The 72,089-nt window shown below is 38.8% G+C and overlaps 4 protein-coding genes across 4 annotated transcripts; 2 read left to right on the top strand and 2 right to left on the bottom strand.

Moving 5' to 3' along the window:
- Positions 1–4,022: 4,022 nt before the first annotated feature.
- LOC130983294 (uncharacterized) lies at positions 4,023–6,198 on the bottom strand. The gene is made up of 4 exons (XM_057907515.1): positions 5,369–6,198; positions 4,874–5,229; positions 4,423–4,789; positions 4,023–4,236 (listed from the first exon to the last, which is right to left on the bottom strand). The coding sequence occupies exons 1-4, from the start codon at positions 6,196–6,198 to the stop codon at positions 4,023–4,025; spliced, it is 1,767 nt and encodes a 588-aa protein (XP_057763498.1).
- Positions 6,199–24,992: 18,794 nt separating this feature from the next.
- LOC130983285 (uncharacterized) lies at positions 24,993–27,480 on the top strand. Its single transcript, XM_057907506.1, has 7 exons — positions 24,993–24,997; positions 25,083–25,179; positions 25,339–25,729; positions 25,841–25,950; positions 26,359–26,574; positions 26,693–26,785; positions 27,076–27,480. The coding sequence occupies exons 1-7, from the start codon at positions 24,993–24,995 to the stop codon at positions 27,478–27,480; spliced, it is 1,317 nt and encodes a 438-aa protein (XP_057763489.1).
- A 21,584-nt stretch (positions 27,481–49,064) lies between these two features.
- LOC130968610 (aldehyde dehydrogenase family 2 member B4, mitochondrial-like) lies at positions 49,065–54,364 on the top strand. The gene is made up of 11 exons (XM_057893970.1): positions 49,065–49,286; positions 49,490–49,627; positions 49,967–50,109; positions 50,208–50,361; positions 50,461–50,690; positions 52,456–52,545; positions 52,636–52,809; positions 52,885–53,022; positions 53,116–53,253; positions 53,335–53,396; positions 53,877–54,364. Exons 1-11 carry the CDS (start codon positions 49,205–49,207, stop codon positions 54,148–54,150), a joined length of 1,623 nt encoding a protein of 540 aa, XP_057749953.1. The 5' UTR covers positions 49,065–49,204; the 3' UTR covers positions 54,151–54,364.
- A 2,501-nt stretch (positions 54,365–56,865) lies between these two features.
- On the bottom strand, positions 56,866–58,056 carry LOC130983278 (uncharacterized mitochondrial protein AtMg00810-like). The gene is made up of 2 exons (XM_057907497.1): positions 57,097–58,056; positions 56,866–56,991 (listed from the first exon to the last, which is right to left on the bottom strand). The coding sequence occupies exons 1-2, from the start codon at positions 58,054–58,056 to the stop codon at positions 56,866–56,868; spliced, it is 1,086 nt and encodes a 361-aa protein (XP_057763480.1).
- Between the last annotated feature and the right edge of the window lie 14,033 nt (positions 58,057–72,089).

Raw genomic sequence — 72,089 nt, 5'->3', positions numbered from 1 at the left:
AACATGATTTACAAAAATCACTCCCAATATCCTCCTTTGAAAGATTGGTACATGAGATTGGGATGCGCCAATTTCGAGACATCAAATGATGTTAACAAGAGGGGGAAACTATACTCCTTTTTCCTTGGTCAGGTTTATTTTTCCATTGGGTTTTTCTTGACAAGGTTTTTTTAATGAGGCAGTCACCGTCACAAAAGATATTGTACTCTTTTTCCTTCACTAAGGTTTTTTCCCATTGGATTTTTCTTTAGTAAAGTTTTAACGAGGCAATAATCCTAAATGGTCATCCAAGGAGGAGTGTTGTGATAAGAATAGGATGTGAATGCCCATTTCCTATAAGTGGCTTATATTCTCAAGAGAGAATGAAATTAATAACGTTGAAAATCTAATATTCTGTACGTATATAAATAGAGGTTAAATTTCAGTGAATAACACACATAACAATAACAAAAACAATTTTCTCTCTCTTTATACTTTCAGAACACCTCCTTTCTTTTATATATTTTACTACATATATATTAGTAATATATATATATATATATATGTAAATTATTTTTATTATATTGATATAGTAATTATGATAAATATTACTATTAGAGTTATCTAGTTATATTTTTTATTTTATATTTATTTTACAATACACATAAGACTTTTTAATAATAATAATAATAATAATAATAATAATAATAATAATAATAATAATAATAATAATAATAATAATTTAAGATGTGGTTAATGCTAGAACTTTGTCCGAAACAAAACTCACATCCAGGAGTGTCCCACCTTTTTACGAAGTGGGCCAACAAAATGAAATGAAATTTATTATCACTTCTCCTCTAAAAGAATTTGTCATCATGCCTATTTTTAGATGTTTACCCATTATTTTACACATCATTTTTAACATATAGATATTTAATATCTATACAAAAATTTGATTCCAAATATATATTTTTAAATTTGTAATATAAATAATAATTTTTATGTTTTACTATTTTCATTTTTTATATTCATACAATTAAATCACATCTTGGTTTTTTTAATTATCAGAGACTCCCAAGCACACGAATTCTTTGTAACTAGATAATTGAGGGCTTGTTATTCAACAGTATAACACGAGGCATATATTGGTGTCAACCAAGAAGATATATTGATATATATCTGTTGAAAATGCTTTTATTCATCTAGATTGATCTAAATTGGCTTTTTTTTACCCCACTCTAATAAAATAAACAAAGAATGAAAATGATTATGAATTCACTATGGTATATACATATACCGTTATATAAATATAACTTCGACGTATTTTCTTATAGATTTTATAATTAAAATTAATATGGATATCATTATATCTATATTAATTAATATATATATATTCCATATATTATATGGGTTGTCCGGGACTCGTACAACAAATCCAGTAGATAGCGGCAGAAATTTTGCGGCGGTTTGGCAAAACCGTCGCAAAAAAACATAGGGCGGCGCATATAGCGGCGGTTAGGTGTTAGGGCTACTAACAAGCCGACATTTAACGGCGGTTTTTTGCAAACCGCCGCTATATATTTAGCGGCGGTTTCTTTCATACCGCCGCTATATGGCAGTCAGGTTTGCATTTCGTGGCGTCTTTTCGAAAACCGCCGCGATATGGCCGCCGGTAACTTCCTGTTAGGTATTTTGCGGCGGTTTCGTTCTAAACCGCCGCAAAATGCGTATTACCATGTATTTCACTAGATCTCTTTAGTAATAACTATTTAGGTATAATCTAGTTAAGTAACGACTACTATCTGAAGCTGCATATGTTTAAATCATTGTTACTTAAACTCGTAACACTTTTTCTACATTCATTTTACGTTAAAAAAATTCACAAGTTACTTGTAAACTATATATGTAAACTCATGTGAACAAATTTACCAATAAGATTTACTTGATTACGCTATTGGCATTTAAAAATTAAGTAGGGAATCATGGATATGAAAGAAGAAAATAAAATCAAACTCTGATATTTATGAAGTTAAAATAAAGTTCAAGAGAACATAAATCAAAGTTACTCATCTTTGAAGTTATGCCTTACTAAACCTAAATCAAGAATAAACATGTACAACTGCGACCCAACTCATTAAACTAACGAAATCAGCGTAACTGTTATAATAAAAGATCAAACTTTCTCTCCAACGTCGTATTGACCTGGCGAAAAAAACTATGTTATGAATCTATGGGCTTCATGTTTTAGAGGATCTGATATTTCATCTCCATACCATGGCAATTTATTTAGATCAAAGCACCTTTTCTTAACATGTATATCATCTTGTTTATCTTGTTGGTCTTCTAAAGTTTTATCCTCTTCATCCGGAACCTTATTCAGATCAAACTGCATGGATCTATCGATTGCGACAGAGGATACATCATCTAAATTGTCTTTTGAATCAGACTCTTCTCCATCTAAACTGTCAGGAACTATTTCTCCGGAATATTCAGGTAAGACTGAAAATATCAATATGCACATAACAGAATGAGTATACATAAAAGAAATTGAGTACTCTGGAGTCATTAAATACTGACTTAGAAAAAAAACAAACCACAAGATGCTAAGACAATTTTATTACTAAACGCAAATTTTTGACAATTACCATCACCTTTGTTAGTAGTTTGTGAAATTTTCTTAAACATAAGCTCTGTAACAATTGTTGTGCTTGCAGAGGATGACGAAAAGTTCTCATTTTTCATCGATCATGTTCCACAGTCATGTTATGTTTACTATTGTTTTCAAAACGTAATACTAGTGAAATTATATTACGTAATACATAGCAAGATTATAAAAAATGCAACCCTAAGAAAAACAACAACTGTAGAAGGAATAAAGATTTAACGTAAACTAACATTTCCATATTAAAATCGATGAAAGAACCAAAAAGTCGGCTTTTACTCATGAGGATTCACAATAACATAAATATTTAACTGCAAAAAAAAAACTACACAAGTGTAAAGTAACCAAAGAAAATAACGTACAACGCTGAGTCTATTTAACTTAGTTAATGACAAAAAGATCATTTTAAATCACATTAAAATGCTTCATACAAAACATTACGCGACATCATCGAAATTCTCTGAGGCATTTTCTATGAGGTCTTCTATATCTTCCTCCATTGTCAACAGTAAATCTCTAATGTCACCTTCTGCTGACATGTTCAACCCTGGCTGTGGAGAAAAACCAACTTCAGCTTCTTCATTCTCTTCTCCCATGTAATACAAATCCCTTGGTTTTACATGAACCACAACACTCCATTCTTTAGCTACTTCATCATCCACATAGTATACAAGTTGAGCTTCTTATGCCAATATGTACGGTCATCTTCTTCACGATTACCAGTGTGTATTGGACGAGAGAAATTAACGCTGGTAAGCCCCAAATGGTCTTGTTTGATGCCTCTACTGGTAGTGGTACCAGCCCAAACACATTTGAACAATACCACTATGAAGGAACAGCTGTAATTCAATTCAATTATGTCTACAATTTTTCCATAATACGGAACACTACCAACAGCCACTCTATTATCACGCATGCTTGCATAACTTCTCGTATTAGATGATACATATACTCAACTATTTTGTGTTTTTATCCCATTTTCCTTTATGACAGTTCGAAACTTGTACCCGTTAACATTATAAGCCCCAAAACGTCTGGCATAAATCATGGGACCGCACGCAAGCAACTTCAGCTCTTTCGATTGAATAGTACTTTCCAGAAGAACCTGGAACCACATAACATTCATGCTTTATATTAAAGTCGGTTTTAATATAGTACTAATTATAGGCTAAAACAACATTGGTCAGGTTAGTATTCTGTCAACCTGAGCATTGAACCACCGAGGAAATTCTGCATGGACGACAATATCAATCTTAGCTGCGGACCTTGTCTGATGACGCATGCTTCACTTTGTCTTTTCCATAAATGTACTTTATTGTAGAGAAGAAAATTAGTCCAACTAGAAACTAGGGTAAAAGAGTTACATTGGTGTTTTAGAATCTTACTCAAGGAACGGAACCACGGCATCGCAGTTGACTAGCACATGACGATGAGCTTGATGTTTTTCCATTGGAGTGAGTTCAAAATGCGAAACTGCCCCTAATGCCTTGCCAATAGCTGGGAAGATACTCTCCCCTGAATTGTGAGGAACGTCAACAGGCCCATCGTCAACTCGCCCTGGTCGGTTGATTCTAGTCTCAATATTATCCAAATACCTAGAACAGAAAGTCAGGATTTCCTCAGATAAATAGCCTTCTACAATTGAGCCTTCCGGTTATGCTCTATTACGAACATATTGCTTCAGACGTCCTAAATACCTTTTATATAAATACAATAAAATGCTCAGTATATACACAATTAATTGATTTGAATGTACTAAAGGGGTTTATCAGTAAGCTAACCTTTCTATTGGATACATCCACCTATAATGTACGAGTCCACCAAGAGTAACCTCATCAACGAGATGCATGGTGAGGTGAACCATGATGGTGAAGAAGGATGGAGGAAAAATTATTTCCATCTGACACAAGATTTGCACAACATGATTCTGAAGCTCAGCAAGCTGCATAAGATTTATGGCTTTCCCACAAAGTTCTCGGAAAAATGACGACAAATTTGCAATCACATTGGACACCGGACTCGGAAGTGAGAACGTCACCAAAATTGGGAGTAATTGTTCCATCAGAATATGACAGTCATGACTTTTCAACCCATATAACTTGCGCTGTCGCAAATCAACACAACAAGCAACGTTGCTAGAGTAACTATCTGGAAATATCACATTCTACAAAGTCTTCAGGAAAATATCCCTCTGTGAATTCGACATCGCAAATATTGCAGAAGGATATTTACCACCTTCCTCCGGCCATAATTCAGGCCTTATACCCATGCATTGTAAATCTCTGCGAGCTTTAAGATTGTCCATTGATTTGCTACTATCGTTTAAGATAGTGAAGACCACATTGTCACACACGTTTTTCTCTATATGCATCACATCGAGGTTATGACGCAACATCTGATCCTTCCAGTACAGGAGGTCAAAGAAAACACTCTTCTTCTTCCAATGTGAATCATCTTCATCCGTATCCTGGCCATTGCGTCTTTTTTTAGATGTCACACTTGAACTCTTCCCAAATGAAAAGTGCACATTAGACTGCTGCCTCAATACATCTGTTTCGGATAATCTTTGGCGGATCTCTACATTCGACCTGCCCGTCAAATCTATTCCGGTCTAGTCTGTATTTGTGTCCCTGATTTAAAAAGCGTCGATGGCCCATGAAACACCATTTTTGACTGTCTTTCAGCCGATGTGGCTTAGCATCCAAGTTACACGTTGGACAAGCTAACCCACTGTGCGTATTCCAGCCGAATAGGTTTCCCAATCCTGGAAAGTCGCTGATAGTCCACATTAGTGCTGCATACATCTTGAAAGTGTTTCCCTCTTTGGCATCATAGGTTTCAACGCCATCCCATAATTGCTTCAACTCATCAATCAAAGGCTGCAAATAAACATCTATGTTGTTACCTGGAATTTTTGGCCCAGGAATAAGCGTGGATAGAATGAAAGATGTCTGCTTCATGCAAATCCAGGGTGGTAGATTATACGGAATAAGAATCACAGGCCAGATGGAGTACTTTGTGCTCATATTCCCAAAGGGATTAAATCCATCGCTCGCCAAGGCTAGGCGAACATTTCGCGGATCCGCCGAAAAATTAGTATACTTTGCATCAAACTTTTTCCATGCTTCAGCGTCCCTTGGATGTCTAAGGAAACCATCGTTATTAGACGCCTGTTTATGCCATAACATATCACTCGATGTCTTGCTGCACATGAATAACCGCTGCATTCGTGGTATGAGGGGAAAGTAACGAAGGGTCTTGGCTGCTATAAGTTTTCCATTTCTCTTTACTGGTACGTTGAGCCTAAGAATAGAGCCCTTTTTGGTCTTCTGCTTCCATCTTGAACACCCACATTTCTTGCACCTAGTCAGGTTCGCATCATCACCTCGGTACAGCATACAATCATTTGGACGAGCATCTATCTTGGCATATTCAATACCCAGCTTTCTTATTGTCTTCTTGGCTTCATACACTGTCTTTGGAAGTTTTGCTTGTTCGAATGCGTCCCGCAGTAAGTCAAGAATCATTGTCATTGCCTTGTCACTCACACTACACATATACTTGATATGATAAAGTTTCACTAAAAATGATAATTTGGAGTACTTTGAGCATCCGGGTTCTCCATCTGACAGTAGATCGTTAAAATCTCACGCCGCGCGACTTGGACCTTCATACAGGCTCGGTAACATGTCTTCATCATCTTCTGCATGTTCGATTGTTGTGATGTCCTCACTCCCATGTTAGATCGTGAAATTGAATGTCTCGTTGACCATTTGGTGCATTTGATTCACTTGGGATATCAGATTATCATCTACTCGTCCCAATCCAGGCCTCTCTTCAACCGGCTTCTCACCATGACGCACCCAAATAGTATATCCAGGGGGAAATGGTCGTAACAACAGATGGTCGTATGCATCCTCTCTTGTTTGCATAAGTTGAAACCCGCATTTAGGACATGGACACTTTATCATGCCATCGGAGGATCCATTCGCAAACAAAAAGTCTAAAAAATGGTTCAGTCCTTGCCTATATTCCACACTACTCCGTGATTTTGAAATCCAGGTTTTATCAGTATCTAGTGTAGTATCAAAATATATCGAAACAATTAATAGTGACGTAAGAAAACATGAGAAAACAAAAAAAACGACGACAGTATAAGTAATGTGCAAATAAAAAACATTGTGAAAAATGACAATTACATTTTGTACCAAAATTTAAGATAATAGTTATAGTTATGATTGTTTAGTAATGGGAATAAGATGAAAAAGTGCTATAATTTTTCAAATATTTTATTAATATGCTTTATGATATTTTTATTATTTTTTTTGTTCATGTGAATTCTTTTTGTTCTATCTTTTATTACATTGTAGTTATGTTGCCTATGAATTTTTTTATTTATTTTATTCACATGAATTTAATTTAGTTTTTATTGCTTTTTTTTGTTTATTTGATATATGCTGTTAATTTTATGAAATTTTTATTATTTTATATCTGTATGAAATTTTTTTTATTTTTTGATGTACTCTATCTTTGTTTTATATTACTTTATTTATTTTTTAATTTGACTTAGTAAAATTTGTAATTGTAATTATTATATACTACGTTTATTATAAAAAAATTTGTATAATATAAACTATCATCCTATAAAAAAGGACAAAATAAATAAAAAATTAATTATAAGTAACAATAGAGTCATAAATAATGAAAATTTATAGTCCAAAATAATTCTAACTTAACGAGTATGGGTAATACTAGAAAAATTTTCAAATATTTTTTTGTTTAACATTATAAAATTTCTAGTACACTCTTTCATAGTTTTTTTAATATATTTATTTATTTATGTAATAAATATTTTTTATATTATTTTTGTGAGGTTCTGTTTTTGCATGTATATAAAAAAATATTTTAATTGATGTCTCTTTTAGTAATTTTTCATCTAAAAATAATTTTGATTAGTATAAACTAAACAACATTTATTTTACTATATTCAATGTTGATCCCAAATATTGCCAAATATAATCATGTTAACCCAATCTTACTTTTTTATCGAAATCAATTTTATGAAACTAATATTATGCAAACTCACATTTGCAAACTGAAATCCAAACACACACTAAGTAATGATTGTAATAAATTATAATTAATATAATATTTATAATTACATTAATAAGAACCTTAATAGTTAGAATATATATAATAAAAATATATTGTAAATTATGATAAGAATAATATTATGTTCAGTGATAAATATAATATTATAAATATTTATACCGATATTAATATATAAATATCTATAGCTATCATAAATTACGGCTGTTATACGCAATTATGCTTTTAATATATGTATACGTATTATAAGTATAATAATAGCGATTTATAGTATAAAAAATACCAATAATTTATAATTATTACTTATTTAAGGGCATGTTTTGATTTTTATTAATCTTATATGTATCATTAATTTTTATACGTATCATTAATTTTGATTTTTATTGATTTTATTAATTTTATTAATTTTATACGTATCATTAATTTTTATACGCAATTACGGCATGTTTTGATTTTTATACGTATCATTAATTTTGGTCCAATACGGTAATGTTTTGATTTTTATTAATTAAAAAAAATAAACACTAAACCTAAAGGACTACTCGCAAGCCCCACACACCTCCCCGGCCCCAACTCATGTTTCCTGTATTCTGAAAATTGATTTGAGAAAGAAACAAAACCTAGCCGCCACCGCCCCCTCTTAACCCCTTCCACAGCCATCGCCCAGCGCAGCCACCGCACCCCCCACCGTTTTGTAGCCCCCACACTCCCGAGCTCGCTTTGTCGCCGTGGGTCGCGCCGCTACGCTGCTCCTCGTCGTGGGTCATTGCCAGGTCACTGCTCCTCGCCGTGGGTCATCGCCGACTCTCGGATCTTTGCCGTGGGTCCTCGCCGCTTCTCTCCTCCTCGTCGTTTCTCTAACTCCCCTTATCCTGGCGTCGTTTCTACTTCTTTGCTCCGTACCGTGTCCTACCGTCATTGATTCTCCGTCGTGGCTTCTCTTTTTCGCGTGGCGTCTCGCAGTCGAACCGGTTACCTTTTGTCGCGGCTCAAGTCTCTAGTCTCTGCTTCAACCATCGCAGGTCTCAGAGCTCAAGTTTCAATTCTCTTCTTCTCTGCTTCAAGCCTTCAACCCTCTCAGGTCTCAAGTCTTAGTATATTTCCCTGACTCTATCCCTATGAAATTTCAAATTTACTCTGAACATGCATATGATGTATTATTGATGATTCTACTGAATTTTGAGATGTTAATGTTTTCAATTTTTATTTCAATTCAGTCTGTTCATATTGAGTTAATTCTACTGATATTGAATAATTTCTACTGATATTGAATTTTTGATATTGACATTTTGCTTTATTTGTTCTCTTAATTTATTTTGATAATATTATTTGAGCTGTTGGGTTAAGGTATTGATCATGAATTGTATTAAACTTTGTGAATATTGTTAATCTTTATATGCTATTGTGAGCAAATTTTGTTAGTGATATAATTTTTTCGATTAAAGATCTATTTTTTGAAGGGGAGTTTGTTTTGATTTAGACTAAGTTTAGGAAAAGTATAAAAAAGGTTTCAAATAGAACATACATGAGACGCAGAAAAACAATGTTACTTACCTGGTTGAAGATCCATATAATTGGCTTTTACTGTGCAAATTAAGGACTTCAACAAACTAAAAAACAAAAACCGAGTTTCATCGTGAGAAAGGAAAACGATTTAATGTGAAACAGTTCAAAGTAGCATATATAAAAATATTTACAGAGAAACACAAATAGAGAAGAACCAGATAGGTGAATTTGGCTTCAGAAATTATTTGTGCTGAAATTGAGTAAACTAATTGTATTGCTTATTAGTGAAATTTATTTAATTGAATAAGCACGTTTATAACATTTGAAAATCACATATTTTTGTAACATATTATTTCAACAAACTTTTAAAATTATACCAATATTCTCTATTTTTATGTTATCCTAACCGTTTAAATCCATTTAGATTATGCAGGTGGTTCATTTTACTTTTTTAACGATACAATAGTTAACTTGTTTAAGTTAATATGGTAACTTAATAACAGATTTGGTGCAACAATAAAGGAACAGGTACATTGCATAATAGAAATTTAAAAGTGATTTGAAAATAATCTAACAAACTATTTGAATTGATTAACATTAAATCTGATTGTCAAATGTTGTTGTGATCTTATCCTATTTATCCTCATTTTCTGTTTTATCCATACACCCCAAAATTTCTATATATCTGAAACTCTCCTATCAGTTGCACTTCATTCTAAGCAGGTGAGAGACCTCTCCATTTCAAACCAGTTACGTGAGTTCAGTTTCCTTTCTGTTCGAGAGTTTTTTCCGTTGCTGAACATTCCATAAGATTGTCTTTCCACAGTTAAGGTACGTTGTTTTTCTTCTTATATTTATAAGTTTTAGGAGCGCATCTGTACAATCAATATTATAATCAGTACTAATATAACAAAAAAATTTATATGCTTTGTTCATCTATTTATATAGGTCAACACTACTGTATACATAGATAAAAACTTTTCTTTAAAAGTTGTCCTTTGTTAATTAACAATAAGGTAAAATTAGAAAGCAACTGCTTAATTAATGTTTAATCGGCTATTTATGTTTAAATTATATGTTGGAAGATGACTACATATAGTGATCTGATCTTTGTAGCAAAAGATAGATCAGTAACAAATAAACCTCAAGAGTAAGCATGCTTCCGATACCAACTTAGGCGACACACATTTCCACGTAACAGAAACTAACAATAGTTCAACATTAGTAAAACTAGTGAGAATAAAATTTTCCGTGCTCATTCTCCAAGCCTGGATGAATTTGAAACCACATTAGTTCAACTGATGAAAGGGATCGGATCCTTCGTAATAAACCACTATAATGCTCTGTAGTCTGTAAATTTTAATTTTTTGGTGGATAGAAGTGCTCTATTGATGTGAAAGCTCTTTAAATTTAGTCTCATATATATGACTTCCAAGTAATGGAATCGAATCTGATAAAGGTTCTATTCATTTCCCGGAATATCTACCCACAAGTAACATTTCATAGAACATCAGATTAGAAGTTTTGAACTTTATGCTGAGCTAGATAAACACTAATCACAAGATTCCATTTTCCACCCCTCTCAAACAAACTTTCTGGTACCGCTTTTTATATTCATAAAATTGAATCTAATATTCTTCCATTTCAAACCAACAGAACAAACCCAATCATAATTGCAACGTAGATATAAGAGCTTAGCAATTTGAGGGAGTAATTTCAATTTCCAATTAGGTGAACTACAGATCTAGAATTCAAAGATTATCCAAAAACGAATAACAAGATGAACATTTGTTGTGCTTTACTGTTACAAAACTTGCAAATAAAGTCACTCAAGGTAATTAAACTCCTATATATAGCAGAGGAACACTGAGCTTAATTAAAGTGTCAAGATAATTATTATGTTGACATTAACAAATATGCTACACAATATCTGATGATAGCTTATTTTGTCAAACAGTCCACAACACTATGACTTTCGGCAGAGCAGAAAAGTACATAATATAAAAGCCTATTGCTAGCTACTACTTTCAGGTTAATTTTTCTCTCTTTAACTCTTCAAGTTTAATTAGGTGAGTTACTTTATCTTAATAAAATGTAGAGGTTAAGTTCCTTCTTCCGATCTTACTTATGGATAATGGTAGTGCATCTCTTTTATCATTTCTGTAGTAGGTTTTAAGCACCAATGCGTTATGGATATATAAATAGTAATATTTTAAAATTCTACTAATTGTATCTAACTAGAATTTTCTTTTCAGTTCATTGTATACCCGAGTTATTGCATAAACAATACTAATCCAGTTCCTTTATCTGGTTATCTGTCACAATACAAGTGCTTTTCTCTCATGATCTTAAGAAGACTTAATATCCTACCATGCTTTGATATGGTCATTGGATTAGGTTTTGTAGATTGACATTAATGTGAATGGATGATTATTTTGATTCTAAATACTATAACTGATAGTGTTTTGATATTTGTCTAATGACCTGTTGAATACAGTAACTAGAAGGGGAAAACAGTCGTGTGAATAAGGCTTTCAGAATTAATCAGCAGTGCTTTGATCCCAAGCAAGTACAAAGTATGTTGTTGTGTTAAGCTGAAGTCACATAAGAATTCTATTATTTCCCCATCTTGTATATCATAGACCTCAACATTTTCAGTTGTTAAGGTTCTCATAAGACATGAGACAATACTATTTAAATATTAGTTTAGTATCTTTTCTTTTTCTCAAATTAGCTTTACTGTTTACTTTTGTTCGAAGTTTATATGATTACTGATTCTGCTAAATTAAAATTATATATTTGCTTGTTTGTATCATTTGTATCTGTTCCTTTCAATCTTTTTATTTCTTCTTGAATTTTGTGCATCTCGAATGGATAATTTGATGTTGCAGTGTATAAAAGATAAAAGTTGACTCATGAAAGAAGAAATTTCTTTTGTATTTTTTATTTTATTCATTCTCTTCTTAGAATGTTTCCCTCTGTTCGTCAAGGTCTTTCTTCTGCCAGTTCCCAACCTTCTTGCTGCTGCCGACAAAGGTATGCATCCTCTTTACATCATTGACTCTGTTGATTTGGTTTTGCTTTTGGCTTTGATTTGGGATTGGCTGTTGCTTTTTTTTTTAATTTATTTTTTAGTTTTTTTTTGTATTTTTCATGACTTGCATCATATCAATTCTTATCATCTAATAATTTGCTTTTGTTTTTGCATGATACTATGTATTCTTTATAAGTTAATGATATTATTAATTAATTGACTAAATTACGTATATGAATAATATACATATAGAATTTAATTAACCTTATGGACCTACCAATGGAGTTGTGTGATTTTCACCCAGAACCGGTGATGAGCGGATAATTTATATACTTTTTGGCATTGTTTTTAGTATGTTTTTGGTATCTTTTAGTTAGTTTTTAGTATATTTTTATTAGTTTTTAATTAAAATTCACTTTTCTGGACTTTACTATGAGTTTGTGTGTTTTTCTGTGATTTCAGGTATTTTCTGACTGAAATTGAGGGTCCTGAGCAAAAATCTGATCCAGAGACTGAAAAGGACTGCAGATGCTGTTGGATTCTGACCTCCCTGCACTCGAAGTAGATTTTCTGGAGCTACAGAAGCCCAATTGGCGCGCTCTCAACGGCATTGGAAAGTAGACATCCTGGGCTTTCCAGCAATATATAAAAGTCCATACTTTGCCCAAGATTTGATGGCCCAAACCGGCGCTCAAAGTCACCTACAGAAATTCCAGCGTTAAACGCCGGAACTGGCAAAAAATTTGGAGTTAAACGCCCAAACTGGCATGAAAGCTGGCGTTTAACTCCAGAAAAGGTCTCTACACGAAATTCCTTCATTGCTCAACCCAAGCACACACCGAGTGGGCCCGGAAGTGGATTTTTCTGTCATTTACTCATTTCTGTAGACCTTAGGACACTAGTTTACTACTTATAGGATCTTTTGACATTGTATCCGTACCTTATGACCCCATAACATTTTGTACACGTTTCTTTCCACAGTATGAGCCTCTAAACCCCATGGTTGGGGGTGAGGAGCTCTGCTGTGTTTTGATGGATTAATGCAATTACTACTGTTTCTTATTCAATCATGCTTGCTTCGATTCTAAGATAACACTTGTTCTTAATCCGGATGAATGTGATGATCCGTGACAATCATCATCATTCTCAACTATGAACACGTGCCTGACAACCACCTCTGTTCTATCTTAGATGAGTAGTTATCTCTTGGGTTCTTTAATCGGAATCTTCGTGGTATAGGCAGGACCTGATGGCAGCATCAAGAGAATCCGGAAGGTCTAAACCTTGTCTGTGGTATTCTGAGTAGGATTCAATGATTGAATGACTGTGACGTGCTTCAAACCTGTAACCTACTGGGCGTTAGTGACAGACGCAAAAGAGGGATTCTATTCCGGTAGGGGAGGGAACCAAACCGGTGATTGGCAGTACTGTGACAGAGTGCGTGCATTAGCTTTCACTGCGAGGATGGGAGGTAGCCATTGACAACGGTGAAACCCTACATGAGCTTGCCATGGAAGGAGACTTGCGTGTTTGATGAAGAAGATAGTAAGAAAGCAGAGATTCAGAAGATGGAGCATCTCCAAAACCCCAACTTATTCTCCATTACTGCAAAACAAGTAACCATTTCATGTTCTTTTGCTTTTTACAATCAATCCTGATAATTTCTGATCTCCTGACTAAGATTTACAAGATAACCATAGCTTGCTTCAAGCCGACAATCTCCGTGGGATCGACCCTTGCTCACGCAAGGTATTACTTGGACGACCCAGTGCACTTGCTGGTTAGTTGTGCGGGATTGCAAAAGTGTTATTGCAATTTCGTGCACCAAGTTTTTGGCGCCGTTGCCGGGGATTGTTCGAGTTTGGACAACTGACGGCTTATCTTGTTGCTTAGATTAGGACTGTTTTATTTTTGTTGGTTTGGAGTCTTTTAGTTGAGTCTAGTTTCATATTTTAAGTTTGGTGTCAATTGCATGCTGTTGTTTTTCTTTTGATTTTCGAATTTTTCTTGTTCTTAGTCCCTTTTTGATTCACAAAAGTTCTAAGTTTGGTGTCCTCTTTGTGTTTTTCCTTTAAAATTTTCGAAAAAAATTAGTGTTTGATTCTCTAAAATTTTAAGTTTGGTGTCTTTTTGTGTTTTTCTCTTTCCTCTTTTTAAAAATCAAATCTTTTTCATAAAAATTTTTTCAATCATATCTTCTTAATTGCTGTTTTCAAAATCTTTTTCTTTACTAATTGATTCAGTTCTCAATTTGTTTTGATCTTATTTTAATTTTAATTTTCGAATTTTATTTTATTTTCCTTTTGTTTTATTTTATTTTATTTTAATTCCCTTTTTTTTCGGTTATTTCAAAAAAAAAATAAAAATAAATAAACAAAATTTATCTCTTTGCAATTATTCTCATTTCCCTTTTGTCCATTATGGACTTAAGTGGAATTAATCAGTCCAAGAGGACTCTGGGGTCTTATGCTAACCCCATTACAGCTGCATATGGGAGTAGCATCTGTATACCTCCCATCAAAGCAAGCAGCTTTGAGCTAAATCCTCAACTCATTATCATAGTGCAGCAAAATTGTCAATATTCCGGTCTTCCACAGGAAGAACCTACTGAGTTTCTGGCACAGTTCTTACAAATTGCTGACACAGTACATGATAAAGAGGTAGATCAGGATGTCTACAGACTATTACTGTTTCCATTTGCTGTAAAAGATCAAGCTAAAAGGTGGTTAAATAACCATCCTACAGCAAGCATAAAGACATGGAAACAGTTATCAGACAAATTCCTGAATCATTTTTACCCTCCAAAAAGGATGACACAGCTAAGGCTGGACATCCAAGGCTTTAAACAAGAGGATAATGAATCCCTTTATAATGCCTGGGAGAGGTATAGAGGTATGCTAAGAAAATGTCCCTCTGAAATGTTTTCAGAGTGGGTACAGTTAGACATTTTCTACTATGGGCTTACAGAGAAAGCTCAGATGTCTTTAGACCACTCAGCTGGTGGATCTATACACATGAGGAAGACAATTGAAGAAGCTCAAGAGCTTATAGACACTGTTGCTAGAAATCAATATTTGTACTCTAGCAATGAGTTCTCTCCAGAAGAGGAAGTCATGACAGTAGTCACTGACTCTAATCCTCAAGAACAGATAATGGAGCTTAATCAACAACTACTCCTGATGACAGAACAGTTAGCAGAATTTAAAGAGATGCTCCATGAAACTAAAGTTGCTAATAAAAGCATAGAACTACAGTTGAATCAAGCAAAACAGCAAATATCTAAATAGATAACAGAGGAGTGTCAAGCAGTTCAATTGAGGAGTGGGAAGACCTTGAATAACACTGCTCAAAAGAGCAAAAAGCCAAACAAGGAACAATTGACAAAGGACAACCAAACCACTGTTCAAAATCCCTCTGAGGACAGTGAGAGCCCAGAGAGGAATATTGGCGTTCAAACGCCAGAAAGGGAAGGAAAGCTGGCGTTAAACGCCCATTCCTTGCCCAGTTCTGGCGTTCAAATGCCAGGAAAGGGGGAAAAGTTGGCGTTAAACGCCCATTTTCCACCCATTCCTGGCGTCCAAACGCCAAGGGAGAATCAGACACCTGAGAGTGCTGACAGTAATCCCTCTAACAAGGCTTCTTCAACCACTTCTGTAAGGAATAAACCTGCAGCATCTAAGGTTGAAGAATATCAAGCCAAGATGCCTTATCCTCAGAAACTCCGCAAAGCGGAACAGGATAAGCAATTTGCCCGCTTTGCAGACTATTTAAGGACTCTTGAAATAAAGATTCCTTTTGCAGAGGCACTTGAGCAAATACCTTCTTATGCTAAGTTCATGAAAGAGATCTTAAGTCATAAGAAGGATTGGAGAGAAACTGAAAAAGTGTTTCTCACTGAAGAATGCAGTGCAGTCATTCTGAAAAGCTTACCAGAAAAGCTTCAAGATCCTGGAAGCTTTCTGATACCATGCACATTAGAAGGCACTTGCACCAAGACAGCTTTATGTGATCTTGGAGCAAGCATCAATCTAATACCTGCATCCACTATCAGAAAGCTTGGGTTGATTGGAGAAGTCAAACCAACCAGGATATGCCTCCAACTTGCTGATGGCTCCATTAAACACCCATCAGACATAATAGAGGACATGATTGTAAAGGTTGGGCCATTTGCCTTTCCAACTGACTTTGTGGTGCTGGAAATAGAGGAGCACAAGAGTGCAACTCTCATTCTAGGAAAACCCTTCCTAGCAACTGGACGAACTCTCATTGATGTACAAAAAGGGGAAGTAACCCTGAGAGTCAATGAGGATAAGTTCAAGTTGAATGCTGTAAAAGCTATGCAGCATCCAGACACACCAGAGGACTGTATGGACGCTGACATTATTGACTCTCTGGTAGAAGAGATCAATATGGCTGAAAGCCTAGAATCAGAGCTTGAGGACATCTTCAAAAATGCTCAAACTGATCAGGAAGAGCCAGAGGAGGCAAAGGAATTTTCGAAAATTCCTCAGGAGGAGGATAAGCCTCCTAAGCCTGAACTCAAACCACTACCATCATCCCTGAAATATGCATTTCTGGGAGAGGGTGACACTTTTCCAGTGATTATAAGCTCAGCTTTAAATCCACAAGAAGAGGAAGCACTGATTAAAGTGCTAAGGACACACAAGACAGCTCTTGGGTGGTCCATAAGTGATCTCAAGGGTATTAGCCCAGCTAGATGCATGCACAAAATCCTGTTGGAGGATAATGCCAAACCAGTGGTTCAACCACAGAGGAGGCTAAATCCTGCCTTGAAGGAGGTGGTGCAGAAAGAGGTCACTAAATTACTAGAGGCTGGGATTATTTATCCTATTTCTGATAGCCCCTGGGTGAGCCCTGTCCAAGTTGTTCCCAAAAAGGGAGGCATGACAGTGGTTCATAATGAAAAAAATGAACTGGTTCCTACAAGGACAGTCACAGGGTGGCGCATGTGTATTGACTACAGAAGGCTCAATACAGCCACCAGAAAGGATCATTTTCCTTACCATTCATAGACCAAATGCTAGAAAGACTAGCTGGTCATGACTACTACTGCTTTTTTGGATGGCTATTCAGGCTACAACCAAATTGCAGTAGATCCCCAGGACCAAGAGAAAACAGCATTCACCTGCCCTTCTGGCGTGTTTGCCTATAGAGGAGCCTTTTGGTCTGTGCAATGCACCTGCAACCTTTCAGAGGTGCATGCTCTCTATCTTCTAGATATGGTAGAGAAATTTCTGGAAGTCTTCATGGATGACTTCTCAGTATATGGAGACTCATTCAGCTCCTGTCTTAACCACCTATCACTTGTCCTGAAAAGATGCCAAGAGACTAACCTGGTTTTAAACTGGGAGAAATGTCACTTTATGGTGACTGAAGGAATTGTCCTTGGGCACAAAATTTCAAGCAGGGGAATAGAGGTGGATAAGGCAAAGGTAGAGGTAATTGAAAAATTACCACCACCTGCCAATGTTAAGGCAATCAGAAGCTTTCTGGGGCATGCAGGATTCTATAGAAGGTTTATCAAGGATTTTTCGAAAATTGCTAAACCTCTGAGTAACCTGTTAGCTGCTGACACACCATTTGTGTTGACACACAGTGTCTGCAGGCATTTGAGACCCTGAAAGCTAAACTGGTCACAGCACCAGTCATCTCTGCACCAGATTGGGCATTACCATTTGAATTAATGTGTGATGCCAGTGATCATGCCATTGGTGCAGTGTTGGGACAGAGGCATAACAAACTTCTGCATGTCATTTATTATGCTAGCCGTGTTCTAAATGATGCACAGAAGAATTACACAACCACAGAAAAAGAATTACTTGCAGTGGTCTATGCCATTGACAAGTTTAGATCCTACTTAGTGGGATCAAAGGTGATTGTGTACACTGACCATGCTGCTCTTAAATACTTACTCACAAAGCAGGATTCAAAACCCAGGCTTATAAGATGGGTGTTGCTTCTGCAAGAGTTTGATATAGAAATAAGAGACAGAAAAGGGACAGAGAACCAAGTGGCTGATCATCTGTCCCGGATAGAACCAGTAGCTGGGACGTCCCTCCCTTCTACTGAGATCTCTGAGACTTTCCCAGATGAGCAACTCTTTGCCATTCAGGAAGCTCCATGGTTTGCAGATATTGCAAACTATAAAGCTGTGAGGTTCATACCCAAAGAGTACAGTTATGTGCAGAGAAAGAAACTAATTTCAGATGCCAAGTACTACATTTGGGATGAACCATATCTCTTTAAGAGATGTGCTGACGGAGTGATCCGCAGGTGTGTGCCCAGAGAGGAAGCACGAAGGATCCTATGGCACTGCCATGGATCACATTATGGAGGACATTTTGGAAGTGAGCGAACAGCCACTAAAGTTCTCCAGTGCGGCTTCTACTGGCCTACTCTCTATAAAGATTCCCGAGAGTTTGTGCGTAACTGTGACAGTTGCCAAAGAGCTGGTAACCTGCCTCACGGATATGCCATGCCTCAACAAGGAATATTAGAGATAGAATTGTTTGATGTATGGGGAATTGATTTCATGGGACCATTCCCACCATCATACTCAAACACTTACATTCTGGTGGCAGTAGACTATGTATCTAAGTGGGTAGAAGCAATTGCTACACCCACTAATGATACCAAGACTGTACTGAAATTCCTCCAGAAGAACATATTCAGCAGATTTGGCGTCCCCAGAGTGCTAATCAGTGATGGGGGCACTCATTTCTGCAATAAACAGCTATACTCTGCTATGGTTAGATATGGAATCAGCCATAAAGTGGCAACTCCGTATCATCCACAGACAAATGGGCAAGCTGAAGTCTCTAACAGAGAGCTAAAAAGAATCCTAGAACGGACTGTGATAGCCCGAAGAAAGGATTGGGCAAAGAGCTTGGATGATGCTCTGTGGGCATACAGAACAGCATTCAAGACTCCTATAGGAACCTCTCCATACCAATTGGTGTATGGGAAGGCCTGTCATTTGCCTGTGGAACTGGAACACAAAGCCTACTGGGCAACCAGATTCCTAAACATGGATGCACAGTTAGCTGGTGAGAAAAGACTGCTCCAGCTAAATGAGCTAGAGGAGTTCAGACTCAATGCCTTTGAAAATGCAAAAATTTATAAGGAAAAGGCAAAGAAGTGGCATGACAAGAGATTGTCAACCAGAGTCTTTGAGTCAGGACAAAAAGTTCTGCTCTTCAACTCCAGGCTCAAATTGTTTCCAGGAAAACTCAAATCCCGGTGGAGGGGTCCGTATGTGATTACAGGAGTATCACCATATGGATATGTTGAGCTTCAGGATATTGATTCTGACAAGAAGTTCATTGTTAATGGACAGAGAATCAAGCACTATCTTGAAGGAAATTTTGAGCAGGAATGCTCAAAACTGAGACTTGAGTGATTCTCAGTGAAAGTCCAGCTAAAGACAGTAAAGAAGCGCTTGCTGGGAGGCAACCCAGTCATTAGAAGGTTGTATGAATTATTCTTACAAAGGCAAGTATCAAAAATGAAGGAATTCACAGAGTTACAGAAGGATTCAGCTCAAAAAGCAAGAAAAAAGCTTACTGGCGAAAAAACGCCAGTAAGGGGCATTTTGGGCGTTAAACGCCAGAATGGGTACCATTCTGGGCGTTTAACGCCAGGAATGGTGCCATTTTGGGCGTTAAACGCCAGAATGGGCACCATTCTGGGCGTTTAACGCCAGGTGTGCAGCATCCTGGGCGTTTGGAAAAACGCCCAGTGATAAAGGATTTCTGGCGTTTAACGCCAGCCAGGGCACCTGGCTGGGCGTTAAACGCCCAAAAAGGGTAGCAAATGGGCGTTAAACGCCAGAATGGGTGCCATTCTGGGCGTTTAACGCCAGAAAGGTGGGGGGACCACATTTTTGTTTTCAACTCAATTTTTTTCAAACTTTCCTCTTTTTAACCATACTCTTCTACATAAATGCACTTCAATCCTTCATCATTCACTTTCAAATCTTCACAAATCAAAACCATTCTTCAAATCTATTTCAAATTAATCCCAAATCTTCTTCAAAAACTCACCCTTTTCTCAATTTCTTTCCATATCTTTTCAAATCCCTCTCTTGTTTTTCGAAAACTCCCCTCCCCACCTTATAAATACACGTTTGGCTCCCTCATTCCACCACACCATTCGAATTTCCTCTTCCTCCCCCTCTCTTCTCTCTTTTATTTTGCTTGAGGACAAGCAAACCTCTAAGTTTGGTGTGCTTTTCCGTGATCACTAAGCCAAGATTCATCAATATCATGGCTCCTAAGGGAAAACCAACCAATTTAAGAGGCAAGAAAGAGAATAATCCAATGAATCTTTAGAATGAAGAGAAGTTCTTAACCAAAGAACATGAAGACCATTATCATAAAATAATGGGTCTGAGGTTAGTGATCCCAGAAGTTAAATTTGATCTGAAAGAAGATGAATATCCGGGGATCCAAGAGCAAATTCGAAACAGAGGATGGGAAGTTCTAACCAATCCTGAGACAAAGGTTGGAAGGAACATGGTTCAGGAGTTCTACTCTAATCTGTGGCTGACAGATAAGCAGAGAATGACTGGAACCGCTTACCATACCTACAGAACCATGGTCAGAGGGAAAGTTATATACTTTCATCTGGACAAAATAAGAGAAATCTTCAAGTTGCCTCAACTGCAGGATAATCTTGATTCCTTTAATAGGAGGATGGTGAGAGTAGATAAGGGGTTGGATCAAGTTCTAGAGGACATATGCCTCCCTGGAACTAAGTGGATAACCAATTCTAAGGGTGTCCCAAACCAACTCAAGAGGGGAGACCTCAAACCAATTGCAAGAGGTTGGCTAGACTTTATTGGGCGTTCCATATTGCCCACTAGCAACCGTTCTGAGGTCACCATCAAGAGAGCAGTGATGATTCATTGCATTATGCTTGGAAAAGAGGTGGAGGTCCATCATATGATTGCTTGTGAGATCTACACAATTGCAAATAAGAATTCCACTGAAGCCAAATTGGCTTATCCAAGCTTGATTTCCTTGCTCTGTAAAGAGGCTGGGGTGAAGATGGGAGTGGATGAGTTCATACCCATTGAACACCCAATCACTAAGAAGTCAATGGAAGGACAAGTGCAAGACAACTCCATCAAGAGGAGGGCGCAAGAATTCCTCCCTGAATTCCCAAGAATTGACTACTGGTCCAACCTAGAAGCATCTATTAACAAGTTGCAAGAGACTATGGAGCAACTGAAGGAAGAACAGCAGAATCAGAACTGCATGCTCTGCAAATTGCTGAAGGAACAAGAGAAGCAGGGGCGTGAAATTCAAGAGATGAAACGCCAAAAGCTCTCCTCTCAAGCTGAGGGAGCATCCACTTCTCAAAATCAAGGTTGTTGAGTCCTAACTCTGTGAAAACCTCTATCATTAGGAGCCTATTTTTGTCGTTTTTCTTGTTTTGTTTTCTATTTCTATTTTTTTTAGTCTCATCTTATATCTATATTTAAGTCTTATTCTTAGTTCATAATTAATAAAATTTATGCCTTAGAGTTATGAATGTCCTATGAATCCATCACCTCTCTTAAAAGAAAAATGCTTTAATCACAAAAGAACAAGAAGTACAGGGTTTCGAAATTTATCTCTGAAACTAGTTGAATTAGTTTGATGTGGTGACAATACTTTTTGTTTTCTGAATGAATGCTTGAACAGTGCATATGTCTTTTGAATTTGTTGTTTTAAGAGTGTTAAAATTGTTGGCTCTTGAAAGAATGAGGAGAAAGAGAACTGTTATTGAGGATCTGAAAAATCATCAAATTGATTCTTGAAGCAAGAAAAGCAGTAAAAAAAAAATTCGAAAAAAAAAAAGAAAGAAAAAGAAAAGAAAAAAAAAAGAAAGGAATAAAATTGTGATCCAAGGCAAAAGAGTGTGCTTAAGAACCCTGGACACCTCTAATTGGGGACTTTAGCAAAGCTGAGTCACAATCTAAGAAGGTTCACCCAATTATGTGTCTGTGGCATGTATGTATCCGGTGGTAATACTGGAAGACAGAGTGCTTTGGGCCACAGCCAAGACTCATACACTAGCTATGTTCAAGAATCATCATATTTAACTAAGAGAATCAATAACACTATCTGAGTTCTGAGTTCTTATAGATGCTAATCATTCTGAACTTCAAAGGATAGAGTGAGATGCCAAAACTGTTCGGAGGCAAAAAGCTACTAGTCCCGCTCATCTAATTGGAGCTATGTTTCTTTGATATTTTGGAGTCTATAGTATGTTCTCTTCTTTTTATCCTATTTTGATTTTCAGTTGCTTGGGGACAAGCAACAATTTAAGTTTGGTGTTGTGATGAGCGGATAATTTATATACTTTTTGGCATTGTTTTTAGTATGTTTTTGGTATCTTTTAGTTAGTTTTTAGTATATTTTTATTAGTTTTTAATTAAAATTCACTTTTCTGGACTTTACTATGAGTTTGTGTGTTTTTCTGTGATTTCAGGTATTTTCTGACTGAAATTGAGGGTCCTGAGCAAAAATCTGATCCAGAGACTGAAAAGGACTGCAGATGCTGTTGGATTCTGACCTCCCTGCACTCGAAGTGGATTTTCTGGAGCTACAGAAGCCCAATTGGCGCGCTCTCAACGGCATTGGAAAGTAGACATCCTGGGCTTTCCAGCAATATATAATAGTCCATACTTTGCCCAAGATTTGATGGCCCAAACCGGCGCTCAAAGTCACCTACAGAAATTCCAGCGTTAAACGCCGGAACTGGCATAAAATTTGGAGTTAAACGCCCAAACTGGCATGAAAGCTGGCGTTTAACTCCAGAAAAGGTCTCTACACGAAATTCCTTCATTGCTCAGCCCAAGCACACACCGAGTGGGCCCGGAAGTGGATTTTTCTGTCATTTACTCATTTCTGTAGACCTTAGGACACTAGTTTACTACTTATAGGATCTTTTGACATTGTATCCGTACCTTATGACCCCATAACATTTTGTACACGTTTCTTTCCACAGTATGAGCCTCTAAACCCCATGGTTGGGGGTGAGGAGCTCTGCTGTGTTTTGATGGATTAATGCAATTACTACTGTTTCTTATTCAATCATGCTTGCTTCGATTCTAAGATAACACTTGTTCTTAATCCGGATGAATGTGATGATCCGTGACAATCATCATCATTCTCAACTATGAACACGTGCCTGACAACCACCTCTGTTCTATCTTAGATTGAGTAGTTATCTCTTGGGTTCTTTAATCGGAATCTTCGTGGTATAGGCAGGACCTGATGGCAGCATTCAAGAGAATCCGGAAGGTCTAAACCTTGTCTGTGGTATTCTGAGTAGGATTCAATGATTGAATGACTGTGACGTGCTTCAAACCTGTAACCTACTGGGCGTTAGTGACAGACGCAAAAGAGGGATTCTATTCCGGTAGGGGAGGGAACCAAACCGTGATTGGCAGTACTGTGACAGAGTGCGTGCATTAGCTTTCACTGCGAGGATGGGAGGTAGCCATTGACAACGGTGAAACCCTACATGAGCTTGCCATGGAAGGAGACTTGCGTGTTTGATGAAGAAGATAGTAAGAAAGCAGAGATTCAGAAGATGGAGCATCTCCAAAACCCCAACCTATTCTCCATTACTGCAAAACAAGTAACCATTTCATGTTCTTTTGCTTTTTACAATCAATCCTGATAATTTCTGATCTCCTGACTAAGATTTACAAGATAACCATAGCTTGCTTCAAGCCGACAATCTCCGTGGGATCGACCCTTGCTCACGCAAGGTATTACTTGGACGACCCAGTGCACTTGCTGGTTAGTTGTGCGGGATTGCAAAAGTGTTATTGCAATTTCGTGCACCAACCGGACCTTGACAAATTAGTGATGACAACTATAACGAGAATGTTTCATTTTGAATAAAATAATAAATTTTGACCACTAATTTGGTTGGTGAGAAAGAGATCAAATTAGGACAATGAAAATCAATTCCACCCTTTCGATTCTGAAAGTACTAAGAATTCATTTCATTATTGGATAAGGCTTAGCTTATTTCTATAAGGTTTATTATTAGCTTTACGATGTTGGAAGCTAAGTATATTAAAATTTTTCATTTCATGAAAAGATTAACATACATATGATTATACTATGGCGACGTGCATTTGCTTGATATTGATATTTTTCTCCATCAATTAAAACATTGGTATAAATAATATAGCACTAGCTGACAGAATTCATAACAGAAAGGAGTTGAAAAAGAAATTGAGCATCAGATTTCATTTACACTATCACAAGTATTGGTAGAGCTTAAAATTTCTAGAAAAGCTATTCAAGGTTTAACCTTTTACTTATTTATTTATTTATTATCTCTGTTAAACTATTATGTTTTAATTTATTTTCGTCTTAATTATTCTTCTTAAATTATTATGCATGCTTATTTTCATCTTTATTATTTTCGTCTCTACGTCGTACCTTCACTGGTTCGTATTCTTGCCTTATTTTGTTCATGTCTTTATTTTTTTATACTTTTAATGATGACACGTTCAAATTTATTGAGAAATCAGATATTTAATAATTAATTAGTAAGACTTCAGCTAACATTAAAACTAATTAAGGTCTCTTATTTTAAACTAATTTAATTAGACTTAGTTGATTATGTTGTTAATCTATTTATAAAAAATAAATTCTATTATTCTATCAGTCTATGATGTATCATGTAATGTGCCTTATAGTGCTTTAAGCGTTTTTTTATGCTCTGAATATCATTTGTCTAATAATATTGTTTTCTATACAGGTTTGTAAGGATGCCTAGGAAACCAAGGTATAACATTATACGGGAACCCCCGAAAGATGCTGGAACTAATGCCGGTACTGAAGAGGCAACGATTAGTGTTTATGGTTAACATTTCTTGATGTAACCTTACGTGAAAATTATATGTCCTTCAATTGTATCATTGAACCGTATTAATTTTTCTCCCAGCAAAATAATTAGTTTATGAAATAAAATAATTCTCAATAGTAATTTGTTCTCTAAAATATAATTCTTAAAGGTTTCACATTGTGTTAAGGTTGAGTCTACGACTAGAGGAGCTCAGACATCACGGGAGCAACCACGTGATAGGGCTCCTCCGATTTCATCCACAGCTAACAGAGCTCCGACAACCCGTATGAATGAACCATTTCGTGCACCTCGCATCGATCATAGTAATGCACAGTCGAGTACTGAAAATGACCCTCAAACTCCAACGGACAACATAGAGACTCGGCATTGCGCTGAAGTGGCTGATCGTGAATTGGAGGATGAGGATTATGACCCAGAGGCGGATGAAGTTCCGTTGTTTGATGACCACATTGACGACTTGTTTGCTGTCCAAGAAGTCGAAGGTCAGCATAACAATAAGAAAGCCAAAGATACAGATTTCTGGGAAGTTATTGTTATCGGTAAATTTTTTTCCTTCTATTTTCGTAAACAGTTATCTTTATAGCCTGTTACTTCTATTTTTCTTTTGTGCAATGATTAGATAGTAATTTTGTTTCCCATACGCTTCTTAGAGGACGGCGTGAGAAAAGTTTCTAAGCTGAGCGTGAAGGAGGCTATAGCCCTCCCTTCCAATACAAAGATAGAACTGCCATTTAACAGTCAGCTGCAACCGATTGGTCAGGCGACAGGATTATTGAGTGATTTCATAGGGAGTTTGGGTGCGGATTATTTCTAGTTCTCCATACACTTAGACAGTTGGAAGCTGGTGAGCAAAGCAAAGAGGGAACATGCGTATGACATGCTTAAAGTACAGCTTTAAGCTTCTACAATTTAATCAATTTTAGTAGTCGGTTTTTTTTAAGATATTTTGCATGGGTAAATTATATGGTTGGTAAAATTTTCATATTGTGGTTTTCACATCATCATTTAAGCACTTCTCATTTATACGTAATTGCGACTGCTTGTACTGGATTTGAGGGTCATACTTTAACAATCTAAATTAGCCTGAAATGGTTGTGCCATTTCTTCAATTTATCGGTCTTATACTTGTTCGTTGGTCTTCGTTAATGACAATGTAAACTAATTGCAGCGGGTCTTTCACTATGAGGACGATGCCGGAGGAAAAATAAAGAGCGATATGTTGAAGAGGATAGGAAAGAACTGGAAGGATACAAGGAACCACTTGTTTCATATGTGTTACAAACAAATTCGGACTTATGAGGAAAATCTCAAGCATCACCCTGCAGGAATAGACAAAAATGATTGGAAAAAGTTCGTTGACTATCGCCTAAAAGAAGAAACACAGGTAAGCCTTGGTATATTTGATTATTTCCACCAAAAAAAACATGTGTATTATTATGTCCCTTTACATTTTATATTCAACATAACATTCTGATTTACATTCTTTTGTTATTTGTTCATAGAAAAAGTGTAAACAGAACGCTTTAAATCGGAGCAAGCAACTTTACACACATATTGGGGGCTCCAAAACATTGGCAAGAAAAAAAGACGAAGTGGTAATAAGTCATTATTTGCATTAAAAATTTTGATTAAGCCTCCTAAAAATGTTGTTGTTGTTTTCTAAATTGTGTCAATATCAACGATATAGGAGAGAGAGCAAGGAAGGCCCGTTGGTAGAGGAGAGTTGTTTATCATGACTCATAAGAAAAAAAAATGGCTCGTATATCCATTATGATGCGCGTGTTGTTAGTGTAAGTCATGTTTGACAATTTTCGCAATATATAGCTTACTGTATATATCGTGCTACTATTAACTTCTTCCTTTCGAATGTGTTGTATATTTGTAGGAAGCAATTGCGAATGTTGAAAGGCAGGATGGATCCTCTAAGCACCTTTCACAAAATGACTCGCTATCACAAGTTCTCGGAAAGGAGCACCCAGGACGAGTTCGTGTTCTAGGTGCTGGACCATGTCCCACCCAAGTCTTTGGTAATGCGGCTGGACAACCGTTGGGTTCTGCAGAGTCAAATGCAGAGGATAAGAGGATGATTGTAGAATTGACGGCTAAGCTAGAAGAAGAGCGGGTGAAGAGACAGTTAATACATAAGGTCTTGGGATATGTAGTCCAACAGTTAGGAGGCAATTTGCCAATTGAGATTGCTGTAGAGATGGCTTCTTTGGGCGGTACACTAGACTCTTCATGCGCAGGGCCATTTTCATCTGGCAATCAAGACCCACAACAAAAATCTTGAATTTCAATTAATGGTCTTACATACTGTTACATTAAAGTTGGTTTATTATGTTATGCTTACTTTATTCAACTTAAGCATTCTTACTTTATTTTGGATGATGTTATGACAATTTCGTTATATATGTTATGTTTGCATTTGTTTAATTTGGTTTGTTATGTTAATTGAGTTGTTTTATTTGGTTGCAATTTTTTTAAATTAATTAAAAAGTAAAAAAATTAAAGTTTAATAAACATAATTTCTCAAAATAGGCAAAAAATAGATAAGGTAAAATTTAATGGATAATTTCTGTTTGGCGGCGGTTTTGGAACCACCGCAAAATTATAACATGTTTCCTCTTGTTCGACATTTTGCGGCGGTTCGTAACCGCCGCAAAAGGGGTCATAGTAATTTTTTTCAACATATTGCGGCGGTTACTAACCGCCGCGAAACCCAAATTGTATTTTGTGACGGTTATTCTAGCGGTTACTTTAAACCGCCGCTATCCGTTTTGCCGCGTCCTATCTTCTAGCATTTAAGAAAACCGCCGCGAAATGTTTTGCGGCGGTTGAAAACCGCCGCTAAACAGCCCCAGTAACCGCCGCTAAATGGCGCTTTTGTTGTAGTGAATATTAAGTTATTAATGATGTATATTCATATAAATATATAAATTATTATTATAAATACTAAATATAAATTTTATTTTAATAAATACATTTAAAATTTTTAATGTATGAATTAAAATAAAAAATTTAAATTCATACTTATTTATTATGTATGTATTCGATCTACTGTGTATTGTGCATAATAAATCAAATTAACCTTATTTAATTTATATGTAAATGCCTAAAAATTAAATTTGTCTAATTCAATTTATATAAATCTGTTTAGAATATATATGTAACCAATTTTATTCAGGACATCTGTGTAATTTTGACTTCCAATTAATTTATTAATATAAATTATCCTTATTTTTAAATCCAATATATATTTCTGTTAGTTTTATTTTCTCATAAATTTACTCTTCTTTTAAACTTTTGATGATTCATTAATTACTTTATATTTATTGTGCTCTTCAAATTTTTTATAAAAAAATAAAAAATCTAAATCATCAAATTACAAAATATTAACAAAAATTATTTTTCCTTTTTAATTTCTGAATATAATTTAACTTTAATTACGATAGCATATTTTATCAAACAAAATAAAGCATATTAGATAATAATATTTTAATTTCTAAATATAATTTAATTCATTATTAACAGGAAAAATTAAATTCTAATATTCTAATATTTAATTATATGAATATAAAAAATGTAAACTTCATTTAATTTTTTTGGCCCACTTCGTAAAAAAAAAGTGGGACACTCTTGCATGTGAGTTTTGTTTTAGACAATGTCCTACTACTTGCTAGTTACATCTTCAATTATTATTATTATTATTATTATTATTATTATTATTATTATTATTATTATTATTATTATTATTATTATTATTATTATTATTATTATTATTATTATCCTTAAAAAGTCTTTTGCGAAAATTGCTTGGATCAAGTATACATATTTTTAGTCTAGACCAGTTGAAAAAAAATAAGAGCTCAACTTCCACAAAAAAAACCCAACTCAATTGTTAGCATAACTAAGAATAAATTAATCATGCTAATTATGTCCCTCCATAACATAAATATACTGCATTAGTTCGGACAAGTTCTTACCACTACTGATTTGATTGAGTTTTTGTCTCTGTTTCTCGTAGCAGCAACAACACGCGTCCCTTTTTCAATACAACCAATTCATTTCATACCTACTAAAAAAAAAGAAACTTCATTACAATAGTATTTTCCATAAAATTAAACTAATTAAATATTATGAGTATTATTAAAACTTTTTGAAAAGTTGGTGTTTGAAAAAAAATATAGCATCCCCTATCCTAAATTAATTAAGGAAAACTATAGGTAACTGTTACGGCCTGGCCCAGGATTCCCGCGGGTCAACCCGGCCCGAGCTCCACCCGACCCGGTTACGCGCCCTTCAACCGACCCGGACACGCGTCCTGTACGGCTCACACGCAACTATAGGACAACGTCCTTGAGAATATGGGCATGTCCCCATGAGGGGCCCACTACTGACATGTATATAAAGGGAAGATTGGCTCTTCCCCCGAGGTACGTCACCTTTTCTCCTATCATTTTCCCCCGCCTGCACACTAGCTGACTAGAGCGTCGGAGTGTCTTTGCAGGTGGCACCCCCCTCTTTTCCTTCACAATGGGAGCTCGGCTACGTGGCAAATCCGGGCTTAGCACAACCGCGAGTGAGGCGTCCTCACCCCGTCCCATAACCACCCGACCTGTCCGGCAACCGACTACCGAACATTGGCGCCGTCTGTGGGGAAGCCTTAATGGATGTTGTGCCGGGTCCCGGAGACCAAGGCCGAGGAGCCGGAGCGGAAGGGGCGGCCTCTGTCGCCTCACTAAGAGGACAACGAAGGTCCCCCCGACAACACACTGAACAACACACGAGGACGCGACCCTTCGGAGGAACGGGCGGCGACAGCGCCATAATAATGCAAGAGCTACATCACAGGGTCCAGAACTTGGAGCGGCAATTGGCCGACCAGGAACGTGACGGACGAACTACCGATCCCAGCTACACCCCATCCTCCGAAAGCCAAGAAAGAGACTCTTACCGAAGCCGTCTGCGACGCACCTCCGCATCCCGAACGGAAGCGGAGAGCACCCGGGAAGAATCCCCGATTCCGAGGAGACGGAATGACACGATAATCTACTCCCGAGGCAGGGAAACGCGCCGCACAACACGAGATCGTGAAGACGGGAGGTCCAACAGGACACGACAACCTGTAATAATGGGCACCACCCCATTCCACCATTCCATCCTCGAAGTTCGGTTGCCGAAGCACTTCGACAAACCAACGGACATGAGGTACGATGGAACTCAAGACCCCCTAGAACACCTCACGGCCTTTGAAGCAAGGATGAATCTAGAGGGAGTAGGGGACGAGGTGAGGTGCCGAGCTTTCCCGGTAACCCTCGCGGGACCCGCGATCAGATGGTTCAACGGCTTACCGCAGGGATCCATCCACGGGTTCTCGGACATCAGTCGTGCATTCCTCGCCCAATTTACAACACGAATAGCAAAGGCAAAGCACCCGATCAACCTTCTGGGGGTAACCCAGAGACAGGGAGAGTCGACCAGAAAATACCTGGATCGGTTCAACGACGAGTGCTTGGAAATCGACGGCCTAACCGATTCGGTGGCCAGCCTTTGTCTGACGAACGGCCTCCTCAACGAAAACTTTCGAAAACACCTCACCACGAAACCAGTTTGGATGATGCACGAGATCCAGACGGTAGCTAAAGAATATATAAACGATGAGGAAGTCAGTCGAGTCGTGGCTGCCAATAAACGGCAGTCCGGCTACAGCCAATCCCGGCAACCCGGTAACGGAGAAAGACTGAAGGGACAAACCAGGGAGGAGGCGCCAAGCAAGGCTCCCAGGTCGTTCCCCCGGGTCGGGAAATTCGCCATCTACACACCACTCACTCTTCCCATCATGGAAGTTTATCAACAAATAGCCGAGAAGGGGATCCTGCCGAAGCCCCGACCACTCAAGGACCGTACGAGAGGAAACAAGAACCTCTATTGCGACTACCACAAGGGTTACGGTCACCAAATGCAGGACTGCTTTGACCTGAAAGATGCACTAGAACAAGCGATAAGGGAAGGCAAGCTAGCAGCATTCTCCCATCTTAGACGCGCTAGCAGCATGCCCAAAGGATTGTTTCCCCCTCCCTAACATAGACGCGCTCGTCGACGCTGCGGCGGGCTACCGTTACTTGAGCTTCATGGACGCTTACTCCGGTTATAACCAGATACCGATGCACCGTCCGGATGAAGACAAGACGGCGTTCATAACGCCAGGGGAAACCTTCTGCTACAAGGTGATGCCATTCGGCCTGAAAAACGCAGGAGCAACATACCAAAGGCTGATGAACAAGATATTCCATGATCTTAGAGGCAAAACAGTGGAAGTCTACGTCGACGACGTCCTCGCGAAAATAACGCGACCTGACGACCTCCTAAAGGATCTGGAAAACGTATTCGCATCTCTCCGGCAACACGGCATGAGGCTGAACCCCCTCAAATGTGCCTTCGCCATGGAAGCTGGCAAGTTCCTAGGATTTATGATAACTCAAAGAGGGGTAGAAGCCAACCCGGAGAAGTGCCGGGCGATACTCCAGATGAAGAGCCCAGGATGTGTCAAGGACGTCCAAAGGTTGGCGGGGCGGCTGACCTCGTTATCCCGGTTTCTCGGAGCATCGGCAACAAAGGCCCTGCCATTCTTTAACCTCATGAAGAAAGGGATGGCGTTCGAATGGACACCCGCATGTGAGGAAGCCTTTCAGCACTTCAAGGAAATCCTGGTGATGAGCGGATAATTTGTATGCTTTTTGGCATTGTTTTTAGTATGTTTTTAGTATCTTTTAGTTAGTTTTTAGTATATTTTTATTAGTTTTTAATTAAAATTCACTTTTCTGGACTTTACTATGAGTTTGTGTGTTTTTCTGTGATTTCAGGTATTTTCTGACTGAAATTGAGGGTCCTGAGCAAAAATCTGATCCAGAGACTGAAAAGGACTGCAGATGCTGTTGGATTCTGACCTCCCTGCACTCGAAGTGGATTTTCTGGAGCTACAGAAGCCCAATTGGCACGCTCTCAACGGCATTGGAAAGTAGACATCCTGGGCTTTCCAGCAATATATAATAGTCCATACTTTGCCCAAGATTTGATGGCCCAAACCGGCGCTCAAAGTCAGCTACAGAAATTCCAGCGTTAAACGCCGGAACTGGCATAAAATTTGGAGTTAAACGCCCAAACTGGCATGAAAGCTGGCGTTTAACTCCAGAAAAGGTCTCTACACGAAATTCCTTCATTGCTCAGCCCAAGCACACCAAGTGGGCCCGGAAGTGGATTTTTCTGTCATTTACTCATTTGTAAACCTTAGGACACTAGTTTACTACTTATAGGATCTTTTGACATTGTATCCGTACCTGATGACCCCATAACATTTTGTACACGTTTCTTTCCACAGTATGAGCCTCTAAACCCCATGGTTGGGGGTGAGGAGCTCTGCTGTGTCTTGATGGATTAATGCAATTACTACTGTTTCTTATTCAATCATGCTTGCTTCGATTCTAAGATAACACTTGTTCTTAATCCATGAATGTGATGATCCGTGACAATCATCATCATTCTCAACTATGAACACGTGCCTGACAACCACCTCTGTTCTATCTTAGATTGAGTAGTTATCTCTTGGGTTCTTTAATCGGAATCTTCGTGGTATAGGCAGGACCTGATGGCAGCATTCAAGAGAATCCGGAAGGTCTAAACCTTGTCTGTGGTATTCTGAGTAGGATTCAATGATTGAATGACTGTGACGTGCTTCAAACCTGTAACCTACTGGGCGTTAGTGACAGACGCAAAAGAGGGATTCTATTCCGGTAGGGGAGGGAACCAAACCGGTGATTGGCAGTACTGTGACAGAGTGCGTGCATTAGCTTTCACTGCGAGGATGGGAGGTAGCCATTGACAACGGTGAAACCCTACATGAGCTTGCCATGGAAGGAGACTTGCGTGTTTGATGAAGAAGACAGTAGGAAAGCAGAGATTCAGAAGATGGAGCATCTCCAAAACCCCAACCTATTCTCCATTACTGCAAAACAAGTAACCATTTCATGTTCTTTTGCTTTTCACAATCAATCCTGATAATTTCTGATCTCCTGACTAAGATTTACAAGATAACCATAGCTTGCTTCAAGCCGACAATCTCCGTGGGATCGACCCTTGCTCACGCAAGGTATTACTTGGACGACCCAGTGCACTTGCTGGTTAGTTGTGCGGGATTGCAAAAGTGTTATTGCAATTTCGTGCACCAAGTTTTTGGCGCCGTTGCCGGGGATTGTTCGAGTTTGGACAACTGACGGCTTATCTTGTTGCTTAGATTAGGACTGTTTTGTTTTGTGGTTTAGAGTCTCTTAGTTGAGTCTAGTTCATATTCTAAGTTTGGTGTCAATTGCATGCTTTTGTTTTTTTTTTCTTTTAAATTTCGAATTTTTCTTGTTCTTAGTCCCTTTTTGATTCACAAAAGTTCTAAGTTTGGTGTCCTCTTTGTGTTTTTCCTTTAAAATTTTCGAAAAATTAGTGTTTGATTTTCTAAAATTTTAAGTTTGGTGTCTTTTTGTGTTTTTCTCTTTCCTCTTTTTAAAAAAATCAAATCTTTTTTCATAAAAATTTTTCAATCATATCTTCTTAATTGCTGTTTTCAAAATCTTTTCTTTACTAATTGATTCAGTTCTCAAATTGCTTTGATCTTATTTTATTTTTAATTTTCGAAATTATTTTATTTCCTTTTGTTTTATTTTATTCTATTTTAATTTTTTTTCGGTTATTTCAAAAAAAAAAATAAACAAAATTTATCTCTTTGCAATTATTATCATTTCCCTTTTGTCCATCATGGACTTAAGTGGAATTAATCAGTCCAAAAGGACTCTGGGGTCATATGCTAACCCCATTACAGCTGCATATGGGTAGCATCTGTATACCTCCCATCAAAGCAAGCAGCTTTGAGCTAAATCCTCAACTCATTATCATAGTGCAGCAAAATTGCCAGTATTCCGGTCTTCCACAGGAAGAACCTACTGAGTTTCTGGCACAGTTCTTACAAATTGCTGACACAGTACATGATAAAGAGGTAGATCAGGATGTCTACAGACTATTACTGTTTCCATTTGCTGTAAAAGATCAAGCTAAAAGGTGGTTAAATAACCAACCTACAACAAGCATAAAGACATGAAAACAGTTATCAGACAAATTCCTGAATCATTTTTACCCTCCAAAAAGGATGACACAGCTAAGGCTGGACATCCAAGGCTTTAAACAAGAGGATAATGAATCCCTTTATAGTGCCTGGGAGAGGTATAGAGGTATGCTAAGAAAATGTCCCTCTGAAATGTTTTCAGAGTGGGTACAGTTAGACATTTTCTACTATGGGCTTACAGAGAAAGCTCAGATGTCTTTAGACCGCTCAGCTGGTGGATCTATACACATGAGGAAGACAATTGAAGAAGCTCAAGAGCTTATAGACACTGTTGCTAGAAACCAATATTTGTACTCTAGCAATGAGTTCTCTTCAGAAGAGGAGGTCATGACAATAGTCACTGACTCTAATCCTCAAGAACAGATAGTGGAGCTTAATCAACAACTACTCCTGATGACTGAACAGCTATCAGAATTTAAAGAGATGCTCCATGAAACTAAAGTTGCTAATAAAAGCATAGAACTACAGTTGAATCAAGCAAAACAGCAAATATCTAAACAGATAACAGAGGAGTGTCAAGCAGTTCAATTGAGGAGTGGGAAGACCTTGAATAACACTGCTCAAAAGAGCAAAAAGCCAAACAAGGAACAATTGACAGAGGACAACCAAACCACTGTTCAAAATCCCTCTGAGGACAGTAAGAGCCCAGAGAGGAATATTGGCGTTCAAACGCCAGAGAGGGAAGGAAAACTGGCGTTAAACGCCCATTCCTTGCCCAGTTCTGGCGTTCAAACGCCAGAAAAGGGGGAAAAGTTGGCGTTAAACGCCCATTTTCCACCCAATTCTGGCGTCCAAACGCCAAGGGAGGATCAGACACCTGAGAGTGCTGACAGTAATCCCCTAACAAGGCTTCTTCAACCACTTCTGTACGGAATAAACCTGCAGCATCTAAGGTTGAAGAATATCAAGCCAAGATGCCTTATCCTCAGAAACTCCGCAAAGCGGAACAGGATAAGCAATTTGCCCGCTTTGCAGACTATTTAAGGACTCTTGAAATAAAGATTCCTTTTGCAGAGGCACTTGAGCAAATACCTTCTTATGCTAAGTTCATGAAAGAGATCTTAAGTCATAAGAAGGACTGGAGAGAAACTGAAAAAGTGTTTCTCACTGAAGAATGCAGTGCAGTCATTCTAAAAGCTTACCAGAAAAGCTTCAAGATCCTGGAAGCTTTCTGATACCATGCACATTGGAAGGCACTACACCAAGATAGCCTTATGTGATCTTGGAGCAAGTATCAATTTAATACCTGCATCCACTATCAGAAAGCTTGGGTTGATTGGAGAAGTCAAACCAACCAGGATATGCCTCCAACTTGCTGATGGCTCCATTAAACACCCATCAGGCATAATAGAGGGATGATTGTCAAGGTTGGGCCATTTGGCTTTCCAACTGACTTTGTGGTGCTGGAAATGGAGGAGCACAAAAGTGCAACTCTCATTCTAGGAAGACCTTTCCTAGCAATGGACGAACTCTCATTGATGTACAAAAGGGGGAAGTAACCTTGAGAGTCAATGAGGATGAGTTCAAGTTGAATGCTGTAAAGCTATGCAGCATCCAGACACACCAGAGGACTGCATGGACGTGACATTATTGACTCTCTGGTAGAAGAGATCAATATGGCTGAAAGCCTAGAATCAGAGCTTGAGGACATCTTCAAAGATGCTCAAACTGATCAGGAAGAGCCAGAGGAGGCAAAGGAATTTTCGAAAATTCCTCAGGAGGAGGATAAGCCTCCTAAGCCTGAACTCAAACCACTACCATCATCCCTGAAATATGCATTTCTGGGAGAGGGTGACACTTTTCCAGTGATTATAAGCTCAGCTTTAAATCCACAGGAAGAGGAAGCACTGATTAAAGTGCTAAGGACACACAAGACAGCTCTTGGGTGGTCCATCAGTGATCTCAAGGGCATTAGCCTAGCTAGATGCATGCACAAGATCCTATTGGAGGATAATGCCAAACCAGTGGTTCAACCACAGAGGAGGCTAAATCCTGCCATGAAGGAGGTGGTGCAGAAAGAGGTCACTAAATTACTAGAGGCTGGGATTATTTATCCTATTTCTGATAGCCCCTGGGTGAGCCCTGTCCAAGTTGTTCCCAAAAGGGAGGCATGACAGTGGTCATAATGAAAAAAATGAACTGGTTCCTACAAGAACAGTCACAGGGTGGCGCATGTGTATTGACTACAGAAGACTCAATACAGCCACCAGAAAGGATCATTTCCTTTACCATTCATAGACCAAATGCTAGAAAGACTAGCTGGTCATGACTACTACTGCTTTTTGGATGGCTATTCAGGCTACAACCAAATTGCAGTAGATCTTCAGGACCAAGAGAAAACAGCATTTACTTGCCCTTCTGGCGTGTTTGCCTACAGAAGGATGCCTTTTGGTCTGTGCAATGCACCTGCAACCTTTCAAAGGTGCATGCTCTCTATCTTCTCAGATATGGTAGAGAAATTTCTGGAAGTCTTCATGGATGACTTTTCAGTATATGGAGACTCATTTAGCTCCTGTCTTAACCACCTATCACTTGTCCTGAAAAGATGCCAAGAGACTAACCTGGTTTTAAACTGGGAGAAATGTCACTTTATGGTGACTGAAGGAATTGTCCTTGGGCACAAAATTTCAAGCAAGGGAATAGAGGTGGATAAGGCAAAGGTAGAGGTAATTGAAAAATTACCACCACCTGCCAATGTTAAGGCAATCAGAAGCTTTCTGGGGCATGCAGGATTCTATAGAAGGTTTATCAAGGATTTTTCGAAAATTGCTAAACCTTTGAGTAACCTGCTAGCTGCTGACACTCCATTTGTGTTTGACACACAGTGTCTGCAGGCATTTGAGACCCTGAAGGCTAAGCTGGTCACAGCACCAGTCATCTCTGCACCAGATTGGGCATTGCCATTTGAATTAATGTGTGATGCCAATGATCATGCCATTGGTGCAGTGTTGGGACAGAGGCATAACAAACTTCTGCATGTCATTTATTATGCTAGCCGTGTTCTAAATGATGCACAGAAGAATTACACAACCACAGAAAAAGAATTACTTGCAGTGGTCTATGCCATTGACAGTTTAGATCCTACCTAGTGGGATCAAAGGTGATTGTGTACACTGACCATGCTGCTCTTAAATACTTACTCACAAAGCAGGATTCAAAACCCAGGCTGATAAGATGGGTGTTGCTTCTGCAAGAGTTTGATATAGAAATAAGAGACAGATAAGGGACAGAGAATCAAGTAGCTGATCATCTGTCCAGAATAGAACCAGTAGCTGGGGCGTCCCTTCTACTGAGATCTCTGAGACTTCCCAGATGAGCAACTCTTTGCCATCCAGGAAGCTCCATGGTTTGCAGACATTGCAAATTATAAAGCTGTAAGGTTCATACCCAAGGAGTACAGCAGTGTGCAAAGAAAGAAATTAATTTCAGATGCCAAATACTACCTTTGGGATGAACCATATCTCTTTAAGAGATGTACTGACGGAGTGATCCGCAGGTGTGTACCCAGAGAGGAAGCACGAAGGATCCTATGGCACTGCCATGGATCACAGTATGGAGGACATTTTGGAAGTGAGCGAACAGCCACTAAAGTTCTCCAGTGCGGCTTCTACTGGCCTACTCTCTATAAAGATTCCCGAGAGTTTGTGCGTAACTGTGACAGTTGCCAAAGAGCTGGTAACCTGCCTCACGGATATGCCATGCCTCAACAAGGAATATTAGAGATAGAATTGTTTGATGTATGGGGAATTGATTTCATGGGACCATTCCCACCATCATACTCAAACACTTACATTCTGGTGGCAGTGGACTATGTATCTAAATGGATAGAAGCAATTGCTACACCCACTAATGATACCAAGACTATGCTGAAATTCCTCCAGAAAAACATTTTCAGCAGGTTTGGCGTCCCCAGAGTGCTAATCAGTGATGGGGGCACTCATTTCTGCAATAAACAGCTATACTCTGCTATGGTTAGATATGAAATCAGCCATAAAGTGGCAACTTCGTATCATCCACAGACTAATGGGCAAGCTGAAGTCTCTAACAGAGAGCTAAAAAGAATCCTGGAACGGACTGTAATGGCCCGAAGAAAGGATTGGGCAAAGAGCTTGGATGATGCTCTGTGGGCATACAGAACAGCATTCAAGACTCCTATAGGAACCTCTCCATACCAATTGGTGTATGGGAAGGCCTGTCATTTGCCTGTGGAACTGGAACACAAAGCCTACTGGGCAACCAGATTCCTAAACTTGGATGCACAGTTAGCTGGTGAGAAAAGACTGCTCCAGCTAAATGAGCTAGAGGAGTTCAGACTCAATGCCTTTGAAAATGCAAAAATTTATAAGGAAAAGGCCAAGAAGTGGCATGACAAGAGATTGTCAACCAGAGTCTTTGAGCCAGGACAGAAAGTTCTGCTCTTCAACTCCAGGCTCAAACTGTTTTCAGGAAAACTCAAGTCCCGGTGGAGGGGTCCGTATGTGATTACAGGAGTATCACCATATGGATATGTTGAGCTTCAGGATATTGATTCTGACAAGAAGTTCATTGTTAATGGACAGAGAATCAAGCACTATCTTGAAGGAAATTTTGAGCAGGAATGCTCAAAACTGAGACTTGAGTGATTCTCAGTGAAAGTCCAGCTAAAGACAGTAAAGAAGCGCTTGCTGGGAGGCAACCCAGTCATTAGAAAGTATGATTAGTTCTTACAGAGGCAAGTACAAAATGAAGGAATTCACAGAGTTACAGAAGGATTCAGCTCAAAAAGCAGAGAAAATGAGCTTACTGGCGAAAAAACGCCAGTAAGGGGCATTTTTGGGCGTTAAACGCCAGAATGAGTACCATTCTGGGCGTTAACGCCAGGAATGGTGCCATTTTGGGCGTTAAACGCCAGAATGGGCACCATTGGGCGTTTAACGCCAGGTGTGCATCCTGGGCGTTTTAGAAAAACGCCCAGTGAGGAAGAATTTCTGGCGTTTAACGCCAGCCAGGGTACCTGGCTGGGCGTTAAACGCCCAAGTGGGGCAACAGATGGGCGTTAAACGCCAGAATGGGTGCCATTCTGGGCGTTTAACGCCAGCTTGGTGGGGGGACCACAATTTTGTTTTCAAATCAGATTTTTTCAAACTTTCCTTTTCACCCATACTTTTCTACAAAATCACACTTCAATCATTCATCATTCACTTTCAAATCTTCAAAAATCAAAACCTTTTTTTCAAATTTATTTCAAATCAATTACAACATTGTTAAAAAAATTTCACCCTTTTCTCAATTTCTCTCATATCTTCTCAAATCTCCTTTCAAATTCCTTTTTTTTCGAAACTCCCCTCCCCACCTTAAATACACGTTTGTTCCCCTCTTCCAACCACACCATTCGAATTTTCTTTCAAATCAATTACAAACATTGTTAAAAAATTTCACCCTTTTCTCAATTTCTTCTCATATCTTCTCAAATCTCCTTTCAAATTCCTTTTTTTTCGAAAACTCCCCTCCCCACCTTATAAAACACGTTTGTTCCCCTCTTCCAACCACACCATTCGAATTTTCTCTTCCTCCCCTCTCTTCTCTCTTCTCTTTTGCTTGAGGACAAGCAAACCTCTAAGTTTGGTGTGCTTTTCCGTGATCACTAAGTCAAGATTCATCAATATCATGGCTCCTAAGGGAAAACAAACCAATTTAAGAGGCAAGAAAGAGAATCCGAAGAATCTTTAGAATGGAGAGAAGTTCTTAACCAAAGAACATGAAGACCATTATCATAAATAATGGGTCTGAGGTCAGTGATCCCGGAAGTTAAATTTGATCTGAAAGAAGATGAATATCCAGGGATCCATGGTCAGAGGGAAAGTTATACTTCATCTGGACAAAATAAGAGAAATCTTCAAGTTGCCTCAACTACAAGATGATCCTGATTCCTTTAATAGGAGGATGGTGAGAGTAGATAAGGGGTTGGATCAAGTTCTAGAGGACATATGCCTCCCTGGAACTAAGTGGATAACCAATTCTAAGGATGTCCCAAACCAACTCAAGAGGGGAGACCTCAAACCAATTGCAAGAGGTTGGCTAGAATTCATTGGGCGTTCCATATTACCCACTAGCAACCGTTCTGAGGTCACCATCAAGAGAGCAGTGATGATTCATTGCATTATGCTTGGAAGAGAAGTGGAGGTGTATCATGTGATTGCCTGTGAGATCTACACAATTGCAAATAGGAATTCCACTGTAACCAAATTGGCTTACCAAGCTTGATCTCCTGCTCTGTAAGAGGCTGGGGTGAAGATAGAAGAAGATGAATCCATACACTGAACATCCAATCACAAAGAAGACAATGGAAGGAGCAGAGAAGCAGGGGCGTGAAATTCAAGAGATGAAACGCCAAAAGCTCTCCTCTCAAGCTGAGGGAGCATCCACTTCTCAAAATCAGGTGTTGAGTCCTAACTCTGTGAACCTCTATCATTAGGAGCCTATTTTTTCGTTTTTGTTCTTGTTTTCTATTTTTAATTTTATCTTATATCTATATTTGAGTCTGTTTTAATTAATAAAATTAATAAAGTTTATGCCTTAAAGCTATGAATGTCCTATGAATCCATCACCTCTCTGAAAAGAAAAATGCTTTAATCACAAAAGAACAAGAAGTACAGGGTTCGAAATTTATCTCTGAAATAGTTGAATTAGTTTGATGTGGTGGCAATATTTTTGTTTCTGAATGAATGCTTGAACAGGCATATGTCTTTGAATTTGTTGTTTTAAGAATGTTAAAATTGTTGGCTCTTGAAAGAATGAGGAGAAAGAGAACTGTTATTGAGGATCTGAAAATCATCAAATGATTCTTGAAGCAAGAAAAGCAAAAAAAAAAAAATTTCGAAAAAAAAAAAAAGAGAAAGAAAAAAAAAGAAAGGAAAAAAAAAAGAAGGAAATAAAGTTGTGATCCAAGGCAACAAGAGTGTGCTTAAGAACCCTGGACACCTCTAATTGGGGGCTTTAGCAAAGCTGAGTCACAATCTAAGAAGGTTCACCCAATTATGTGTCTGTGGCATGTATGTATCTGGTGGTAATACTGGAAGACAGAGTGCTTTGGGCCACAGCCAAGACTCAACACTGGCTATGTTCAAGAATCAATACTAACTAGGAGAATCAATAACACTATCTGAGTTCTGAGTTCTATAGATGCTAATCATTCTGAACTTCAAAGGATAGAGTGAGATGCCAAAACTATTCGGAGGCAAAGAGCTACTAGTCCCGCTCATCTAATTGGAGCTATGTTTCTTTGATATTTGGAGTCTATAGTATATTCTCTTTTTATCCTATTTTGATTTCAGTTGCTTGGGGACAAGCAACAATTTAAGTTTGGTGTTGTGATGAGCGGATAATTTGTATGCTTTTGGCATTGTTTTTAGTATGTTTTAGTATCTTTTAGTTAGTTTTTAGTATTTTTTATTAGTTTTAATTAAATTCACTTTTCTGGACTTTACTATGAGTTTGTGTGTTTTTCTGTGATTTCAGGTATTTTCTGACTGAAATGAGGGTCCTGAGCAAAAATCTGATCCAGAGACTGAAAAGGACTGCAGATGCTGTTGGATTCTGACCCCCTGCACTCGAAGTGGATTTTCTGGAGCTACAGAAGCCCAATTGGCGCGCTCTCAACGGCATTGGAAAGTAGACATCCTGGGCTTTCCAGCAAATATATAATAGTTCATACTTTGCCCAAGATTGATGGCCCAAACCGGCGCTCAAAGTCACCTACAGAAATTCCAGCGTTAAAACGCCAGAACTGGCATAAAATTTGGAGTTAAACGCCCAAACTGGCATGAAAGCTGGCGTTAACTCCAGAAAAGGTCTCTACACGAAATTCCTTCATTGCTCAGCCCAAGCACACACCAAGTGGGCCGGAAGTGGATTTTTCTGTCATTTACTCATTTCTGTAAACCTTAGGACACTAGTTACTACTTATAGGATCTTTTGACATTGTATCCGTACCTGATGACCCATAACATTTTGTACACGTTTCTTTCACAGTATGAGCCTCTAAACCCCATGGTTGGGGGTGAGGAGCTCTGCTGTGTCTTGATGGATTAATGCAATTACTACTGTTTTATTCAATCATGCTTGCTCGATTCTAAGATAACACTTGTTCTTAATCCGGATGAATGTGATGATCCGTGACAATCATCATTTCTCAACTATGAAACACGTGCCTGACAACCACCTTGTTCTATCTTAGATTGAGTAGTTATCTCTTGGGTTCTTAATCGGAATCTTCGTGGTATAGGCAGGACCTGATGGAAGCATTCAAGAGAATCCGGAAGGTCTAAACCTTGTCTGTGGTATTCTGAGTAGGATTCAATGATTGAATGACTGTGACGTGCTTCAAACCTGTAACCTACTGGGCGTTAGTGACAGACGCAAAAGAGGGATTCTATTCCGGTAGGGGAGGGAACCAAACCGGTGATTGGCAGTACTGTGACAGAGTGCGTGCATTAGCTTTCACTGCGAGGATGGGAGGTAGCCATTGACAACGGTGAAACCCTACAGCTTGCCATGGAAGGAGACTTGCATGTTTGATGAAGAGACAGTAGGAAAGCAGAGATTCAGAAGATGGAGCATCTCTAAAACCCAACCTTCTCCATTACTGCAAAACAAGTAACCATTTCATGTTCTTTTGCTTTTCACAATCAATCCTGATAATTTCTGATCTCCTGACTAAGATTTACAAGATAACTATAGCTTGCTTCAAGCCGACAATCTCCGTGGGATCGACCCTTGCTCACGCAAGGTATTACTTGGACGACCCAGTGCACTTGCTGGTTAGTTGTGCGGGATTGCAAAAGTGTTATTGCAATTTCGTGCACCACCTGGCAGCACCACCTGTGCTCGGGAAGCCGAAGGACGGGGAGCCGCTATATCTGTACCTCGCCATAACGGGTGAAGCCCTGGCCGCAGTTCTGGTGCGGGAAGAAGGGAGGGCTCAACAGCCGGTCTATTTCATAAGCAGAGCCCTGCAAGGGGCAGAATTAAGGTACAGCAAACTGGAAAAGCTAGCTCTAGCGCTCTTGACCTCCTCACGAAGGTTAAAGCAATACTTCCAAAGTCACCAGGTTATCGTAAGAACAGACCAAGGGATCCGGCAAGTACTTCAAAAACCCGACTTGGCGGGGAGAATGATGACTTGGTCCATCGAACTCTCCCAATACGACATACGATACGAACCCCGGCAAGCCATCAAGGCGCAGGCGATGGCAGATTTTCTGGTCGAAGTAACTGGGGACCCAACCGAAGAAACGAGCACACGGTGGAAGCTCCACGTGGACGGAGCTTCCAACCAGACATTTGGAGGTGCCGGGATCATCCTGGAAAGCCCGGTTGGAGTCGTATACGAGCAGTCGATCAGGTTCGAATTTCCAATTTCGAACAACCAGGCAGAATACGAAGCCCTTATAGGGGGCTTGACCCTAGCAGCGGAAGTCGGAGCAACAAGGCTGGAAGTATGCAGCGATTCTCAGGTCGTCACCTCCCAGGTAAACGGGAGCTACCAAGCCAAAGACTCGTTATTACAAAAGTACTTGGAAAGGGTCAAAAACTTAAGCCAAAATTTTGAGGAGGTCACGATCCACCACGTGCCTAGAGAAAGGAACAGACGGGCAGACCTCCTATCAAAGTTGGCCAGCACTAAGCCGGGAGAAGGGAACCGGTCTCTCATCCAAGGAATGACGAGAGAGCCAGCGGTCACCTTGCACGTGACAAGGCTAGGCTCTTCATGGCTAGACCCCATCACTAGCTTCCTAGAAAATGGCAAACTCCCTGACGACGAAAAGGACGCGGCGAAACTGAGAAGGGAAGCAGCCAAATACGCCGTAATCCAAGGACAGCTATTCAAGAAAGGGCTCAACCAGCCCCTGTTGAAGTGCTTACACCCCGACCAAACGGACTACGTCCTCAGGGAAGTCCATGAGGGCTGCTGCGGACACCACATAGGAGGCAAGGCCCTAGCAAGAAAATTAATTCGAGCCGGATATTATTGGCCGTCAATGATGGCAGACTCCAAAGAGTTCGTCAAAAAATGCGTGAAGTGCCAAGAGAACGCCAATTTTCACAGGGCACCGGCCTCCGAGTTAAGCCTGTTAACGTCCTCCCGGCCATTCTCTCAGTGGGGAGTCGACCTCCTGGGACCCTTCCCTGTCGGTCCTGGGCAGGTCAAGTACCTCATAGTCGCCATTGATTACTACACCAAATGGATAGAAGCTGAACCACTAGCTAGCATATCCTCATCCAATTGCAGGAAATTCATGTGGAGGCAGGTGATAACGCGATTCGGGATCCCAGAAGTCGTCATCTCGGACAACGGCACGCAGTTTACCGACAAGAGGTTCACGGAATTCCTCACCGGCCTAGGTATAAGACAGAGGTTCTCCTCGGTAGAACACCCCCAGACAAACGGACAGGTGGAGTCTGCGAACAAGATTATCCTCTTAGGGCTGAAGAAGCGATTGGATAATAAAAAGGGGGCTTGGGCCGACGAACTAGCCTCGGTACTCTGGTCTTACCGAACAACCGAACAATCCTCCACTAAGGAGACTCCTTTCCGACTAACGTATGGGTTAGACGCGGTAATACCCGTAGAGATCGGGGAACCGAGCCCCCGGCTACTTTTGAAAGGAGTGGAGGAAGCCGTGGAAAAGGACCTGATAGACGAAGCCAGAGAAATGGCCCATTTGACAGAGACGGCGCTAAAGCAAAGAATGGCCCTACGCTACAACACCAAAGTGCTCAAAAGGGAATTCGAGCCAAACGATCTCGTCCTAAGGCGAAACGACATCGGCCCACCGACCCCTGAAGCAGGCAAGCTGGCGGAAAACTGGGAGGGCCCCTATAGAATCAAAGAAGCAATGGGTAAAGGCGCTTTCAAGTTAGAGAGGCTAAATGGTAAGGAAGTCCCGAGAACATGGAACGCAAACAACTTAAGAAGATTCTACTCCTGAAACGCGGGGCGACACGCCGACTAATCGAGCTAAGTGGTTAAGATGCGAATTTAAACTTTCCATTATGACCTATGGGTCCCTTATGACCTATGGGTCCCTTATGCAATTGCCGAATAAGATATACTTGCGCAAATTTTCTCTTTTGTAATTTCTCTTTTCCAGACAACACGCTCTATCACAACCCGACAACGATGCGTGGCCCCGGGACTGATCACCCCGGGAGCCCGTCAAATACCGTGATAACAAACGACTACGCAAAAAGGCCACGGCTCGTTAATATAAACGGCAACTATAAACCAATAACGGTTAATAGAAACGATAGCACGGCCAGACGAATAAGAAAGAGTTAACTACGTTAAAACGGGCAAACGACTAAATAGTCAAATTGTTCACAAAAGCCAAAATAAAACGGCTAAACTACAAAAGTTTTAGACAGAGGGTTCATTTCCTGGGGACGTCAACAATCTTGCCGTCTTTAATGACCTTGAAAACACCGATCGCCGACGTGTCGAACTCGGGGGCAACAATTTTAACCTGAGCTTTGAGGGCCTCCTCGGTCGCCAAAATCGCACCATTCCCTTGCTTGACGACGTCTTTATACTTTGCTTTCCATGTTGCCAGTTCAGCCTCCGCGATTTGCTTCTCTTTCTCGATTTCGGCCACCCGTTTCTGTGCCGTGCCGACCTAACTCTCTAAAGCCATTTCGCGCTCGACAAGACGTGAAACCGTGGCGTCCGACTCTTCCAATTTCTTCTCAGCGGTAGTGGCCTTCTGTTCGGCAGCAGTAGCTTTCCTTCTCGGCGGCGTCAAGCTTCTCTTCAGATTGGGTCAACTGCTCCCGGAGAGTCTCAACTTCACTTTTGAGCCCGTTATTAGCCTTCCCAGCAGACTCCAACCTCCTGCGGAGGGACTCCATCCCAGACAGTTCGAACTCGGCTTTCCGAGCTATCACTGCGCCGCGTAAGAGGGTACGGTACATCCACCTCGCCTGCCCGGCAAGTGATGACTCATGAAAATACTCTTCAGTACCGGGAATCAGCTGGGAATCTATAAAGTTCCCGGCATCAAAATTCCTCTCCATGACAGTAAGGACCCCCTCAGGACTGGACGACGCCTTCCTCTTCCTCTTGAAGCTAGGGACCTCTTCCACCTCGTCATCGGCATCAGGGTTAGACGTCGAACCCCCAGTGCCGATCACCTCACGGAAAGGGGAAGCATGAACCGCCTGGTCGCCTTCGATCGCGGCACCTTGAGCCGAGGTGCCGGTCTCGTCGGCCGCAGCCCCTTGCTCGGAAGCAGCCTTGTCCTCCGGAGGAGCAGCAGGCTTCCCAGCAGCAGATTTCTCATTACCTTCCTCATCATCACTTCCACACAAGAAGGTTTGGAACAAGTCAGGGAGACCCGTTACCTCGGCAGACATTCCCACTGTAAAAAAGAGAGAGAGAGAGGAGGTGAAGTCGGTTAGTCACAACAAATTATTAACAAAAGCAAGAAGGTAAGAGGCGAAACAAGCAGAGGCTTCTCACAAATATAATTACGACCGGCCTCCCGATCACCCATAAGGAGGTGAGGATTCACATGATTCCTCCCAAAGACTGCCATCAACACGTCGGCAATCTTCCTATCCACCGCCGACATGCCCTTATAGGTTACCTTGACGAAGGCATTGGACCCTGCCCCGAAACTCCAATAGGTCGGGATAAGCCGTACCCCCTCCAACGACAACCAAAAGGGATGACGACCTTTGACAGGAGGGACCTTGAAATATTTGTCCTTAAACCCGTGGTAGGAGTCCTCAAACAAACCAAAAATCCTCCGACCTTGGGCAGACCGGAAAGACATGAACCCCTTGAGGCCCAACTGTTCGGATGCAACTGCGACAGCGCCACGGAAATCCGACCTAAGAGCGCCATTTGGAAGGCTGAAAACGGAATACGAACCCCAACTTGGGTAAACATGGATTTGTAGAACCAAATCCAGTCGGCAACTCGGGGATGATTGAAGTTGATCTCATACAATCGCTCGTGAGGAGCCGGGACAAAAACGTCATAATTGGCTTCCTCATCGGTTCCTCCGCACAAGTACTCGGCTTGTCGGAACTCGGTGAGCTCCTCCTCGCCCATTTGGTTAGGCGAGTCCTTCACATCGGAAACGACCCAAGCATAGGGATCGTACGCCGCGGGAGAAGGGGAAGCCCGGGAGATCGTGCGAGCCATACCTACATGGGGGGACCATCCAGTCAGTCTAGGAGATCGGTTGCTCAGGCCGAATGCAGACACTACCCCTCACTACTCCCCAACTAAGGCCAAACACAATTAAAACGCGAAAGGACCAAGGAAAAACCTACCCTGGAATGGTATCTCCCCCCCTAACACATCTAACCACAATTGAAAGGCTACACAGCAACAACAAAAACCAGGCAACAAGCATGCAAGAACAAAGCATAAAAGGAAAAGAGTTCAAGAATTACCTGAATTAGTGGAAGGAGGATGAAACAGCAGATAAGAAAAGATGCAAGGGGAAAGATGTGCGAGGGCACCACAATGAGATGTTCTGAGATTTGGGAGCAAGAAGAAGGCAGAAAAGGGAGATATGAAGAAAAGCAGGAGTATAAAACTGGCTGTTTAAAAACTGCCTCCCAGGAAGCGCGAAAAATCTGGGGGCAGAATAGTCTTTGCAAACAGGGTTTTCCACCCCATTATGAGCATTCAATGCTCGGCGCCAGGAACGATGCGATGAAACGGTTGCTTATGCAACCAAAGGATATGCGCGTTGGGGGCATATTCTTCCCACGAGCGGCCGACTTGACGAGAACAAGTGAGATGCGAGACGACACGCCATTGATAGCTCCCACGACTACCATTGGCGCGTGGGGGCACTGTTATGGCCTGGCCCAGGATTCCCGCGGGTCAACCCGGCCCGAGCTCCACCCGGCCCGGTTACGCGCCCTTCAACCAACCCGGACACGCGTCCTGTACGGCTCACACGCAGCTATAGGACAACGTCCTTGAGAATATGGGCCTGTCCCCATGAGGGGCCCACTACTGACATGTATATAAAGGGAAGATTGGCTCTTCCCCCGAGGTACGTCACATTTTCTCCTATCATTTTCCCCCGCCTGCACACTAGCTGACTAGAGCGTCGGAGTGTCTTTGCAGGTGGCACCCCCCTCTTTTCCTTCACAACGGGAGCTCGGCTACGTGGCAAATCCGGGCTTAGCACAACCGCGAGTGAGGCGTCCTCACCCCGTCCCATAACCACCCGACCTGTCCGGCAACCGACTACCGAACAGTAACCAACAACTTTTTTGAATAATGTGTGAACAATGTGAATTAATAAGATTAAAAAAGTAAATTTAATTAATAACATTAAATGAAAGTGTAATATATTTTTATTTGATTGGTAGTTATTGAATTTATTTAAGATAGTTATTGTTTACCTAACATTCCCCCATTAATTAAATACGTATTCCATTCAACCCGAAAACATTTACATTACACTTGAAGCAACCCATGGATGCTAATAATGTTCTAACTACTTTGTGAGTGGTTGTTTCATCTACTATGGTGTGTTAATCGTTCTTTTCCCCGTTAATAGGAATTATCACTCATAAGAATGGCATTTTATTTCAAACCACACAAAGTGGGCAAAGTGCACAAAACGACAGTTACTCCATTGCTTTCCTTTTGTTATCGGTAATAGCGACCTACCGATTCATATCGTGCCACCATTTGTACCTTAGTTTTCAATCTGTTTCATTTATTTATTATAATCGTCATCTTCTTCTTTTGAGAACTAGAAACAAGAAACAAGAAGCAGAGTAAGCAAGCAAAAACAACAACAAAATCATTTGTCTTTGAGAGATAATTGCTTTGCCCATGGCAGCTCGCAGACTTTCATGGCTTCTCTCACGCTCCCTTTCTGCTGCTTCTGGAGCTGACTCCTTTCTTCACTCACTCGGTACTGTTACCAAGTTAATTCAGTTATAATTAGAAACTTTAACTGCAGGGAGTTTTGTTACTTTAAATAAGTGGTTCTAGATTCATATAAGAGCATCTGTTCTAGATTCAGTTATTATATATCATTATTATTCCGCTTAATTTGTATTGTAAGGTGTTTATGCGAAAAGCAGCGGTTACTGTTTTGTTCGTATTTTCCAACAGGAAGAAACTCTGGCGGAGGGTGCAGAAAATTGAAGAGGTTTAGCACAGCTGCAGCGGTTGATGAAGTGATTATTCCACAAGTTCAAATCAATTACACTCAGCATCTCATAGATGGCAAGTTTGTGGATTCTGCATCAGGTCTCTCACTCTATCTATCTACTTTAATTTCTTTACTTAGCTTTCCACATTTAACACAATTTTATTTTATTTATGTTAAATATGTAAACATTCACATATTTCTAAATTTTTAACTAATAATTTGAATTTTTTGAAATAAGAAGTGATAAAAGCTAATAAGTTTTGTGATTTGTAATCATCAATTAATGATAATTAGTGTTTTTAATGATATAAAATTTCATCTGGAATTACTCTTTTTTTTTGTTAATTAAGTATGGGCATATTTTGATAAAAATGCTGGCAAACTTTCTCATAAGTAATTTTGCGACCATTTTATTTTGTTTGTTTTGGTATTATCAGGGAAGACTTTTCCAACCTATGACCCGCGCACAGGGGAAGTTATAGCTCAAGTAGCTGAAGGAGACGCTGAAGATATCAACCGCGCCGTCGCCGCTGCGCGAAAGGCCTTTGATGAAGGACCCTGGCCTAAAATGACTGCTTATGTAAACCATTTCTTCCTTCCTTGTTCTTATTATAGCAGGAAAGAAAAATTATTTTTCTCAGTTGATATATTGATTACTACACCGTTTAATTTGTTCAGGAAAGGTGTCGGATATTGCTGCGGTTTGCTGATTTGGTGGAGAAGCATAGTAAAGAGCTTGCAGCTCTAGAGACGTGGAACAATGGAAAGCCTTATGAGCAATCTTTCAACGACGAATTGCCATTGTTTGTGCGTTTGTTCCACTACTATGCTGGTATTAGATCAGTAACTTATATTACTTAACAATAATGTGTACTAATTTTGTGGTAAGAACATTAAGTATGAGAAAGAAGAATGAATTGTTGTTGGGCAGGTTGGGCTGATAAAATTCACGGGATGACCGTACCGGCTGATGGAAAATATCACGTGCAAACATTGCATGAACCAATTGGGGTTGCAGGACAAATCATACCTTGGAATTTTCCTCTAATTATGTTTGCTTGGAAAGTTGGTCCAGCTCTGGCTTGTGGTAACACTGTCATTTTGAAGACTGCTGAGCAAACACCCCTCACCGCTCTTTATGTGGCTAAACTCTTTCATGAGGTCAAATTCACACAACTAACCAAATACACATTTATTTGAACCTCTGTTTGGGAAACTCTACAGTTCACTAAAAATATAGGAAGAATATAGAAAATATATGTCAGAATATAAAAAGTTTAATTATTTTGTAAATATCTATAGTTTTGGGAAATTTTCAATTAAGTTCTTATACTTTTTTTTAATTGAGTCCCTACACTAAATTTTTTTTAATTAGGTCCCTCTTAGCAGTAATTGGCTTAATTTTATAGAGACCTAACGAAAAAAATTGGTGCAAAGACTCAATTAAAAAAAAAAAGTATAGGGACCTAATTAAAAATTTCGTAAAACTATAAAGACCAATAGAGTAATTAAACAATATAAAATGTAGGAAATAGATATTGTGATTCTTATTTTAAAAATGCTATTTATTTTTTACAAATTTATTTCAACATACAATATAAAAAAAATTGTATGTGAAGTGGTATTATCAAAACTGAAAATGGAGTTATAATATTTTTAAAATATATATTAAAAATATATAAAATAATACATGTAATATATACAAATACATGATTAATTTGGTAGTTTATTTTTTGTAGGTTTATATATATTAAAAATATATGAAACAAGATACGTGTAAATATATATGAGAGTAAAGCTAGCTGTTAGGAAACCAATACTACAGTAATTAATTTGGCCAATATTATAGTAGATTCAGTACAAAGCTTACTAACAATTATTTTTGTTGAGTTTAGATTTTGAATTTTTTTAATTAAATTTTGAAAGTTCTTATATTTAAAATTTTTAAATATTTTTTAATGTTAAATATGGACTATCATATTAATTGTGTAATTTTAGTTTTCAAAAAACTTTTTATATAAAAATATATAACTAATTTAATGGTTAAATTTTTTTACCCTGAAATAAACTTTTTAAGTCGTAAAACACTATGTTAACTAACATATTCATTCTTAATAAATGTCTGTAGATAAATGATACAATCATAACATAGAAACAACAAAATAATATGAGTGATGTCTTTATCTATATCTTAATTGTCTCCAACTTTTTGCATGTGTAGAATATTTGCAACTTATATTTTGAAATAAAAAAAAATATTTTTATCTATATATTTGTTCTAATCTGTCTTTGACCCCGACAGATGTCCTATTGTCATATGGTATATATATATATACAGAGAAGAGGATAAATTATATATTTTTTTAAATTTTTTTAAAAATTTTAAAAATATCTCTAAATTTTATTTTATTTTAATTTTGTCTTTAAAATTTTTTATTTACATCAAATATATTTCTAACGGCTAAATTTTTAGAAAATTTAGGACCAATTTAACAATAATGCATAATAATTATATTTGATTTACATGTGTTAAAGATTATTATTATGAAATTGTTACTAAATTGATTCTAAATTTTTTAAAAAATTAGCCACAAAAAATATATTTGATATAAATAGAAAATTTTTAGGATAAAAATAAAATAAAACTTAAAAAATATTTTTAAAATTTTTAATAAATTTCAAAAACAAAAATTATACTTTAATAATTTTATTTTCTCTTATTTATATAAATAGTAGTAGTTGCTGTCAGTTTGGTACATTATTGTACTTAACATACAAATATATTTGAATAAATTTTTTATAAATTAATTTTGTAATAAACCTAAACAATAAAAGATATATTTATAGTCATCAAAACAAAAGATGTATATATATTTTAAAAAAGAGAGAGTCTATGGTTTACCCTGAATTTTCGTTCCTTTGGCAGGCTGGTCTTCCACCAGGTGTTCTGAATATAGTTTCTGGATTTGGCCCAACTGCTGGTGCAGCTCTTGCAAGTCACATGGACGTTGACAAGGTTGAAGATTTGTTTGTTTTAACATTTCTAATACGCCAGCCATAAATCATATACAATAATGTTAAAGCACGCATTTATTACTTGTTGCAGCTAGCATTTACTGGATCAACAGACACTGGAAAAATTGTGCTTGAATTGGCTGCAAGAAGCAATCTGAAGCCTGTGACATTGGAGCTGGGAGGCAAATCACCTTTTATTGTGTGTCATGATGCTGATGTTGACCACGCTGTTGAACAAGCACACTTTGCTCTCTTCTTTAATCAGGTACGTATAAATATATAGGTGAATTCTAATATGTCTATGTTTATGGTGTCTATGTAATATAATCTTGATCTGTAGGGACAATGTTGCTGTGCTGGATCTCGAACCTTTGTACATGAGCGTATCTATGATGAGTTCTTGGAGAAGTCAAAGAAACGTGCTTTGAGACGCGTTGTTGGTGATCCATTCAAGAAGGGTGTTGAACAAGGCCCTCAGGTGCTGCATGCTCTCTGTTTTAATCCATTCACTCTGTTTTTAGAATAGCTGACTCTGATGCATGTAATTAACTGAGTGAAATTCAAATCTCAGATTGACACAGAACAATTTGAGAAAGTGCTTAGGTACATAAGATCTGGAATTGAAAGCAATGCTACCCTTGAATGTGGGGGTCAGCGATTGGGCTCAAAAGGCTTCTTCATCGAGCCAACTGTTTTCTCCAATGTTAAGGTATTCTTTTGTTTTGTTCTGTTTTGTATTGGCACCAGTGGCTTGTACATTAAGACTCAACCTAAATATGCTAATCATTAGGACGATATGCTGATAGCCAAAGACGAAATATTCGGGCCGGTTCAGTCCATCTTGAAATTCAAGTAAGTGCAATATGTAATAAAAAATATTTTATAAATATAAAAAATTAACTATTACATCAGTTATCATATCTTTTTTTTATATATTTATATATATTTTACCCAATTTTTTTAATAAAATAATCTATCGTTAGAATAATCAAACATTTTCATAATCAAATTTTTCATAAACATTAAATATCTATCTCTATTCACTTGCTAATCAAATTTTTTTATAAACACCAGGAAAAAGTCAATTACAAATAGATTTTAAAAACATATTTTTTTATTAAAATTATCGACAAATTTTGTTCATCGGTAAAAATAAAAAAATTTTGTCAAAAATCTATTTGTAATAAGATATTTTCGAAATATATATTTTATATGGTAGTTGATTGGTGGCTGATTCTTTGTAAGTATATAATATGGTTGTAAATAAATAAAGAACAAGTTGTGGAATAATGAAAGTGTATGTGGTTGATGTGATTAAAAAAACATGAGTAGGGACATTGAAGAAGTAATAAAGAGAGCAAATGCAACACGATATGGACTAGCAGCAGGAGTGTTCACAAAGAACGTACACACAGCAAACACATTGATGAGGGCACTGAGAGTTGGAACGGTTTGGATCAACTGTTTCGATGTATTCGACGCTGCCATTCCCTTTGGAGGCTACAAGATGAGTGGCATTGGGAGGGAGAAAGGAATCTACAGTCTCAACAACTACCTTCAGATCAAAGCTGTTGTTGAACCACTCAAGAATCCTGCTTGGATTTAACCCTCTTCTGTTTCAACTATGCTAGGCGTATATTAAAATTAGTTACTAAAATTAACTACTAGTATAATATACATGTTGGAATACAAAATATATATTAGAATGAATTAAACAACACATGTATTTATATATAAATACATAGTAATTAATTTTAGTAGTTGATTTTAATATACAAATAGTATTTTTCTGTTTTAATATATGCTTTCACATTTTCTTTTCTGCATTTTCAACACTTCTATAATAAATAGTACACAAATACTTTATGTTGTAACTTGTAAGATCCTCACCTTATGGATTGAATCATGTACTAGCATACTACTAATTAACACAAAACAAACGAACTTTGGTGGTTATTGAAGGAATTGTGATCATGGTCTTAATTGAGGATAAAGAAGAAGAGAACAAGAAGAATAAGCTCCGAGAAGTTTGGAGATATATTGGGAGAAAGAAAAATTGTACAGTTATATAATGGTAACCAACTATTTATATCACGACCTAATTACTCATAACTTAGTCTAACTAACTAACACTACTAGTACTATGCTGAATCAGCATTACTAAATCAAAACAATATACCACTAACTATTAGCTATAATTTATGTAAATTATTTAATACTGTCTTCATCCTCCTCCTTCAAGTTGTAGCTAGTTGCTGCAAAATCTTCATTAATCTCCTTTAGAATCACATTACTCATCACATTACTTGAATACTGTCCAGATCCTCCCTCAAGTGGGGTATGGAAATCAAGCATACCCAACTTGAACACCATGGAAGCAAAAGGACCAGGCAGCAAGGCCTTTGTGAGTAGGTCAGCTGTTTGGTTGGAAGAAGTGATCGGAAGTAGCTTTAACACTCTCTAGCATGAGCCTTTCTCACACAATATGACAATCGACTTCAAGGTGCTTAGTCCGCTCATGAAACACTAAATACGCAACAATGTACAAGGTAGATTGATTGTCACAGTATAAGTTAATTAGATCAGTGTGAACAATGTTAAAAATTTGAAATCATGAAGAAGTTACAAGAGCCATTGCCTCTCCTTGGTTGCTTGGGCCATGGCACAATACTCAACTTCTGAAGAAGAGCAAGTCATAGTCGTTTGCTTCTTGCTCTTCCAAGAAATGAGCGAAGAACTTAAGAAGAAACAATACACTATCACAGATCGGCAAGTGTCTCCGAATCAACAAAACCAAAGAGCTTGAAATCATTTTGAGAAGAAAAGAAAAGGCCCTTAGCGGGAGCCTTGTAATGCTCATCGCGAACACAATCAAGAAATTGATTAAGTTTACCGACAGCAAAGACGATATCAAGACGGGTATTAGTCAAGTAGAGCAGCCGCCCCAATAACTGACGAAATGGAGTGGAATCATCTAGCTTCATGCTACATTTCCTGTAGAGTTTTCCATTGTACAACATAGGGACACTAGCAGGTCAAGGATGTATTTACATTCCAACAGCCAATATTCATCAAGAAGGTCAAGGATGTATTTATGTCGATACAAAGCGATCCCGCGAGAACTGCGTGTCACTTCCATGCTGACAAAGAACTTTAACTTTCCAAAATTCTTGATACTAAACTTGGTATTAAGAGCCCTTTTGATAGCCTCCATCTCAACAGGGTTGACAAAACCAAGTCATCTACATAAACAAGAATGACAGCCAAAACCATGGGTGGTGCGCTTGGTAAGAAAAAAGTGATCATGGAAAGACTTAAGAAAGTCATGCTGCTGCAAAAAACCACTTAACCGCAAATTTTACTGTCGCCTAGCTGCTTAAGTTTATATAGAGAACGGTCAAGCTTGCACACAGAACTGGTTGGAACATCAAGACCCAGCGATGGTGCCATGTGCACCTCCTCCTGCAGTTCACCATGCAAGAAGGCTGTGTTGACGTGCAACCGGTACAACTCCTAGCCACGCACAACCACAAGAGTAAGTAAGATCCTCAAAGTGATGATCTTCACAACCGAACTAAACGTATCAAAATAATCATATCCAAGCCGTTGACTATAACCGTCAGCTACAAGTTGCGGCTTGGTGGCTTTCATCACTCCTGTCCAGATGAAACTTGACTTTGAAGACCCATTTGCATCCAATGGGACGTTTCCCAGCTGGTAAAGAAGTGATAGTCCAAGTTTGATTCCGCTTAAGAGTGAGTAATTTTTTGCATTAATGGAATTTCGCCAACACTCATGTACAACAGCCTCTTGATAAGTCTTCGGCTCCATGGTAATGGTTATTGCAAGGGAGAAGGCTCTATGGAAGGGAGTCAGCTTATCATAATCTACTATTTAAGAGAGACCATAGAGCCTTGAATCCGATTGTAAGCTAAAAGTCCCTATTCAAGTAAGCATGCACTGATAATCACATAAATAATTCGAGGTTCTCCTAGCACGAGTCGAATGCCTAAGATGATAAAAGGTTGCGTTCAGGAGCTTACAAAGAGAGAAATCATGCATAGAGAAGAAGCAGAGAGCTATGAACGCAGAGAGAGAAATTGCTCTCTTGTATTCACATTTCTATAATGATGAATCTCGCTCTTCTAACTAGTTACGTGTAGGTTTATATATACAGTGTCTTGTGACTACAAATATCCAAAAGGCTTAAATTAATCTCTAACTAACTAGTGCCAAGCTGGCATTCTCCTAACAAACTCTAAAACTATCTAACTAACATGTACATCATGCTGATTCCTAGCTAACTGTGTATAAAAAACCATTATGAGCTCGACTCCCTTCTATCAGCCTCCCTCAAGCTTGGAACATGAATGTCATGCATTCCAAGCTTGCAATGAATCTTTGCAAATGGCCCTGATGCCAAGCTTTTGGTGAGAATATCGGCAACCTGTTTAGAGGAAGGGACCGGTAACAGCTTCAAAGAACCATCCTGCACTCAATCTCGAACAGTGTGGCAATCAATTTTGATATGCTTGGTACGCTCGTGAAAAACTGGGTTCGAAGCAATATGAATTGCTGATTGATTATCACAGAACAGGGTAATCGGCCTATGTAAAGGGACTTGCAAATCTCTGAGAATGTACGTGAGCCATCTCCCTTCGCATGTCGCCAACGCCAATGCACGATATTCTGCCTCTGCAAAAGAACATGCCACCGTAAGCTGTTTTCGACTCTTCCATGAGACAATAGAGGAACCCAAGAAGAAACAGAACCCGGACACCGAGCGCCTTGTGTCTGGGCACGTTCCCCAATCAGAATCAGAATAGCCAGTTAGGTATAAGTCGGAGGCGGTGGAGAACAAAATTCCTCTTGCTGGAGCGCCTTTGATATACTTCAAAATGTGCAGCCCAGCCTTGAAATGTATGTCCGTGGCACAGTCCAGATATTGGCTGAGCTTGTTGACAGCGAAGCTAATATCTGGACGAGTATTTGTCAAGTAAAGCAGGCTCCCTATGAGCCTACGATAGGGAGTCAAGTCGGACAAGGGTGAACCGGCATCCTTTGACATGGGAGCAGTGTAATTCATCGGGGTGGAGGTGGGCTTGGCATTCAGAAGGCCAAACTCATCTAAGAAATCAATTGCATACTTACGTTGGTAGAGAAGGATGCCTTGGCTACTCCTTGCAACTTCAAACCCAAGGACGTATTTGAGAACCCCCAGGTCCTTGATTTTAAACTTGGCATCCAAGAGGGCTTTCACTCTTTCAATTTCTTTCATGTCATTTCCAGCTAGAACAAGATCATCAACATACACCAAAAGGGCAGTGAAGGCAGTTGAGCTGCCTTTGGTGAATAGAGAATGATCAGCTCGCGATTGCGTGTAGCCTGACGCCTTCAAAACAGAGCACAATTTATGATTCCACTGCTGACTTGCCTGCTTAAGACCATAGAGAGACCGCTCAAGTTTGCACACACTGTTAGGAGGTGCAGAAAGACCGGGGGGAAGCTTCATATACACAGTCTCAGGAAGATCCCCATGGAGGAATGCCGTGTTCACGTCGAGTTGGTGAAGGAACTAACCCTTCTGAGCTGCGAGAGCCAGCAGAACCCGAAATGTGGACATTTTCACCACAGGAGAGAATGTATCAAAGTAGTCAAATCCAGCTAATTGAGTGTAGCCCTTTGCCACCAGCCTGACCTTGTGGCGTTCTACCGATCCGTCTGGCTTGAGTTTGGTCTTGAAGACCCACTTGCACCCAATGGTGCGCTTTCCCTTTGGAAGAGTGGTGATTGATGAACGGATTTTTGACGGTTTAGAATTTTCCAAATGAAATCTCGTTGTAAAGTATAGTTTCTAAACCAAACAATAATCCTTTCATACAAAAGATTGTTTGTCACAAGTAACAAACCCCTAAATTTATAAACTGAAGTATTGAAACCTCGGGTCGTTCTCCCTAGGAATTACAATAGAGTGTCTTGTTATTGGTTGTGAGTTATTTTGGGGTTTTGATATGAAGCATGAAAGATAAATGGCAAGAAAGTAAACTAACAACTATAAAAGGCTCTTGGCAAGGTATGAAAATTAGAAGTTCTATCCTAGTTATCCTTCTCAATTGTGATGAGAATTGTTCATTGCTACCACTTAGTTAACCCTTACTAAAGAAAGGAAAGTCAAGTGGATGAATTGACTTGAGCCACAAGTCCTAGCCAACTCCCAAGAAAAGACTAGCTTTAGTGTACTCCAAACCAATTAGCAATCTCTCCAATTATCAATCAACAAAGGAATTAGATAACTCAAGTGTCACTAATTACTCTACCTAGGCCAAGAGGAACAAAATCTATACTATATCTAGAAGAGGCATTTCAACAAACACATAAAAGGCAATAAAAGTAGACAACATAAATTGCAAGAATTAAAGAGAGATCTAACTACAAAGGCAAGAGATCAACAATAGAAAAGCAAAGAAGAACAATTATTATGAATTACCTCTTATTGAATTGAAAGAAAATGGAAGGAACAATACTAGATCTACAACAAAACACAAGAACAACATAAAAGAGATTACAACAAAAGAATAGAAGAAGAATGATTGTAACAACAAAGAATTGAAAGGTAGAAGTAGAAGAAAGCAAAGATTAAAACCTAGATCTAAGAACTAAACCTAATCCTAATCCTAATTCTAGAGAGAAGTAAGAGCTTCTCTCTCTAGAAACTACTTCTAAAACTAAACTATAACTAATGGTAACTAACATGTGTTTCCCTCTTCACTCCTTGGGTTAAATAGCATCAGAAATGAGTTGGATTGGGCCCACAAGGCTTCTAAAATCGCTGGCCACGTGTTGCATTAAGTGGGTCATGTGCCACCATCGGTGCGTCCGCGTACTGTGCGCGTGCGCGCCACCATACGTGTAGAAACTATGGCAAATCTTATATCGTTTCGAAGCCCCGGATGTTAGCTTTCTAACCCAACTGGAACCGCATCATTTGGACCTTTGTAGCTCAAGTTATGGTCGTTTAAGTGCGAAGAGGTCGGCTTGACAGCTTTCCGGTTCTTTCATTTCTTCATGAGTTCTCCAACTTTTCATGCTTCTTTCTTTATTCCCTTGATCCAATCTTTGCCTCCTAAACCTTAAATCACTTAACAAACATATCAAGGCATCTAATGAAATCAAGAGGAATTAGATTTAGCTATTTTAAGACCTAAAAAGCATGTTTTCACTCTTAAGCACAATTAAAGGAGAAGTTATAAAACCATGCTATTTCATTGAATAAATGTGGGTAAAAGGTGATAAAATCCCCTGAATTCAATACAAGATAAACCATCAAATTGGGGTTTGTCAACCTCCCTACACTTAAGCCAAGCATGTCCTCATGCTTAAGCCAAGAGAAAGCAAAGGGCATCAACATTTATTCAATGTAACCTATCTATATGCATCCTATCTACATGAATGCAACTAGATGCAAAACGGTTGTACCTACTTGGTTAAAAATAAATCAATCCTCCAAGTCATACATGCACAAGTAGGGTCAAGATCATATAACGATTCATGAATCCTACCAATTCAAATATAAAAATTGAAGTTCAAATAGACTTGCAAGAAGAACGCTCGTGAAAGCCGGGAATCAAGGAATTGAGCATCGAACCCTCACCGGAAGTGTTTTCACTCTAGTCACTCGGTGTTTGGGGTTGATTCACTCAATTCTCCCCTAATCATGCTTCCCAAGATTTGTTTTTCATCTAACAATCAACAATTATTCAATGCACGCATACAATTATCATGAGGTCTTTTCCTTAGGTTGTAATGGGGCTAGGGTTAAGGTAGGGTCATATTTGGCTAGTGGACTTAGGATTTGAATCTTTGATTAACTGAAACTTTCCCACCTAACCTATATAATGACCTATGCAATTAAGTACTAATCTAACTACCCATTCCTTACTTTTTCACATACTCATGCATTTTCTTTTCATTTCACAACACTTATGCATTGATTCTTATTGAGCTTCACTTTGGGGTATTTTGTCCCCTTTATTACTCTTCTTTTTTTTTCTTTCTTTTTCTATATACATTTTTTCTTTTCTTTTCTTTTTTTTTCTTTTTTCCTTTCTTTTTTTTCTATATTTTTTTTTCTTTTCTTTTCTTTTTTTTTTCTTTTTCACTTTTATTTCTCTTTTTTTTTTATTTTTCTTTTTTCTTTCAAACTATACACAAGAACATCAATGCATAAGGTCTATACATTTAATCAATACATGAGTATGTACCAATTCCCCAATATAAAAATACAAAACACAAACACCCTTTTATCCCAACCAATGTCCCAAAGTTTTCCCACTCTTGGATGACACTCACACTCACTAGCCTAAGCCAATCAAAGATCCAAATTAAGGATATTTATTGTTTTTTTCGCTTTAAGGCTTGTAATGTGCTAAATTAAAGAACAAGTGGGTTAAGCGTAGGCTCGAATTTGGCTAACAAAGGAAGATAAAAGGTAAGGCCATTTGGGTAAGTGAGCTAACGAAATGATGGCCTCAATCATATAAATGCATGAATACACAAAATAATGGACATAAAGAATCAAACAAATCAAAGATTACAATCATAGAAAGAGAATAATGCACACAAGAAGGGAAAATAAGTGGTTATAAGATGTAACCACACCATTAGGCTCGAATCTCGCAAGCTTGTGTTCTTAGCTCAAAAACCATGTTCCAAAATACATTCTTTCAAGCAAGTTCAACAAAAATTTTTCAAATTGGTAGGTTGCCCTAAAATGGTTTCTTGGAAAAGAAATCATCACTCTAACCAAGTAGTCCTAATAAGAAGAAGGTAGTAAAATATGTACAAATTCTAACTAACATGCAACCTATCATGCAATGCAATAACTAATCTAACAAAGAAAACTAAGAATTGGTGTTGAAAAGGAAATTGTTACCCATGGAGATCGGTCGAATGACCTCCCCACACTTGAAGATTGCACCGTCCTCGGTGCATGCAAAGAAGAGCAAGGTGGATGGGTTGCTATAATTGATGAGCTCCTTCAAAAGGTTGTGCGGATGACTTGTTTGTTGCCCCATTTAAAAGCTTTTCCTTTCTCCTCCGTATTGGTGGCCAACCCTAAAGGAAAGAAAAAGAAAGAAAGTTAAGCCTATAACAAAGATATCAAAGCAAATAGAATATAGGCGGGGGCTAATGCCAAATAAAGGTATGGTTCTCACATTACATGGTAGCTACAACATGTAGAGGAGGAAACAATAAGAGAAAATGGCATATCAATGATACTTGATGCAAGAGTAAGGTCAAAGCATGAAGAGCATGATGAGCATCAAGTTCGAACAAGAGAGAGTGGGCCATGAAAGACAATATAAGGTCATATCAATGCACAAAGAACACAAGTGCATAAAAGATTGAGCATTGATTTGAAGAGAAACATAACCCAACAATATGAAACAAGTCAAGAAGCACCAAAGTAATGCAATGAATCCTCAACAATTGAGTAGGAAGATGCAACACCATTATTAAAATGACTAAAAAAAACGAAAACATGCTACAAAAACTAAATGAAAATGGGAAGAGTAGAAGTATGCGAATGTGATAAGCAAAAGAAAATGGAAGATGAGAAAAAAAACTCTTTGTTTTTTTTACCGACGCGTGCGCGTCATGCGTGCTTACGCGTCGATGTGCATATTGGTTGAAGGACGCGTACGCGCCAGGTGCGCACACGCGTGCATCGAGTTAGGCCGGAGGCATAATGTCGGCCCAAGTCTGGCACAACTCTCGGGTAAAAGTACTGAGAGTGCAGATTGTGCAATCGACGCGCGCGCGCACAGTGTGCGTGCGCGTGCATTGCCAATTTAAGATCATGTGCGCGTACGCGCCAGGTGCGAACACGCGTGCATAGACTTGTGCCCTAGGCCCAATGTTCGCACAGTGTAGGCCTAACTCTCGGGTTTTTTGGCTGGAGGTGAAATTTTGCATCCACGCGTACGCGTACAGTGCGCGTCCGCGTGGGTGGTCGAAAAATGCTCTGGTGCGCGTACGCGTTAGGTGCGCGCACACATGGATGGTGTTCTGTTTTTCAAAAAATATTTTTCTAAGTTCTTACACCAATCCGAGCCTTTCAATCCTCCAAACAGCTACCAAAACACCCTAAAACCTTATTTATCATATTATACTTCTAACTAAACTTAACAAACCAATAAAAACAAGAAGTTGAACTAATTCTACCAATATGTACAAAGAAAGAAAATGAAAAGATGTTACCATGGTGGGGTGTCTCCCACCTAGCACTTTTGTTTATTGTCCTTAAGTTGGACTTATGGGGAGCTCCTCTCAAGGGGGCTTGTGCTTGTACTCATCTTGGAACTTCCACCAATGCTTGAATCTCCAATAAGATTCATTCTTCAATTTCAATATCTTCAAGCTTTGATGGAGTTCTCCACAAACCATGAGCTCCCAAATTTGATTTTCATTGTGCGATCCGGGATCCCACACTTTGTTTTGACACCCGTCCTTAAATTGATCGTCATTATTCCATCCGGGTGGTATGGCCTTAGAATTCTCAAAGAAGCTTCCAAACAACTTCCTAGACCCATGCCATTTGGTTTCACACCAACCATTGCTCTTGAATTTTGAGCTTACAACCGTCATGAGCTTAGAATGATGTTTCCAACCACTACACAACTCTTTCCTACTCTTAACTCCACAAAGAGCTCTAAGTTGACCATCATTTTCAATTAAACCATATTCAAGTGAGAAAGTAAAGCTTAGGGATAAGAATTTTACCCACTTGAATGTTGTGTTGGATGGTGACTTGGGAAGGGAGACCTCCCCACACTTAGACAATGCAAGGTCTACTTCCTTGTGCTCTTCTTTAGTTGTTTCCACCTCTTCACAAGCTTCTTCAATTTCAACATTTTCCCCTTTTTCACTTGGCTTGGTGTTGTCTTCAAGAACTTCATCTTGCCCAATGGAAGGTGATTCAATTTTGGATAGGAATTCATTGATGAATGAATCCATCTCTTGATCAACCTCTTCATATTCTTCAATTTCAATATACACCATGCCAACTTTTTCCTCTTGGTAGCTCTCTTTTGATTCACTCTCTTCTTCATTGTTCACCAAGGGTATGGGAGGTTGTGCACACTCTTCTATAATTTCGACTCCATGTCCAATGGGAGAGGATTCCATTGTAGAGAAAAATTCATCCATGATTGAATCCATCTCTTGATAAGCCTCTTCCAAGTCTCCAACGATGATATGCCTTGGAGGTTGCGCACCCTCCTCAACATCAATATCAAGCTTCTTGGAAGAGTTCTTCATGATGCTACATTCCCATGGACTTTCAACATCTCCTAAATCTTCAACCACCTCTTCCTTTTCTTCAATGATCATAGGCTCCTCCAATTGTTCCAATACAAAATTTGACTCTTCCTTCTTCACCGAATTTTCCAATTTCTCCTTCATGCTTTGCTCTTCTTTTGACTTTGCACATGGGGTCACGGAAGTACCTTGAGTGTTCAAGCATTGGTAGGCTAAGGTGGACGCTACCTTGGTCAAGTTGGTCACAAACTCAAGTGTATCCCGCTTCATAGCTTCTTGTCCTTGAAGTAACAAAGTGAGAGGATCGTCTAGTGGGGCTTGGGGTGAATAGGAAGGATCATTATTTTGGAGAGAGGGTTCATAATAGGAAAGTGGTTCTTGGGAGTAATCTTGATAGGGTTGTGGTGGTTCTAAGGGTTCTTGCTCATAATGGTCATAAGAGTATGGTATGGGGGTTTGGTCATATGATGGATATGGATCATAGGGCGGTGTTTGGTATGGAAAGGCTTGTGAGAATGGTTGAGGTTCATGTTGAGGATGAGATTCATAGGCATATGATGGTGGTTGTTGAGTGTCACAAAAAGAGTCATCATAGCCGTTAAATTGACATGCATTAGGATGGGAATTATACCTATAAGTATCCGGAGGTTGTTGCCAATAGGAGTGATCAATTCCTTGAGGCTCCTCCCATCTTTGATGGTTCCATCCATGGTACATGTTGCCATTAAAGTCCACATTTCCTACAACACAATTAGAGCCAAACTCATAGCCAAAGTGAGAATTCATTATGGAAAAACAAAATAAAACTAACAAAATCTAGTAAACAAGCAAAAGACAAACTATTTACACTATTCACATATGTACAATAACCAATAACATAACACCATTGCAAATCCCCGGCAACGGCGCCATTTTGATGAACGGATTTTTGACGGTTTAGAATTTTCCAAATGAAATCTCGTTGTAAAGTATAGTTTCTAAACCAAACAATAATCCTTTCATACAAAAGATTGTTTGTCACAAGTAACAAACCCCTAAATTTATAAACCGAAGTATTGAAACCTCGGGTCGTTCTCCCTAGGAATTACAATAGAGTGCCTTGTTATTGGTTGTGAGTTATTTTGGGGTTTTGATATGAAGCATGAAAGATAAATGGCAAGAAAGTAAACTAACAACTATAAAAGGCTCTTGGCAAGGTATGAAAATTAGAAGTTCTATCCTAGTTATCCTTCTCAATTGTGATGAGAATTGTTCATTGCTACCACTTAGTTAACCCTTACTAAAGAAAGGAAAGTCAAGTGGATGAATTGACTTAAGCCACAAGTCCTAGCCAACTCCCAAGGAAAGATTAGCTTTAGTGTACTCCAAACCAATTAGCAATCTCTCCAATTATCAATCAACAAAGGAATTAGATAACTCAAGTGTCACTAATTACTCTACCTAGGCCAAGAGGAACAAAATCTATACTATATCTAGAAGAGGCATTTCAACAAACACATAAAAGGCAATAAAAGTAGACAACATAAATTGCAAGAATTAAAGAGAGATCTAACTACAAAGGCAAGAGATCAACAATAGAAAAGCAAAGAAGAACAATTATTATGAATTACCTCTTATTGAATTGAAAGAAAATGGAAGGAACAATACTAGATCTACAACAAAACACAAGAACAATATAAAAGAGATTACAACAAAAGAATAGAAGAAGAATAATTGTAACAACAAAGAATTGAAAGGTAGAAGTAGAAGAAAGCAAAGATTAAAACCTAGATCTAAGAACTAAACCTAATCCTAATCCTAATTCTAGAGAGAAGTAAGAGCTTCTCTCTCTAGAAACTACTTCTAAAACTAAACTATGACTAATGGTAACTAACATGTGTTTCCCTCTTCACTCCTTGGGTTAAATAGCATCAGAAATGAGTTGGATTGGGCCCACAAGGCTTCTAAAATCGCTGGCCACGTGTTGCATTAAGTGGGTCATGTGCCACCATCGGCGCGTCCGCGTACCGTGCGCGTGCGCGCCACCATACGTGTAGAAACTATGGCAAATCTTATATCGTTTCGAAGCCCCGGATGTTAGCTTTCTAACCCAACTGGAACCGCATCATTTGGACCTTTGTAGCTCAAGTTATGGTCGTTTAAGTGCGAAGAGGTCGGCTTGACAGCTTTCCGGTTCTTTCATTTCTTCATGAGTTCTCCAACTTTTCATGCTTCTTTCTTCATTCCCTTGATCCAATCTTTGCCTCCTAAACCTTAAATCACTTAACAAACATATCAAGGCATCTAATGGTATCAAGGGGAATTAGATTTAGCTATTTTAAGACCTAAAAAGCATGTTTTCACTCTTAAGCACAATTAAAGGAGAAGTTATAAAACCATGCTATTTCATTGAATAAATGTGGGTAAAAGGTGATAAAATCCCCTGAATTCAATACAAGATAAACCGTCAAATTGGAGTTTGTCAGTGATTACCCAGGTTTTGTTGGTTTCGATGGCCAGAAGTTCATCCCTAATTGCCTTGCGCCAACAATCATGCTGAATAGCTTGCTCAAAACTTTGAGGTTCGGTGAGATTATCGATGGCGACGGAAAGGGCTTTGTGAGACGGGGAGAGATGTTCATACGAAATGAATTGAGAGATACAATGCCGTGAAAATGAGGATGAGGCACCAGAGGAAGAATCTGATTCACATAGAACCTGCATACATTGAAAATCTGCTAAACGTGCAGGTGGCTTTCTAATCCTATTTGAGCGCCTAAGATGCTAGTCTACATGAGGTTGTTCTAAAGCTACATGATCATGTGATGGTGAGTTAGATGGGGGGCTTGAAGCAAATGTTGGCATGTTGTGATCAGCATGCAAGTGTGGAGAATGCAAGGGTGACACCTGCTGATCTAAGGATGCATGAGTAGGGTGATGTGTTTGTGTGCTTGAAGGTATGTGTGAACGAACTGGCAGCATTTGAGGCACAATAGAGGAGGATTATGCAGAAGCATAATGTGCTAAATCATTATGATATAATGGCAAGGTATCTAAAATAGATGCATCATGTGAATCATTAAAAGCATTGTATTGGTGAAAGGGAAAAATGTCTTCATAGAAGATGACATCTCTTGAGAGAAAAACCTCTTTTGAGTATAGATCCATCAATAAAAAACCTTTAGTATTCGTTTTAAACCCCAAGAAAACAGCCGTTCTTGCTCTCTTTTCTAGTTTCTTTCTGTGAGCACTTAGGGTGGAAGCAAAGGCCAAACACCCAAAAGTTCGAAAATAAGAGATGTCAGGTAAAGAGTGGAACAATTCTTGAAAGGGACTTGATGCATTTATAGAGCTAGAGGGAACTCGATTCAAGATATGTATGGCATGAGCTATAGCAAAATTCCAAAGATGATGAGGCAAATGACTTTGAAAAATAAGCGCTCTAGCCATATTTAACATATCTTGATGCTTGCGCTCCACGACTCCATTTTGTTGTGGAGTTTCCACACAAGTAGTTTGATGAATGATTCCTTTTGATTCATAAAAAGAGTGCAGTAGGAACTATTTGCCATTATCACTTCTTATGCATTTTATTCGTTTTTGAAATTGTGTATCAATCAATTGTACAAAAAAGGGAACTAAATGCGCTACTTCAGCTTTGCTCTTCATGAAATATGCCCAGGTGAACCTGCTCTTGTCATCCACAATGGACAAGAAATATTTATGGCCTTGACTAGAAGCAACAGCTAATGGCCCCCAAATGTCCATGTGGATGATATCAAAACAAGGAGTGGATTTTGTTATGCTAAGAGGGAAAGGAAGGCGTTTTTGCTTAGAAAAATGGCAGGGTTCACAAGGGACATGTTTCATTTGGCTCTGAAGAAAATTATAGTGCTTTTGCATAGCCTCTATTCTAGTATTAGCAATATGTCCTAGTCTACTATGCCATAGGGCTGCCAAATCGGACTTATTTACAATATTATTGACACAACCTTCCTTATTGACTAATTGAGAGTGCTGTGAGAGTGAGTGCAATGTATGCATGTGGGCAGAGTCCAAGATATACAGGCCTGCAGTTAGTTCAGCAGTGCCAATCATCTTCAAGCTCATCTTGTCCTGGATCTCACAATTCAAATCATTGAACGTAAATTGGCATAAAAGGGATGCAGTAGCTTTTGAAATAGAGATAAGGTTGAAAGTAAAGGATGGAACATATAGAACATTTTGAAGTTGAAATTCGGTTGAAAAATTGATTGTCCCGCTGATGGCAGTGACAATTCTTGAACCATCTGGCAATTGAAGTGTGATTGGATTTACTCTTTGAAAACTAGTGAACAATTTTAAAGAACAAGCCACATGTGCCGTAGCACCTGTGTCGAGAATCCAATCTGTGCACTTCAATTTATGTTTGGAGATAGATAGAATTTTGTATATACCTTTGGAAGGAGCATAGACTTCAGTAGCCAGATTGATGTTTTGAGCAGGCTTGCCACCATGGTTGTGGAACAACTCAATTAAAGTTTGTTTTTGTTCCTTCGAAAACAGGTAGTCCAAGCTCTCACTATCTTCCAAATGGGGCTCACTGATCTTTTGCAAATCTTCATCAGTGTTCACATTGTTGATGGTTTTTAGGTCAGAACTATGCTTGTAGTGAGGAGGGAAACCATGCTTATGGTAGCATGTGTCAACTAAATGTCCAGTTCTTCCACAGTGCGAGCACTTCCTCAATTGACCACGTCCATTAGTGCCTCTCCCCCGGTTGAAGCGTCCCCTACCCCTGCCACGTGAGTCATCTTTCCTACTTCCACAAAAACGATTATTAGAGGGGTTATTGAAGTTCATGGCAGCATTTATTAACAGCTTCCCATCGCTGTGGCTTGAGCGTGGTAGCTGGCGCTCTTGCTGCAACAGTAATGAATAAACCTCATTCACATCAGGGAGTGGCTTAATGAGCATGATCTGAGATCTGGCCGTTGAGTAATCGTCATTCAATCCTCTCAATAATCGAACAATGTGAGTCTGAGACCTATACTTCTTCATAAGCTCAATGCCGCATGAGCATAAGTCATCACATTCACATTTTATAATTGGTTGGAATTCATCCAGTTCCTCCCATAAAACTTTGAGTCTTGTAAAATAAGATGTGATGGAGGAATCTCCTTGTTTAATCGCAAACATTTCCTCTTCCAATTCTGCAATTCTGAACAAATCTCCCTGATAAAATCGGTGCCTAAGATCTTCCCACAGATCACACGCTACATTGCATGATAGAACACTATGCAAAATTTCACTACTAATAGATGCGTGCAGCCAAGACAAGACTAGAGTATTGCACCTATCCCAGGCCTGAAATGAATCGTCAGATCTGTTCGGTTTTGGGAGGGAACCGTCGATGAAACCTAGCTTGTTCCTTGATTTCAAGGACAACAAAACTGACTTCGACCAAGAGTGATAGTTTAGAATTGTTAATGGATTCGTTGTGAGAGGTATACCTGGATTGTCGCCAGGCTGGAGATAAAATGGACTCGAAACATCTTGTAGCAGGTTCCAGCTCGTCTTCCCTGCTTGAGGCATTTGATTATGCATCAGTGTCAGCTGAAGATTCATCAATTTTGCCAGTTTTTGAAGATCTGAAGCTGAGAATTGTTGATCTTCCTTGTTCGAGTTGCCTTCTGAGTCGGCCATTACACAGTCTCAAGATCTGTCTTTACTGGATTCTTCGAGAGATTTTGAAATAGATCCAGGATCTTTCACGTTCGATCTCGTGATCGGAGCCTCCAAATCTCTATCAGTGTGACGATTAGACGAGAAATGGAGCAACTCTCATCAGCTCTATCGAATGAGTTCAAACGTGAAGGGGAAGAATGGAGGTAAGTAGAGAAAAGAAAAAATGAAGAGTAGATCAAGATGAGAAGGTGAATATTGCTTCGAATAGGAACCTGGACGAGCAATTCAATCGTAACAATGGATTCATCATTCGACTTCTTCTTCAGCTCCTTCCACGCTCACCGCACCATGATAAAAGGTTGCGTTCAGGAGCTTACAAAGAGAGAAATCATGCATAGAGAAGAAGCAGAGAGCTATGAACGCAGAGAGAGAAATTGCTCTCTTGTATTCACATTTCTATAATGATGAATCTCGCTCTTCTAACTAGTTACATGTAGGTTTATATATACAGTGTCTTGTGACTACAAATATCCAAAAGGCTTAAATTAATCTCTAACTAACTAGTGCCAAGCTGGCATTCTCCTAACAAACTCCAAAACTATCTAACTAACATGTACATCATGCTGATTCCTAGCTAACTGTGTATAAGAAACCATTATGAGCTCGACTCCCTTCTATCATAAGATGAGGTTGGAAATGAGAAGGACTGGCTAAAAGAGTAAGGGAAGGTGGGACTGCTAAATCAGCAGATGCAGGAACATGGGTGGCATAGGAAGGTGCATGAGAGGGAGATGCATGAGATGGAGATGCACAATATGCATGGGAAGCATGAGATGCAACGGGAAATGGAAGGTGACTACTATAAAAAAGGTCAATGCAAACATTAGGATCAAGGGAAGACAGTCTTTAAGGGACATGAATCAGCATGGAAAGTTAATTTGGGTAGACTAAAAAGAAATCAATGCTTAAAAAACTCAACATTTCTTGACAAAAAAATTTCACAAGTGAATAGATCACACAGAACATAACCCTTTGTCCCATTTTGAAAACTAATAAAAACCATTTTGCATGCTCTCTTGTCTAGTTTCTTTCTTCTATGAGACAAAGGTGGATGCATAAGCTAATCACCCAAAAGTCTTTAGGTGCTTAATATATGCATTCTTCCCAAATAACGCTGCATGGGGTGTTTGATTTTTCAAAATCAGAGTGGGCAATCGGTTTATCAAGTGAACAGTGGGTCCCACTGCAAAGTTCCAAAAAGACTTGGGTAAATTAGATTGAAAAATTAACGCCCTTGTAACATTGAAAATGTGTTATTTCCTTTCAACAACGCTATTTTATTGAGGGATTTTAAGACATGAGGTTTGTTGCAAAATACCTTGCTCTCGATAAAAGGAGAAAGCTTAAATTTTGATGCACTATTAGATCAAACAGTTTTTTATTTGTGCATTAAAATGTGTTTGAACAAAGGTAACAAACGATTGAAGTAACACACTTGCTTCTGATTTTAATTTCATAAAATAAATCCACATAAATCTACTTTTATCATCTACTATAATTAAAAAGTATTCGAACCTTGTATAGACAAAACTGAAATCGGTCCCCAGATGTCTATATGAATTAAATTGAAATTATTCTTGTTCCTAGACTCACTAAGAGGAAAAAGCAATCTATTTTGTTTTGCAAAATGATAAGAATCACATGGTTGAACACAATCAGCACTAGAAAGCTTTACATAAGGATAAACACGTTTGATGATATCAAAATGGTATATGTCCTAATCTGTTATAGCACAAATCACTAAAAGAAAAATTTTGAGAAAATAAAGGCAAAGTGGCTATTTCAATATTGGAACTAAAAACCGAATCTATCTTGGAGTTTTCTTTATTTCTATGATGTGTCGTGGTCCCTAAATGCTTAAAATGTTCTAATGCTAATGATGAATGCAAATTTGTTGTATAATCCATTTTCGGCTCTAGCTGTGCCAATTATCTTTGAGGAATTCCGACTCTGTATCTCACAAGATTTATCAGTGAAAATACATTTGCAATGCAAGCTTTTTGTGAGCTTAGATATAAAGAGTGAGTTGAAATTAAAAGTTGGGTAAATACAACACATCAATAAGATAGAATGTATTAGAGAACACTACTATCCCACTCACACTTGCTGTTTTGTGTGATCCATTTGGTAACTTGACCAAAACGGGCCTAATATGTCTAAAGGTTTTAAAAGAAATGCAATCGAGTGAGACACATGGTTAGTAGCACCTGTTTCTAACACCCATGAGTTTGAACAAAAAAATATTTCACCGATAAAAGATGTGTAATATGGAAGCTCATGCAAAGTGTGTAAGCCTCTAAAGTTATACCTCTCTTTCCTGCTGTGGATTGGCAGACATCTCTCACACTCTCATTTTGATTAGGCTGTGCACACTCCTGTCGAAAAAAAGGCATATAATACTTCTCTCAAACTCTGATTAGTCACTGCTTGAATATCATTCTCTTTGTCCAACTTGAGGTTGTTATTACGATTCTCATCACCGTCAGCAACAATGTTATTCACGACAGATCTATTGCTCAA

Source organism: Arachis stenosperma, chromosome 1 (genome assembly GCF_014773155.1).
Source record: "Arachis stenosperma cultivar V10309 chromosome 1, arast.V10309.gnm1.PFL2, whole genome shotgun sequence".
In the NCBI taxonomy this organism is placed as follows: Eukaryota; Viridiplantae; Streptophyta; class Magnoliopsida; order Fabales; family Fabaceae; genus Arachis; species Arachis stenosperma.
The sequence above is the reverse complement of the archived record's forward strand: the minus strand, read 5'-3'. Positions and strand labels throughout refer to the sequence as shown.

What these genes read in the sequence shown, in the direction of transcription:
- LOC130983294 (XM_057907515.1), bottom strand. Translation starts at nt 6,198, where the DNA reads ATGTGTAGTGTGAGTGACAAGGCAATGACAATGATTCTTGACTTACTG. An exon ending in ATTATGGCCGGAGGAAGGTG is followed by an intron (nt 4,790 to 4,873) that starts GTAAATATCCTT and finishes TGATATTTCCAG; the next exon opens with ATAGTTACTCTAGCAACGTT. An exon ending in TGGATGTATCCAATAGAAAG is followed by an intron (nt 4,237 to 4,422) that starts GTTAGCTTACTG and finishes TTTCTGTTCTAG; the next exon opens with GTATTTGGATAATATTGAGA.
- LOC130983285 (XM_057907506.1), top strand. An exon ending in CTGAAGAGGCAACGATTAGT is followed by an intron (nt 25,180 to 25,338) that starts GTTTATGGTTAA and finishes TAATTCTTAAAG; the next exon opens with GTTTCACATTGTGTTAAGGT. An exon ending in CAAGAAAAAAAGACGAAGTG is followed by an intron (nt 26,786 to 27,075) that starts GTAATAAGTCAT and finishes GTATATTTGTAG; the next exon opens with GAAGCAATTGCGAATGTTGA.
- LOC130968610 (XM_057893970.1), top strand. Translation starts at nt 49,205, where the DNA reads ATGGCAGCTCGCAGACTTTCATGGCTTCTCTCACGCTCCCTTTCTGCT. An exon ending in TTTGTTCCACTACTATGCTG is followed by an intron (nt 50,362 to 50,460) that starts GTATTAGATCAG and finishes GTTGTTGGGCAG; the next exon opens with GTTGGGCTGATAAAATTCAC. An exon ending in TTGCTCTCTTCTTTAATCAG is followed by an intron (nt 52,810 to 52,884) that starts GTACGTATAAAT and finishes CTTGATCTGTAG; the next exon opens with GGACAATGTTGCTGTGCTGG.
- LOC130983278 (XM_057907497.1), bottom strand. Translation starts at nt 58,056, where the DNA reads ATGAAGCTTCCCCCCGGTCTTTCTGCACCTCCTAACAGTGTGTGCAAA. An exon ending in TTCATATTGCTTCGAACCCA is followed by an intron (nt 56,992 to 57,096) that starts GTTTTTCACGAG and finishes TCCTCTAAACAG; the next exon opens with GTTGCCGATATTCTCACCAA.